This window comes from Microcaecilia unicolor, chromosome 1, assembly GCF_901765095.1.
Source record: "Microcaecilia unicolor chromosome 1, aMicUni1.1, whole genome shotgun sequence".
In the NCBI taxonomy this organism is placed as follows: domain Eukaryota; kingdom Metazoa; phylum Chordata; class Amphibia; order Gymnophiona; family Siphonopidae; genus Microcaecilia; species Microcaecilia unicolor.
Window position 1 is genome coordinate 489,348,336 of NC_044031.1, and position 72,089 is coordinate 489,420,424.

At 43.9% G+C, this 72,089-nt stretch overlaps 1 protein-coding gene across 2 annotated transcripts; it reads left to right on the forward strand.

Annotated features, from left to right (window-relative positions):
- Positions 1-18,806: 18,806 nt before the first annotated feature.
- LOC115460358 (lymphotactin-like) lies at positions 18,807-35,779 on the forward strand. Of its 2 annotated transcripts, none has more exons than XM_030190138.1 (3): positions 18,807-19,063; positions 28,819-28,939; positions 35,171-35,779. In XM_030190138.1, exons 1-3 carry the CDS (start codon positions 19,003-19,005, stop codon positions 35,283-35,285), a joined length of 297 nt encoding a protein of 98 aa, XP_030045998.1. In that variant the 5' UTR covers positions 18,807-19,002; the 3' UTR covers positions 35,286-35,779. The 2 variants fall into 2 exon arrangements, with proteins under 2 accessions (XP_030045998.1, XP_030045999.1); XM_030190139.1 differs by having other exon boundaries at positions 28,822-28,939.
- Positions 35,780-72,089: the final 36,310 nt, after the last annotated feature.

Genomic DNA, 72,089 nt, shown 5'->3' on the forward strand with positions numbered 1-72,089 from the left:
TGTTGAAGTTCAGATACGCCCCTGCCGTGGAGGAGTGCTCCGGGTGGGAAGCAAGGGTAACCCAGCCCGGGAGCAAGAATAGGGAAGAAGCCTGTGTAGTCCTAAAGGCAGTAGCCCCGAGAGGTACACCTTTGGGAGACAGAGAGGACAGGGAGGGAGGTCTGGTCCTTATGTATTGGTGGCATGGAGTGGAGGAGTGGCCTAGTGGTTAGAGCACTGGTCTTGATATCAAGAGGTGGCTGGTTCCCACTGCTGCTCCTTGTGATCTTGAGCAAGTCACTTAACCCTCCATTGCCTCAGGTACAAAATTAGATTGTGAGCCCTCCAGGGACATGGAAATACCCAGTGTACCAGAAATGTAACTACTGAAAAGGTGTGAGCAAAATCTAAATAAATAATGTACACTGTGGTTTCTGTGTCACAATTGTGAGAGTTCAACACATGAACGCCAGTACTTAGAGGGATCAGATGATTAGAACACATCTGGGAGCAGCACTTTCAAGTAGTTGTTCTACCAGATATGTTTTTCAATAGCAAAGAGAAAAATCATTCTTAACTACATCAGTGTAACTTCATTTGTAAATAGAACAATTTCCAAATGTAAATAGAACAATTTCCAAAATGTATACAGTACATTGATCTCTTGATTACAGTTCTTTTGCCGCACGGGGTTCTTTGTCTAAACACTGAATTGGGAAAAAAAAGTATATTTTTCCACATCATAGGGCTGCTTGAAAAGAGATTACAATGCTATGTACTCAAAAATGGAACTACTAATTCTGTAGGAAGAAAAAGGGAAACAGCAGGCCATTGGGGTCTGAAAGAATATATATTTTTTTCAAACTGAGCTCCAAATGTATCAGAATTTCCAAAACAACTATGATGTATTGCTTGAATAGTGACAACTGCAAGTAAGCCTTGCTTTATGTGAGCCATTGGTAACTTGGACATCCCATTTCCTAACTATACAAGTTTGTGCTTCACAAGTGTAACTCCAATCTTCCTAAATTTCTCATCTTGTACCCCTATCAGCATGTTTTGGACGCATGCTGGAAGGCATGTTTTTATTGTGCCAGAAAATGGACTTGCAGCAAAATTAAAACCAACGGGCGTCCATTTTCAGCCTGAGACCTTATCACCACTAATTGACTTAGCCTTAAGGTCTTGTGTTCTAACCACGCGATAAGCATTCAACACGTGTCAACTGCCGATTACCGCTGACCAAGCATCATATGGAAGAAAATAGAAAATAGTTTCTACTTCATTTTTTGGGGCGCATGCCAAAAATGAAATTACCAGCCAGGGCACGTGGGAACAGAAGTACATAAGTATTGCCATACTGAGACAGACCAAAGGTCCATCAAGCCCAGCATCCTGTTTCCAACAGTGGCCAATCCAGGTCACAAATACCTGGCAAGATCCTCAAAAAAGTACAAAACATTTTATGCTGCTTATCCCAGAAATATTTTCCCCAAGTCTAATTTAATAATGGTCTATGGACTTTTCCTTTAGGAAGCGACCTTTTTAAAACTCTGCTAAGCTAACCACCTTTACCACATTTTCTGGCAACGAATTCCAGAGTTGAATTACATGTTGAGTGAAGAAATATTTTCTCTGATTTGTTTTAAATTTACTACTTTGTAGCTTCATCGCATGGCCCCTAGTCCTAGTATTTTTGGAAAGCCTAAACAAACGCTTCACGTCTACCCGTTCCACTCCACTCATTATTTTATAGACCTCTATCATATCTCCCCTCAGCCGTCTTTTCTCCAAGCTGAAGAGCTCCAGCCACTTTAGCCTTTCCATATAGGGAAGTAGTCGCATCCCCTTTATCATTTTCGTCGCCCTTCTCTGCACCTTTTCTAATTCCACTATATCCACTATAGCCGGGCAGTAGTGCCAATTTGACGCACTTTGGATGCAAGTAGGTGCCTATATGCCTTAGTAAAAGGGCCCCTTAGTTATGATTGAAACAGGTCTAGACCAAAATGTGTAACTTCTAGCCACAGACATTTTTGCTCTGTTCCATTATGGCAGAAAAACATCCAAGTTTTGGAAACACCCAAACCCTACCCCCCAGCATGCCCCCTTGCAATGTGGATGCACTGCATACAAAACTGTCTTTAAAATGGGTTTGGAAAATAGTGATTTGGACGTTTTAGCAAAAAAAAAAATCCATCTGCTGCTTTGTGCCTCTTTTTGGATGTTTTTTCTGTTTTGAAAATGAGCCCCTTGTAACTTAATCACACGTCCCCTACTCTTTGTACCTTTTGAAAGAGTCAATAACCAAACTGAGTTCACCTATTCCACACCAGTCATTACTTTAGAAATTTCTCTATCTCCCTTGATCTCTCTCTTCTCTAATCTGAACAGCTTTAAGCTCTTTAGTCTTTGTCTTTCCTCACTATCATTGTGGGTGTGTTTCTCTGTACTTTTTCTAATTCTGCTGCATCTTTTTTGATAATGTGATGATTAGAATTGCAGGAAGAAAGGGAAACGAACCATCTTGCCACACTATAAGAGGGTCATTTTATAATATGAAACCAGGTTAAATGAGCAGAAAGGTGCCTAATATGACCCTATTTTATAAATACCCCTGAGGCCCTTCCACATCATAACAAAAAGGTTAAAGTGTGGTAACTACAAAGCCTTTGTGGTAAATGCAGGGTAGAAACTTATCATAAGGGCACTATGTTACAATGCACCTACATATAGCACAAATGTGCCTGAGTGACCTGCAAGTATATGTAATGTGGTTTCCTAACCTGTCAAAAAAAAAAAAGAGATGAAGACGCAGTGGCAGCAATTCCCCCATCCTGATCCTCCCCAACATGCCCCACCTCCTGATCCCCCCCTCCAAGCACATAAGCCATGCCTTCTTCCAATCCCCCCTTCCCCTTCAACACATCAAAGCCAAAAGAGGACTCATGTAATGTCATCAGTATAAAAACGTGCAAATGTAAAAATCCTGCTCAAAGTCATTTTTTTTCGTCATTCGGCAGTTTTTTGGATAACGCTTTTTTTCTGAGCAGGACTGAAGGCTTCATAACACTTAATATGTGTTCTACTTCCCAACTTTGAGCGGGATTTTTACATTTGTGTGTGTTTTTATAGTGATGGCATTACATGAGTCATCTACTCATGAACACTGAAACTTGGTGTGACCCCTGACGCAGGCACTTGGTCGCCAAAACACGGCCCTTGTCACGTCCTTTCAATAAAGATTATTTTGTCCACTTCCTGAAGGTCCACTTCTGCTTTTTTGTTTGCTTGTCTCTTGTTGTACCTGGAGCCTTCTCTTTTCCATCCTGATAGCTCCTGATTGCGCAGTGGGCTTACCGCTGCTTTGTAAAAGGGCCCCTCAGTAATTTTATTGGCAGTTGAGTATTTAGTGAATATCAGCATCTTAATGATATTCATTTATCCCAGCCAAAAGAGCATCATGCCTGTCCATTCTTGTCAATCTAATTAAACTTATCTTTGTTGTTTATCATAACTGAAGAAATCATTGGGTGTTGTTACCCCCCAGATATCATTATACAGTTTTTAATTCTAGTTTTAGATTGGTCCATTTGGTTTACCAAATGTTTATTTAGCAAGGTAGTATCAATAATTTCTGAAAATTAACAGTATACCCAACATCTTTCAGGTTTATGACACCAGGAGAAATGCTATTGGGTCCTTTCAATTGTCAGCATATAACACATCATGGGGAGGAGGCAGAGAAAGGTATTGTCACTGTAGGCATTTGGCACTTAGGCGCCATCTCTTCTAAAAATCTGTTTGGGGGAGCTCCCCCTGCGCCCCACCTAGCTACGCTACTGGGGAAGCCACTGCTTTCCCTGGGATTGGTATCATAGAATTTTGCTACCATAAGGGATTCTGCCAGGCAGTGGTGTACCTAGGGTAGTTGACACCCGGGGCCGGTCATTTTTTAACACCCCCCTCAAAAATCCAGTACTAGGCGAGAATAAAAAACACTCAGGACCTATAGAGCAATTCTACCATACCATAAGCAGTAATTTCTACGAGTCACACAAGGAAAAGGAAAGCATCTTAAACACTACAGTGAGCACTAGAACATCAATTCACCTATTGTAAAATGAAACCAGACAGAATAGTACAGATCGTTGATCCTGCACATCTGAGTCCCCCCCCCCCCCCGACCCGACCTGCCTACCAGCTCCGTCGAAAGACGAGAGCCCTCTTCTCTTGCCACCACCCTGCCTTTTAAAAAAATGTGAAGCGGCATCGCAGGCAGCACCTTGCGTCTGCCCTGCTTGTAAAAGAGTGCTACCTAGTGCCTTTGAGAAGTAACCAAAAAATTAAAGATGTAATAATCAGATCAATTTGTAGACTGGCCAGTAACTTAAGAAACCAAATGTTCAAAGGCTTTTTTGGGATCCTGATTAATTAACCTATATCCACCTGCAGATACTGCTGCCCTGATTAAAGATAATATAGAGAAAAATCCTCCATCTATCTGCAGTGGATAGTAATCTAGCACTGCTAAAAATACTACCAAATCCTCTAAAAGTTTTTATTGCATTTAGAGGCCTGAATAGCATTAAAATTGTCAGATCCAATTAAGGATGTTCCAACAAAATCAATACATACAGATCAGAGAAGACATTAAACCTTCATATTACAACATCCTATTGAAAAACAGGTACAACCCCCTTTATTACCAACACTAAGGGGCCCTTTTCCTAAAGTTAATGCATAGAGGGGCATTTTTGAAAGGAACGTCCAAGTTTTGATGAGGACGTCCTCGCAAAACGTCCCCATCCAAATGGACTTGGAAAAATTCCGCATTTTTAGGTATAACTTGTCTGGAATGTTTTTACGTTTGGGGAGCGTGCCAGGTGCCCTTGACCTGGATTGGCCACTGTCGGTGACAGGATGCTGGGCTAGATGGACCTTTGGTCTTTCCCAGTATGGCACTACTTATGTACTTATGTACATATTTTCAAAACAAGATGGACGTCCATCTTTCGTTTCGATAATACGGTAATTTGGTCATCCTTAGGGTTGGTCATCCTTAGACTTGTTTTTTTCTGATTTTTGGCGATAATGGAAACCAAGGACGTCCATCTCAGTAATGACCAAATGCAAGCCATTTGGTCATGGGAGGAGCCAGCATTTCTAGTGCACTGGTCTTCCTTACATGCCAGGACACCAACCGGGCACCCTAGGGGGCACTGCAGTGGACTTCATACATTGCTCCCAGGAATATAGCTCCCTTACTTGTGTGCGACATTCGCACCATCTTTGACGAATCTTTTTGTAAGTGAGTTCGAAAATAAATACCTCAATACATCTATCCTCTTTCCTCGAATAATTCTTGTGGGCTGTACCACATCCTTTGATGAGTGCTCTCTACAAAGACACATATACAACACTTACCCACAACCAAACCTCACTGGTGAGGGCCAGGAAGGAGCTACAAACAGCTGGGTCATCTTTTCACATTGAAGGTATCAGCAATGGTATATAGTGCTCAGGAGAAAAGGGAAACCAAGTGTAAAAGCATTAGATGGATGTTTACTTCATCACAATTGCAATATAATACATCAGGTACAGAAGGACACAGGCTAGGGGAATTATATAGGCACCGGGCTGTAGCCACCTGCAGGTAATTTAGAAGAGGAACTGTAACCAGAACCCCTCTCCCTCACCATGACTTAAAGGCTCAAGGCCGTGGTAGGCACACACCTGTGGCCATCTTGAAAATAGTTTGCAGGATAGAATATAGAAATGTTGTTCCATAACTATGGAGGATTGTAGGACTGTGGTAAATAATGTGGTAAGATTTGAATGCAGAGATCAGAGAGAGAATGGGGAACCCTTGACCATGAGGGATGCACACATCCATTCTCAGGGTCTCTTTCTCTCCCCACCCCACAGGCAGCCATAACTCAGTGTGTCCAATAGAGAACAAGACATCTGTACAATGAATTGGGTAGAAACAATCATGGCTCTCAGAGTCCAGTGTATTACAGTCCACTGTTGTCTCTTGCAATCCTCTTGACCAGCTGTCCTGCAAGATGCAAGAAGTGTTTGTTTAGCACCAACATAGCAGAAAGGGAAGAGGTGGCTGAGAGGTATGAGCTTACCTTGAACTTTTGGTGCACGAATCTGTTGGCTCCAAGGGACCAGAGGCTGCCTGCTTCAACAAAGGAGAGAGAGAATGGGGAGCAGTGAGGGAGCAAGCATATCACACACAGCAAGGAACTCCTGGAGGGTAGAGAATGGAGAGTTTACTATAACTGGAGCCAAAACGCTTTCAAATACCACCCCATAATGTAAAGTGCAAGCACAGAGTAAGGTGTTTTAAAGAGGCACCAATAAAGCAAATGCAAGCTTCCAAATGGGAAGAGCAGCTGCGGACGTTTATCATTATCACCCTCAATTGAAATGAGGACACCCAAAACACAAAGCAGCTGGGGCCGGCGAGCGATTTTGTCAATAATCAAAATTAGGCTGGCCATCTCTGCGAAGCAGCTGGGGCCAGCCAGGGGCCAGGGATTTTGTCAATAATCGAAATTAGGCCGGCCATCTCAGATCCACCCATCTCATTCTCACATGGCCAGCCCTGAAAGCGTATATAAGCGTCCTTCTCTGTATTTTCGATTCTTTGCATCGCATTGGTACAATGGCACCAAAGCAAGCATCCACCCACAAGGGTAATTTCACTGAGCCAGAAATTGAACTGCTGGTTCAAGAAATACAGAGGAGGCACATGCATCTGTTTGCTCCCAAAGGCCAGAGGCTAGCTGCTACAACAAAGCATCGAGAATGGGAAGCAGTAAGAGGTCTTCCACTATGGCAGGGATGTGGAAGACTGCAAATGAAAGTGGCGCCGGCTGAGGCAAGATGTGAGGAGGAAGGCTGGTGCCAACCCCCCAGCATATGACACCGCTAACCTCACCTCCATTGAGCGCATTATTCATGGGATCTTGTCCCAGGAGGGGATCCATGGCATTGGGTCCCTTGACACATCAGCAGAGCCTGAGGGCTCAGGTAGGTTCATCATTAGGAAGCTGGGGTATCTGTTGTGCTGGACTACACTCTATTTTACACAAGTGGGGGACAGTGTGGTGCTCCTCAGTAGGGAAAGGGGGGGAGAACATCACATGCAATGCAAATCACTATTCATTACAGACCATGACACAGGGAGTAGCAGGGGGGAGGGGGGAGAGATTGGCGGGGGGAGGGTTTCCAGCAATGTATATAATATATGTAAGTAATATATTTAAAATAAAAAATATACCATCTAAATAAAATAATTAAACTGTGTGTAGGTTAGCACTGTTTCACAGCTTTGGGGGCCTTCCCCATCACCAAACTCTGCATATCTCCTTCCCACACCTCTGTGCTGTAGCCACTGTGTCCTCTGCACTCCTTCCACAGTTCTATGTCAACCCACCTGCCTGTGTGGCTCTTTTGCACATCAGTCTCTGTAGTACACTGCACTCCTTGTCTCCAGCTCTCAGCTCTGTACCATGTACAATGACATCTGTGGCTTGCCTGCCAATCCCATTCCTCACCATCTCTTTGCTGGGTCTCTGCCTGTGGGGCTACGTATATGAATGCTGAAAAACAAAAGCGGATTATTTTGACCAACACACTTCTTCCCCTTTTGAAATGCAGGTGATGAGAGCCAGTCGGAGGAAGAAGCTGGCCCTAGTGGCTACCAGCCCCAGCACACAGAGCAGCAAACCAGTGGGCCTGCACAAGACACCACCCAGGACCATGGGGTGGAACCACAGGACCCAGCAGCAGCACACGCAGCAGAGGCTCTCCCTCTACCACCCGCAGCAGAGGCTCTCCCTCCACCACCCGCAGCCTTTGCTGATGGTGGCACTGAAGAAGAAGCTGAAGATGCAGAAGGGGAGGCACCTCCTCAGCAGAGGCCATCCAGCCAGAGGAGGCAGCTACTACGCCTTGCCACACAATTGCTGGGCCAGAATGTGCAGATGGAAGAATACCAGCGCCAGAAATTGGAGCTGCAATGAGAAGCGCTCCAGGCCCAACAGGAAGCGCTTCAGGTGCAACGGGAAGTGGTACAGGCCCAACATGATGTAATACAGCAGCTCCAATGGCTGGAGCACAGCATCGAGGGCCTACGCCGTGACCTGAGAGCACCTAATACAGCCCCGAAGCAGCAACAACAACTGGCGTCGACTTCCACCACTGCACATGAACCACCTGCTAAGAAGTGGAGCTTGAGATCCTCAGCCTCCCCAGCCACTGGTCCAGCAGCCACCACACAAGCAAAGTGGCCGTACTTCCACAGGGCAGCCCAGGCAGCAGGCTGCCTTGTGGACACAGGGGAGGAGAGTGGGAGCTCATCAGAGGAGGACTCTCAACAGAGTTCTCATGCAGCACCACCTGCAAAGGAACATGGTGGGAGGGGTAGGAGGGGACGGGGCGGGGAAAGTGATGGGACATGCTGGGGGGGTGGGGGGTGAGGGTTGGAGGGAGGGGAATATGCGCAGAGCGGGTGATGGTGGTGGGAGGGGGGTGGTGGTGGTGTTGGTGTGTAAATACTGTGTGATATAAATAAATGTCAACTTACTCTCACAGAAAACTTGTCTTGATTAGTGTTTGCCTGGCTCTGACCCCCAGCTGGTGTGCACTCTGCTCTGCTCTGTGGGTGGGAGGTGGAGGGGGATCCTCATCCTGTTCCTCTGGGGCCTGCTGCTCTGGTGGCTGTGGCTCTTCTGGGAGGGCCTGTCCTCCAGCGCATTGCCAAATTATGTAGCATGGAGCAGGCCAGGAATATCTTTGCCACCTTTTGTTGGCTGTACAGGAGCTCCCCTCCAGAATGGTCCAGACATCGGAACCTGTTCTTAAGTAGTCCAAAGGTGTGCTCGATGATGCCACGGGTGGTCCGATGTCTACTGTTGTAGTTCTCCTCTGACCCTGTTTGTGGGTGCACTATGGGGGTCATGAGCCAAGTCCGCTGTGGTTAGCCTCGGTCACCTTTGGAGAGAAGCAGGATGAGAAAAATGAGTGTGCATTGTTTGAAGCGGGTACCTTGTGGAGGTGGGGGGGGGAATAGTGGGTTGTGGAGTGAGCTGGAGGGAGACAGTGCTGAGGGCTGCCTGTTGGAGGAGGTATAGTTTGGGCAGATCCGTGCTGCACTTACCTAGGAGCCATCCACCGGTGATCTCCCCTCGGTCAAACCTGCGGAAGATTCCTGAGTGCTGCAATATATAGGCATCATGGGTGGAGCCTGGGTATCAGGCACACACATCTAGAATATCTCCCTGGGCGTCACACACAACTTGCATATTCATGGAGTGGAATACTTTCCTGTTCCTATAAGTGGCCTCTCATGCCCTGGGGGGTCTGAGTGCGACATGTGTGCAGTCAATGGTGCCTATGACCGAGGGGACAGTGAATGGAGAGGGATAGGGGAGATAGAGGTAAGAGTAGTGGTGTCTGGGTTTGGGGGCTAGAAGGGGTAGGTAGGAAAAGGTGAAAAGGTAAAACACAAATGAGGCAGGTGAGGCTGAAAATGTTCCGACCATAGCACACAGACAGGTACTCAACAAACTCTCAGCTTTCTCTTCAAACAACAATTCAGCTTTCTCTCCCAACAATGATCTCGCCACTCTCCAACTCCACAAAATCACTACTGGGTCTAAAGACAACTTCCCCCTTACCCTGGTCACTTTTATTTCAGATCTAACTAACGCCGCCCATGTTCCCGGCCATACGAAACCATTTCGCTAGCCGTTATACGTTGGAGGCTCCCATCTCGTAACACCGCCCCTAACACGCCCCCTGTGGGGCTGGCCATAGATGGCCGTCCTCACGTTGACGCCGCCCTTATGGCCCAGGTTCGATTATTGGATTTAGCCAGCCTTCTTTCACGGGGCCGGCCATGTGCCTTTTATGTTGCTTTTTGGCCAGCCTTCTCGTTCGAAAATAAGCAGGATAGTAACATAGTAAGTGACGGCAGATAGAGACCTGGACAATCCATCCAGTCTGCCCAACAGTCACACTCATTTTCTTTTTTTATTTATGATTTTACAATTTTACATCCATTTCAAAAATGTAATAGATACAGAAAATATATTTTAATATATTTTAAACATACTATAACATAGGAAATATAATCATTCTTATATTGACCACAAACTACACCACATTATGAGGCAAGAGACTAGGAATAACAAAATAAAGGAAAAATTAATTGAGTTTAATTTACTCTGCAAGAGGAAGAAAACCCTAACTACTCGCTAGCCGATTTAACAGCATATTTAAAGTGGGGCCTCAGGTCTGGTCACCAATCTTACTATGTTCTTTCGAATCTATATATATTTGCATTTTTCTGGGGTCAAGAAACATATAATTAACACCACCAATAGACACAAAGCATCTACATGGATACTTTAGGACAAATGTTCCAGATAAAGCGAGAACTCTTGGCTTTAACACCAGGAACTCTCGTCTGCGCTTTTGTGTCTCTTTGTTAAGATCGGGGAAAATTTGGATCTTAGCTCCAAAAAAAGATGCATTCATATGCCTGAAATACAATTTAAAGATGTTATTTCTATCAAGCTCAAGAGCGAAAGATACCAGGAGAGTTGTGCGTTCCGTAACCATCTCCAGTGAACTCTCAAGGAACTCTGTCAAGTTCAGATCTGGTTGAGGCTGAGAAATCAGGGGTTGAGATTGAATTCCAGATATATAACGAGCCCCGGTGATGGGCAGAAAGCCCTCCACAGGGATTCCTAGAATTTGTCCAAAATATTTTTTTAGCATATCTTTAGCAGGAATTAGAGGAGACTTCGGAAAATTAAGGAATCTTAAGTTATTTCTCCTCCCCTGATTATCTAAGTATTCAATCTTCTTAACTATAGTGTCTCTGTCCTTTACCAAAGTTCCTGTCAGATCCTGTAATTTTTTTAAGCTCTCCTCCCAGTGTTTCAGTTTTCTCTTGATTTTCTTGTATTTTCCCACAAAGCTGTTCTTGAGTTTGCTTTAAACCTACAATTTCCTCTTTTATAGAAGTTGTTACCTTGGTAAGGTTGGTGTTCATCCCCTGTATGGCATCCCACAGCAACTCAAGCGTTATTACAGCTGGTCTTAATCTTTCACCGCTATCCCACCAGGACAGGAGTGAGTGCAGGGCTCACTGCACCCAATTCTGTAGCCGCTAACTTCCACGGGGCCTCCTCCGGTTACTAGTGCAGGAAACCCTTCGGTTTGCAGTAGCTGCCCATCCGATAGGAAGCGAACACTTCCGGGTCGCGGTGGTGCTGTAGTTGGAGGCGGGCTAAGTGACGCTGCCTCTATGCTGCAGTCCGATAGTCCAGCTACGGACTCCATCGTCGCGGGAGCTGGGGTTTTGCTCATCTGAACGCCGTACTTCTCCAACGTTTGTTGCCGGAGCGCCGGGCTTCCAGGGCAGGAGGAGGACTGAATCCCTGTTTTCCCCTTCCTTTTCCCCATGAATCCTCATGGGGAAAGTGCTGCTCTCTCAGGCAAGTACGTCGGGTTTCGGGAGCTCAGACGCGACTTCCTCTCAGATCGCCATCTTGCTTCGTCACACTCATTTTCAATTCATGATTAAATCAACAATGAATGTAATGCAAAATACTTGATCATGGTCTTTCTTTGGCATTTCTGGGACCTAAACCATAGAAGTCCTTACATTCCAGCTACTGGAGTTGCTGTTGAAGCCCTCTCCAGCCTATCTGTCTTTTCATTTGTGGGACACAGACTGTACAAGTCTGCCCAGCATTGTCCTCAGCACCCAGCCACTGAAGTTGTTATCAAAGCCCTTTCTAGCCCATCCTAAACCAGATTACCATATACTGGACACAGATTGGCACTGGCCCTAGTTCATCACAGCAGGAGTTGCCATCTAAGTGTCACTCAATACATCCACACACATGCAGCCATTTAAGTTTAGGGTTTTTTTATACTATTCATTTTCTAACTTGAGATCCTCTGTGTTTATCTCACGCCACCCTCACTGTGAAAAAGAATTTTCAGACATTACTCCTAAGATTACTACCCCGCTACTCAATTTATGTCCTGCAGACAGCATAGGGTGTAATAGAGGTGGAATATACAGACAGATAAAATAGAGCAACAGGAGGTAGATAGAAAATAAGGGGACAAACTTAAAGAAAATTGTCTTTCTGTCCAATCCTATAGAGATAAAATAAGCAACCGTGACACCCTAACCCAGCCCCTCATACCACTTAACCTATGTAACAAATAACAAAATGCACACTTTGTAGATTACATGGCAACAACGTGGTCGCAGCTTTATTTTAACTACAAGGCTGTATTCAAGCCAAACAGCCAAGGAGGATACCTGAGCCACTGTAAGCTCCTCAAAACTTCAAGTAATGTGCCCAGTCCACCGCCATTAGCAAGACTGATCCATGCCCTAAGCACTGTATCCAGAGCACTCCCGCCACGGAGCAAGGTACACCAACCCAGGTGCAGCAAACCCATCTGCACCAGGTACAGCTTGATGAATTAGTGCTACTCCACTCACCCAGGCTTGGGTATTCCCGCCCTCCGAGCTGCAACATGCACAAAATAGAAAACTTTAAGCAAAGCAATGGGTGGATGAGAGGATAGACAGCTCTTCTCCGAGTCCGCGAGGGCAAAAAGTGACCTTTACCGAGCTTGCAGGTTTTTAAGCCTCTGGCTCAAGCCCCTCCTTCCCATCAGGAAGTCTGGCTTTGGCACAACAGCTGCTTTCCAGCCACCAGACTTCCTGATGCTTTGCGGCAAACCCCCACCTCCGGGGCGTGGGTTCACGGGTGTCCGGTGCCAGGTTAATGTCGTCTCCATTCACTTCGGCCCTCCACCTCTTACTAACATAGGCAACCATGAGACCCTAACCCAACCCCTCATACCATTTACCCATGTAACAAATAGCAACACATACACTTTGTAGATTAAATGGCAACAACTTGGCCGCAATTTTATAACAACAGCCAAGCAGGCTAACCGAGCCACTGTAAGCTCCTCAAAGCTTCGAGTAATCAACTCAGTCCACCGCCATTAGCAAGACTGATCCATGCGCTAAGCACTGTATCCAGGGCGCTCCCGCCACGGAGCAAGGTGCACCAACCCAGCTGCAGCGAACCCATCTGCACCAGACATAGCTTGATGAATTAGCGCTACTTCACTCACCCAGGCTCGGATATTCCCGCTACCAGCCTGGGGTAGTTAGATATAGCTTGCCCCAGGCAAAACCCCCAAACAGCTGCGGCCAGTAGTGACTGAATAAAAGGTTCTCACACACCTCCAGCATATTTTTGTCTAGCAGGTAATGTAGGTCATAGCCTATATTACTCAGATGCACTCCTTCTTCCCGATATGATTCTTCGCACAACGCCTGTGTCCACTGATGTGTCACATCAGCCAGTCTTCAAAACACTGGACCCAAGCCACCATCTGTCAGCATACATTCTGGAATCCCTTCTCCATGAAGTGAAGGTGCTGATGCCATTAGCAAGGAATGACGTTGGGACAGACAACCCTGGAGTGTGTAAGCAACTGGATTGCCCCCAATTGAGATCTGATGCATTCACTTTCTTGCAGCTGTCTGTACCTCACTAACGACCTATCAAAACAAAATACAAGGGATGAGAGAGAAGCAAGTAACACTAAGGACGAGCCATGCCTATCTTAGAACCCAAAGGTGTAGTAACCTACAGCAATGAGCAATGAGACCTGGATGTTAGCTGAATCCAGACAGCCATGCAATATACTGTGCACCACCGTATTCCAGCGACGGTGCACCATGTTCCATACAGCCAGAATTACTGCTGCTCTCTGTGCTGGATCACCCTGTGTTGGCGAAACCCAAACACAAAGACCTGTAACATTCGCAGTAGCGCAGAAAGCACAGAGCGGACCAGTAGATGTAATTATAGAAAATGTGCACATGGCATGGCGGAATTACACCCCCAACAGGTGGAATCAAGGGTAAGGCTGAAGGGAAACTGCACAATTACTTTTTTATAAGCCAAAATCAATCTCTATCGAATGCAGTACTGTTTAGACAGGAAGGGAGCACTTCACCCTGTCAGCGGCACTCCAATTGTATGCTGTTGGCTCACTGCATGTATGCCTTTTGTGCCAGTCTTCTGTTATACACATCTAGAGGACAAAGTGGATTCGGAGTCAGAATGCCTGCTCGACCAGCAGGGAGACAAGGAACCAACGTGGCTGACTGTGGTCTATCACACAACTCGTAACTCCACATCATCTGTGCGAAAGCTGCTGAATCAGTGACTGAGGTAACCATGAGCTACCCTAGGTCATTGATCATGGGTGATGTAAACCTACGCCTCGAGGCTCCATACATCACTACTGCTATCTTTCTTGATACGATGGGCGCGCTAAGATTTGTTCATGTGATTAATTTTCCAAACCATGAAAAGGGGCATATGCTAGACCTGGTGCTTTGTAAAGGGATTGACATCTTGGCATGCAAGGTTGGTGGCATAGAGGTAACATTCCTACCATGGAGATCATTTCTGCATCAAGAGAACTACATAAAACAGATGGGTCCAATCAGAATCTGGAAGGAAAATCTGAGAAATGAGAAATCTGACGGCTGAAAACTTCCTAGAGGCCTTATCCAAACCTCATGTTAAAGATAAGATGATGAAAGTAGCAGAAGGTTGATATCCGGGATGCAAGTCCAGCAATGGCATTAGAAACATGGCCCCTCTACAGGAGGTTCTAAGCTCCCCATCAGACATTCCACTGATTCATTCACAACCAACTGGCAATGATTTTCACCACTTACTTCTCCAACTAAATTAAAGGTCTCCCACAGGGCCTATAGTTAGTCTCACCAATGCTCCTAGATGCTAATGAAGAGAATACTCCCTCTTCCCCCACCATGCTCAACCATGTAGGACACATTCAAAGGGACACAGAAGAAGTTCTTGAAAATATCCTGAAAGGTCTCTGCCCTACATCCTACCCTCTTGATTCCTGCCCAGCAAGGACTGTGCTAGGAGGGAGTACAGGCTTTATTGAAAAAAGGCCACCAAAATTATTGACTCATCTTTTAATGTAATGGCAGATGTTCACAGCACTAAAGAGCTGTGGTGCGCCCCTTGCTGAAAAGAGCTCACTTAACCAGGACAAGCTTGAAAACTACTGACTTGTCTCTAACCTTCCTTTCCTAATGGGTGGTCTGCGCACAACTCAACTACTGGCTAATTGAATGTAATTAGCTAGACCCCTGCCAATCTAGCTTCAGACCTGGATACGGAACAGAGTCAATCCTTGTGGTCCTTTCTGATGATCTGCCCAGAGACAATGACAGGGGATCTGCCTTGATACTAGTGTTGCTAGATTCCTTGGCAACCTTCAACACTGGGGGGTCATAATATCATACTTACAAGACTGGCAGAAACAGGTATCGGTGGGACAGTATTTACTAGGTTCAAATCTTATTTTTCAGATAGACAACAATCAACTCTGTCATTACCTTGGGCCCTGCGCTGTAGGGCACCCCAAGGATCCACACTGCCTCCCATAACTTTTTTTTTAACAAGCTAATAAGCAGTAAATGAACCTGCACAAGGAGACTCCAATGTATTTCTAGTCCATCACCTTAACCACTCGCCAATGCTAGGGCAATACTCAAGTACATCCACCTAACACATAGACCGTGTAAAGTCAAACAAGAGGATCCATCGACTACAGCTAAGATATTGGGCCTAGAATATTGACTACAGAACAGCAGATGGAGTATGTCATAGGAACCAGGAATAAGAGCAGGACCTTGCCAAACTGGGATAGACCGCAGTCCATCGGACCCAGTGTCCTGTTTCCCATAGGGGCCAATTATGTCACAACTATCTGGCAAACTCCCGAAAGAGCAAAATGTATTTTATACAACGTATTCTAAGTATAAGCTGTGAATTTTCTCCCCGTTCATCCTAATAATGCTTATGGACTTCCTTGGAATCTGTCTTCACCCTTCCATAACCCTACCAAGCACTGCTCTTATCACAAAACCATTGGTCAAGGTGGAGGGAGGGCAAGGCCATGTTAGGGCAAGATATAATTCACTGCTCAGCAGTGAAGAATTCTGTTTTCCAGATGTTCGTAATATTCTCCCATTAATTCAGACATATCCTCGGGTACGTTGGCTTGCAATATGTTAGCGAATATTATCAGGACCATGGAACACACCCATACTTGCCAAGGATCACGTGCGGCCTCTTTGGAGGCTCGTATCGAGGTGAATCCTACCAGATGAGTGGATGCAACCAGGCAGCCCTCATGAGATGGCCTGGGATGGATCCACTACATAAGGGATAAGCTTTGTAAAGTATCCCAGGGTCAAAGGGGTGATTTCTAATACATGTGATCTAAAACCAGGACCTGATAGTTCTGTGAAGTGCTCCAATTGCAATCTGCAACCTTAACAAACCCAACTGTGGAATAATAAAGGGGGGGAGGTGCCACCCCTCTTGTCAGTTAACTACCATTCCAATTTTATTATTTATTTATTTATTAGGATTTATTTATTGCCTTTTGAAGAAATTCACTCCAGACGATGCACAGCAAGAATAAGTCAACCATAATCGATAGATAATTACAGCAGTAAAATATTTGAACAATAGAAAAAGTATGGCGTGACGAGGGGCATTTTCGATCGGGGGTGCCCATCTCTGAGGACGGCGCTGCGAAGAGGCGGGGCCGACCGTATATTCAAAACAAGATGGGTGTCCATCTTTTGTTTCGATAATATGGTTGAGGGCGCCATGAAGTCTCAACATTTTGGTCGACCTTAGAGATGGTCGACCGAAATGCTGAGATCGCCAGCTGTAGAGATGGGCGCCCTCGGTTTTCGCCGATAATGGAAACCGAGGGTGCCCATCTCAAAAATGAACAACTCCAAGGCATTTGGTTGTGGGAGGGGCCAGGATTCATAGTGCACTGGTCCCCCTCACATGCCAGGACACCAACTGGGCACCCTAGGGGGCACTGCAGTGGACTTCACAAATTGCTCCCAGGTACATAGCTCCCTTACCTTTGGTGCTGAGCCCCCCAAACCCCCCCCAAAACCCACTCCCCACAACTATACACCACTACCATAGCCCTAAGGGGTGAAGGGGGCACCCACATGTGGGTACAGTGGGTTTCTGGTGGGTTTTGAAGGGCTCCTATTTTCCAACACAAGTGTAACAGGTAGGGGGGGATGGGCCTGGGTCCGCCTGCCTGAGGTGTACTGCACCCACTAAAACTGCCCCAGGGACCTGTATACTGCTGCGATGGACCAGAGTATGACATTTGAGGGTGCCATAGAGGCTGGCAAAAAAAATTTTTAAAGTTGTTTTTTTTAGGATGGGAGGAGGTTAGTGACCACTGTAGGAGTCAGGGAAGGTCATCCCCGATTCCCCCCAGTGGTCATCTGGGCAGTTCGGGCACTTTTTTGTGACTTGGACCTAAAAAAAAAAGGGACCAAATAAAGCGGACCCTGGCTTGAGCCCCTCCTTCCCAGCAGGAAGTCTGGCTTTGGCAGGACAGCTGCTTTCCAGCCACCAGACTTCATGATGCTTTGTGGCAACCCCCCACCTCCGGGGCGTGGGCTCACGGATGCACAGCACCAGGTTAATGTTGGCTCCGTGAATTCAGCCCTCCGCCTCTTACATTCAGACTTCAGTCCCACATAGAATGATACTATAATTTATATAGTGATTTTTTAAAATATTTATTTAAAGAATTTTCAGTACAAAATAACTCCATTACACTATATAGTGATTTTTACTGGGCGACTGAAAATGGCTGGGGTGGAAGGTTGGGTCTTTATGAGGGGAGGGGGAGATGTGATGTGGTGATCGGAAAGTGTAGAAATGTCACCTTTCATACCTTGATTGACTCCCTGTTGCCACCCAAAATATTTGTCTAGAGATGTCACTGGTTGGCCTTCTGTGTACTTTTTCTAGTTTTCTGGTTCTTCTATATATTTTTTGAGATGGGGCAATCAAAACTGCACAGAGCATTCATGGGTTAAGTGAGAAGAAACATTTTTTTATTATTACTATATATCTGTATAGTTTGCCATATAGTGCAATGAGGTACCAATGTTCTTTAGGTGAACAGATTTTTCCAGCGTTCTTTAGATTAACACTTCGGTCTTATAATTGCTAGACCATGCCTCTGATTTATATCAGAATACAAAAAGGAAATGAATATTAGTTCAGAAGAAAAATAGATATGACAAGATAGGAAAATATTTTCCTCTCCTGTCAGGTCTACTTGACTAAAAAAAAGTAATTTCACAGCTTTGCAAAATATAACCAGGCTCGTTTCCATTACACCAAACTCCTGTACTTCTTCTCACAATATGCATCTGTAGAACATCACTACTGCACTGAGTGTGATATCTTTCACTCACAATCTATCTGGCTTTGTATAAGTATGTGCCACTTCTGTTAAAACAGCAGAGTAGTGTACACTGTTCAGGTCCTTCAGCAGACCTACCTGCTTGCTGACATGCACCACATCACTCTGGAGAGAGGAAACTTCCACCTCAAGGCTACAGAGGGTTTTTGTGGTTGCTGATGTCCACAGGCTGCAGAAAAATGAGATGATATGCATGATCTTTAAAGTGCAAGCTGGGACCACATGCAAGCCTTGAAAGAAAGAACAGTGGGAGGCAGGGGGCTGCTATGATATTTTTACACTTGCACTTTGAAAAAAAAAAAATCTACACGAGTTTCTCAAACTTTCCCTGACTGTGACACCCCTGCACAGAGAGAACTAAAGATAGACTGACCATTAGATATAAGCCCTCCTCAAAAAGAATACAGAAAATGTTCTACATGAGTTTCTCAAACTTTCCACTTTTCTGTATTCCCCAATTCTGATAGTCATCTACAGAGAAAACCAGAAGTAGGTTGACCATTATATATAAGCCATCCTCAAACAGAAATTGATTTAATCATCTCTTCTGTTAGTACTGAGAACCATCAATCAGCCATGAAACTGGCCATGTCAGTCCTGGTCTGTTTTATCCTCTACACTGTGAGCACCATAAAAGGTAAGTCTGCATGAAAATCAGCATAGACTGTGGGATTAGTTATAGTTACATAAGTGTGCAGGAAGGAAAAAAAAAAAAAGGCCAGAGTCCAACCTTTGTATTTACTGTATGATAGTTATGGAACAGATATGAAATCTACATCCTGCAAAGAAGACTGGATGACTGAGAAGACTGGAACAAGATAAAGAAAAAAAAAGTTCACCTCCATGGGAGTAATTTCATAAAGATTTTTCCACGAGTAGATGCCTGTTTTATGTACAAAAAAAAGGGCTTTTATAAAATGTCATGACTGCTTACACATGTAAAAACTGCCCACAGAAAACAGGCACTTTCAAGTGATGTACATACTTTGGATAGAGCAGGTACAATGCATGAGTGTATTTTATAAAATATGTTGTACACACTTAGAGTACTTGCACACATTTATACCTTCAGACGTATAAATTTGTGTATTAAATCAAATATTACTATAACATCTGTAGTTTTGTTAATTCAAACCTTAACTTTAATTTTAAGCTAATGAGGACAGTCAGAGGTGGACTTAAGATAATCTTCTCTTATAAAATTACAGATAAGTACAGTAGTCTGTTTATGAAATTTATTATATTAGCTTAAAAGAAGAAAATACTAGTATTAAAAAGCTTAAAAAACATGGACCAATGAAGAACTGGGTATTTCACCTACTTCCTAATTTTATAAAAGAAGATTCTCTTAAGGAAGTCCACCTTTGACGGTCCTCATTAGCTTAAAATTAAAGTTAAGGTTTGAATTAACAAAACTACAGATGCTATAGTTATAATAACATATATTTGAGCTTAAGCTTGACAACCGGATAAATTTGTGTATTGCCATTTGTTCACTATTGGGGAATGGGAATGGATCTGGGAACCTGTCTCTTTTTTTTACCAGTATTGCACTGTTTAGAGTCTGGCTTCCTTGGGCAGGGGGTCTCTATTTCGATTGTTGTTGTTTTTTTTGTTTTTTGTGGCTCCCTGTTCTGCATTAGATTGGTAGCATGGAATGTTGTCACAATTTGGGTTTCTGCCAGGTGCTTGTGACCTGGGTTGGCCACATTGGAAACAGGATACTGGGCTAGATGGACCATTGGTCTGATCCAGTATGGCTACTCTTCTGTTATATAGATGAAGGTGTGTCCATGTTCTGCATGTGTGACTGAGGTGAAGGATTCTGCCAGCATCTGTGCAAGAATATGTAACAGTGCAGCTTGTTCCAGTTTCCCAATAGTAGGTATATTGGTGCTCCAAAGCCCAGTGTAGTATGTATAGCACTGTCTTCTGATAGGTGGTTTAGGGCTGTTATGGTGTGTTAAGTTTTGTTTTCTATGGGCAGTCCTGGAGTACCCCCTTGCCAGTCAGGTTTTCAGGATATCCACAATAATTGGAGGAGTGGCCTAGGGATTAGGGTGGTGGACTTTGATCCTGAGGAACTGAGTTCAATTCCCACTTCAGGCACAGGCAGCTCCTTGTGACTCTGGGCAAGTCACTTAACCCTCCATTGCCCCGTGTAAGCCGCATTGAGCCTGCCATGAGTGGGAAAGCACGGGGTACAAATGAAACAAAAAAAAATATGCATGACATTGATTTGCATATACTGCCATCAAATACATGCAAATCTTTTTCATGCAGATTCATTGTGGATAGCCAGAGTGAGTGTGTACAAACGTATTTTATAAAATACACTCATGCATTGTATCTGCTCTATCCAAAGTATGCATATCACTTGAAAGTGCCTGTTCTCTGTGGGCAGTTTTTACATGTATATGCAGACATGACATTTCATAAAAGCCCTTTTTTTTTGTATATAAAATAGGCATCTACTCGTGGAAAAATCTTTATGAACTTACTCCCATGGGTGGCTGGAGGGGGGGCAGGGGAAGAGGAGGGTCGCTAGACATGGGTGGCTGCAGGGGGAGAGGAGCATCGCTGGACATGGTTGGCTGCAGGGGGGCAGGGGAGAGGAAGGGGGAGGGGTCCTGGGACCTGATAGGGGTGGAGGGGGTCCTGAGACCAGAGAGGTGGGGGTGGAGAGGGTCCTCAGACCACAGAGGTGGGGGGGAAAGGGAGTCCTGAGAGAGGGGGGTGGGGCACATACACTCTCTGTCTCTCGCATACACTCTCTCTGACACACTCTATCTCTCTGTCACATATACAGTCTCTATCTCTCTGTCTCACACACACTCACACACACAGACACTGTCTCTCACACACTCTATCACACAAACACACACACACTCCGTCGCTGTCTCTCTCTATCATTCTCTCTCTGATACACACACTCCATCTCTCACAAACACTCTCTCTCACATACACTCAGAGGAAAACCTTTCTAGTGCCCGTTTCATTTGTGTCAGAAACAGGCCTTTTTTTTTACTAGTATTAAGATAAGGTTATACTGGAATACTATCTGACTTTACCTTGCTGTTTTTCAGAGTTGGGCAAACTCTGCTCCACAGAAAAAAAAAGGCAGGCACCTTAAGAGTTACACAGTGGTCCACCATCTTATTGACCACAGATTTATACACTTGCGTGCTTTTCAAACCATTTAAAAAATGGGTCCACATTTTTAATTCACCGACAGGTTCGTATTCTGTCTGAAAAACTCTGCTTTACATCCTTTCGATTTGTATTCTCCATACCAACAGGAGTTATGGAATTAGCTGCAATTCACAGACTGTACACATATTTAAAGGTGAGGGGGTACTGAGTGCCTAGATGACCAAAAGCAAAGGTAGGCACTAGAGGTCAATAGCACCCTACTAATGCCTGTGTTTGCTCCTGCTCAAAGATCAGAGCTGGCTAGTGTGGTGTAACAATGCGCTGGCCAGCTCTGAACGCAATGAGCATGCAAATGCATGCTAAACAGGCTAACCTATTCCTCCCCAATGCTCAGTGGGCAGTGCACCAAACAAGGGTGCATGCTAGCAGGCCTCTCCATTCCACCCCGGAGAGATGACCCCCCCCCCCCCCCTGACAAAGCACCCAACACTTCCCTGGTGGTCTAGTGCTCCCCACGCCCCTGATATAGCATCCCCCGATTCCCACCAACAGAGGCAAATCAGACACCCCTGGTCAAGGCCGGTCTTAGGGCGAGGCGTCCAAGTTGACCGCATAGGGCCTCATGCTCAAGGGGGCCCCGCGCAGCGTGCCTCAACTCCACCCCGACCGCCCGAGCTCCAGTCCCCCTCCCTCTGAATTTTAAAAGTCATCTAAGTTATCTCATTGGGGTTATGGTGGCAGGCGGCAGCAGTGAAAAGCATGCGAGCTGCTCAGCGCTTCAGGAGTCTTCCCTTCCCACTCTCAGCTCTGGTCCCGCCCTTGCGGAAACAGGAAATGAGGGCGGAACCAGAGCTGAGAGAGAGAAAGGAAGGCTCCTGAATGCCGAGCTCGCATGCTTGTCACTGCTGTGCCTGCCACTGTAACCCGACGAGGTAAGATGACTTTTAAAATTCGGAGGGAGGGAGGCCTTGGAAGGAGGGGAGCCTTGGAGCTGGAAGGGAGGGAGGGAGGGGGCCTTGGAGCTGGCAGGGGACCCTTGGATCTGGGAGGGAGCCCTTGGAGCTGGAAGGGGGGCCCCGGAGGGGAGGAGGCCTTGGAGCTGGGAGGGAGGGGAGCCTTGGAGGGAGGGGCCCTGGAGCTCGGAGTGGGGCCGGGCCCTGGAGCTCAGAGGGAGGGAGGGGCCCTGGAGCTTGGAGGGAGAGGGGTCCTGAAGCTCAGTGGAGGTGGAGCTAGGGTGGGGCCCCATCAAATTGGTCTGCACAGGGCCCCACACTTGCTAAGACTGGCCCTGCCCCTGGTGATCTAGTGCCCCTCCCGAACACCTCCCCCCCCAATGTACTTCTAACCATGAGGAGTAATACTCCCTCCTTTTTTCAGTGCCGCCTCCAATATGGCAGGCCATCCCTACCATATAAGAAAGTTTCTGGTCATCTGCCTGTAGAATTGGTCTGATGAACTCTGTGATGTAATGGTTTAAGGGTTGGGAAAAATAAACTGTGCAAGCTCCTCCAAGACTGCAGGAGGCAGTGTCGGATGATTGATGTAAAGATTGACATCACTTCCTATCACATAACTCATCTAAGATGGTGTAGTGTAATGTAAAACAGGAAGTGCCCATAAAGGCATACACTACTTGCTCCCATCTTGAAAAAGGGGTGTAGCCTGGGCAGAGTTATGACATCACTTCATATGATGTCACCAATAGGGAATGGGGCTTGGGGCGGTGCTATGCAAAAAGGGGTAGGGTTTGGGGTGGGATTATATAAAAAGGGTGGAGTTTGGTGGCGGGGTTAGGCAAAAGGGGCATAGCTTGGGTGCACTATGATGTTACTTCTGGTGACATCTTAAAAATAGGTGGGGCAGGGAGTAGACATGGCTTGCATGGGGAGTGGGCATGACTTGAGCATTTTCTTGATTTTGATTGGCTGATGTGACCAGAAGTGGGTGTGGCCACCTGTCAAAATATGCAAATTTGCTTTGACAAAAAGGTATTTATTTATTGCATTTGTACCCCACATTATCCCACCTTTTTGCAGGCTCAATGTGGCTTACAGAGTGTTGTAATGATATAATCGTTACATGGTTTGAAATACAGTTGGTAGTTAGCTGAAGGTAAAGAGGGTTTAGATGGCAGGTGTTAGGTAAGGTCGTGTGAGAGGTGTTTTTTTATGTACTTGGGTGGTTTAAGGAATGGTTTGTTTTGTTAAGGATGTTTCTTGTAGGCTTTATTGAAAAGACATGTCTTCAAAGCTTTGTGAAAGCTAGTTAGATTGTCCATGGTTTTCAAGGCCATGGGTAGTGCGTTCCAAAACTGTGTGCTTTTGTACACAAAGGTAGTAGCATAGGCCTGCTTGTATTTCATTCCTTTACAGCTGGGGAAGTTCAGATTGAGGAATTTGCGGGCCGATCTTTTGGCGTTTCTGGGCGGTAAGTCCACTAGGTTTAACATATAAAGTGGGGCATCTGCGTGAATAATTTTGTGTACGGTCGTGCAGATCTTGAACTCAATTCGTTCCTTGAGCGGAAGCCAGTGCAGTTGCTCTGTATGTAACTTATACTACTCTGTATGTAACTTATACTGCTGATATAGAGATAGAGTGGAGGCAGTATTGGGGTAGTGTTCAAAGGAATTTGCTCAGGTAATATAATACTTAATGGGGTCAATTCCCTGGGCTGAAAACTTCCCTTCACTTAGTATGTGCACAGGTATATATGCACCACTGTACTTCACTATTCTAGCCTAGGTTTTCAAAGAGAAGCTCTGTTTATATGAGCCTGTGTCAAAACATATACAAGTACATGTGCTCTAGATCTCTTTTTCACATGATGGAACATTCAGGCAGATTCTGCCAAAGTCCTTTGGAATAACTATAGCAGTACAAAGTCGACATTGCAGACTTTTTCAGAAGACGTAGCAGAAAAATGCAACACAGAGAGAAATTGATGGACTTTGTGGATATCTAGCCACCCTAGAAATGACTTCATGGCAAATTTCTGGAACCCTGTTCTAGCTCAATTCAATGCATCATCCACTGTACTGTAGAAAACAGATGTTGATCTTGCCACAACTGTTGGAGCCCTCAAGTTGCTGCTGACTTTCCTGGATAACCAAAAAATTTCTTTGATAGCTATGAATGCAAATCCCTAGACGTGCCTAGTGTTAGTAGATCCTACAAATAGGACAAAAAGGACATTCAGCGGAGACAAAAACACAAGCATTTTACTGATGAAACTGATGATGAAGATTCAGACTTTACTCTCGAAGGCAGAATATTTCAGATAGAGACATTTTAGTCTCAGTTTCTGTCTTGATGCATATGCATGTATGTATGTACACTGTTTAGCATACTTTCACTACAGAGGCAGAACCTGCTCCTTCGAAGGCCAAGTGCCTCTCAAACACCTATTCATCTGACCTGGACAGCAGCCTGGGCAATGAGCTGATTCAGCTGAGAACATTTGTCACCTGGTGTCATGGACAGGAGTCGGATTGCAGAATGCTGCCACAGAAACTGATGGATCCTTTGCTAAAATATGGGTTGCAATGCACTTTTCCCTAATGTCTATATTGCTCTAAAACTGATTTTAACCTTACAGATGACAAATTGTGAGGGATAGCTGCCATTCTTACATATGGTTCTTTCTGTGGGATATTGGTATACAGACTCTCTACGTCAAAAGTGACCAAAAGCATGTCTTTACTTGGGGTGATTGTATTAAGCATATTGATGATGTCAGATGAATCCCGGGTGTAAGAAGGAATTTTATGAACCAAAGGGCGCAGGAACTTGTCTGTGAAAATTGATAAAGGTTCTAATAAGGAGCCACACGCAGATACAATTGGTCTGCCTGGAGGTTTTGTCAAAGACTTGTGTATTTTGGGAAGAATATATATAGTTGGTATGATTGGTTCTTTTACCACTAAAAAACTAGCCTCTTTTTCAGTTAGGTACTGTGCTTTCCTACCTATTTCAACTAATGAGGAAATTTCACTTTGAATTTTTGTTGTTGGATCCTTACTTAGTATTTTGTAAAAAGTTGGATCATTAAGCTGTCTATGTACCTCATCAATATAATCTGTCCTATTCAGGTATTAAATACAGTCTACAATATCTCAGATAGAAAACTAACAGATACAGAGAAGAATGTTCTTAGTAAAGGTCTGTCGTTTGTACCTACGTCAAAATATAATGCTTTTAAGACCAGAGTAGAATTTTTCAAATTTGTAAGGAAATTAAAAATTATGGAATTTTTTTCAAAAAAAACATCTGACTATAATGATCAATCAATAGTAAAAAACAATAGCAAATGGCTTCCACCTGGCAATACCCATCACATAATACAAACATATGAAACGGTTGTGCTTAAAGATATAGCAGCACTGGAGAAACAAGACCACAAGAGGATTTTTTATAATCTAACCAAAGAAGAAAATGCTGCAATTAAAACATTACAGAAAGATCACAGCATTGTAATTAAACCAGCCGATAAAGGTGGAGCCGTCGTAGTTATGAATAGGACAGATTATATTGATGAGGTACATAGACAGCTTAATGATCCAACTTTTTACAAAATACTAAGTAAGGATCCAACAACAAAAATTCAAAGTGAAATTTCCTCATTAGTTGAAATAGGTAGGAAAGCACAGTACCTAACTGAAAAAGAGGCTAGTTTTTTAGTGGTAAAAGAACCAATCATACCAACTATATATATTCTTCCCAAAATACACAAGTCTTTGACAAAACCTCCAGGCAGACCAATTGTATCTGCGTGTGGCTCCTTATTAGAACCTTTATCAATTTTCACAGACAAGTTCCTGCGCCCTTTGGTTCATAAAATTCCTTCTTACACCCGGGATTCATCTGACATCATCAATATGCTTAATACAATCACCCCAAGTAAAGACATGCTTTTGGTCACTTTTGACGTAGAGAGTCTGTATACCAATATCCCACAGATTCTTACGTATGGGACAGATACAAAAAATGAGATTCGTATAAGGATGAAACAGGAACAACTGAATTCACTTACTCATATATCAACTGAAAGTGAACTTACTAAACAGTTAGACTTTGATGTGGCAGATGAGCTTTAAAGGAGAAAAGCAAGGCAAAGCCTCTGTGAAGATACTGTACTGTAACCTACTACTACTATTTAACATTTCTAGAGCACTGCCAGGGTTACGCAGCGCTGTACAAAAACAAAGAAGGACAGTCCCTGCTCAAAGGAGCTTACAGTCTAAAGGACAAAAAGGACAAAAGGACAAGGAGTGCAGACAATCAAAAATTGGAACACTCTAGATTTCTTGGGTAGAGGTACAATGGTTAGGTGCCAAAGGCGACATTGAAGAGGTGGGCTTTGAGTAGGGATTTGAAGATGGATAGGGAGGGGGCTTATCTCAATGTGAGCAATAGGTCTCCTATTAATCTGTTAGACAGCAATTACTAGTGAGCTAGATCCTCAATGTTATATACATATTTGTTTTACTTTAAAACACAACTTGATGTAATATGCATACTTGTATATATTTAAAATACCTGCACAGTTGCATGTATATTGTGCTCCTTGTGTGATGGATACTAAAACTATGTACATGGCAGTTGTAGCTGGAAGGAGGAGGGGTGCCCTATGTGCTAATTGGCCCAGAGGCCTACAATAGAGAATGACACGGGGACGGGGAACCGCAGTAACCACGGGGATGGGGACGGGGTGGGGACAGATCCTACCGAGACAGGGTGGGAACGGGGACGGGGCAGGGATGGAGCCAGAGCCCACAGGGATGGGGACAGGGGACAAATTTTGTCCCCATGTAATTTTCTACTTTGAAGCCTATTAATGAACTGGACTGTTATTTATGTTTAAGTGATGCCTACAAAGATATTTTGATGTTTTGGAAAAGCAAGCAAACATACTGGCCACAACTAGCAAAATTTGCATGAGGGATCCTGTACATTCTGCTACCAGCACATCTTCTAAAAAGACAAATTCTATTCTAGGAAGGACTGTGGAAGACAGGAGAGCTAGATTGAATCCTGAGATTGTTGATGACTTCTTATTTATCCATAGATTTAAAAAACCGTAACAGTGCTTTATAGGGCATATGTTTCCCCTCTAGGGCATATAGAACGAATTGTATTTATACCCTTGTATATTTTAACAGTGTGAATTAGGATTCCTTGGTTTAGTAGAAATCACCTATTGTTGGAAGGGTAGAGGGTAGTGGTGGGAAGGAGGGTTATTATAGCTGCTCATTTTATTATTGTTCTACATAGCATATTGTACCTTTTTATACTTTATTAAAAAGATTTAAATAATAAAAGTTTGATGACTGGAAAAACGGCTGTAATCTGTTGTATTGTCATTGTACATGTTGTAATGCTATACAGTGGTTACTGTATGGGAAAAGAGTTGTATATTTTGTTATGTCATCAATAAAACTGTTGAAATATAAAAGATTTAAATATAAAATTATAAGTGTTCAAGGCTTCTGCAGATGAGGACAGAGCCCACGGGGATAGGGCAGGGACGGGGACAGAACCTGCGGGAACGGGGTGGCGACAGAGACAGGGCCTTCAGGGATGGGGTGGGGACGGAGACAGAACCTGCGGGGACGGGGTGGGGTCGGACGCAGAACCCACGGGGACGGGGCGGGGAGACAGAGACAAACTTTGTCACCGTGTCATTCTCTAGCCTACAAACTTGTGATCCATCTCTGGCTGTACCATGTTATTAGGAGCTCTTGGGGTGGGGGGGGGGGGGAGGGTGACAGCAAGGGATTAGAGATGATGCAAAACTCTTCATGAGAGGTTAATAGGACTACTACATCAGTATTTAATGAGCAAAGTACCAGCTACCAGTGGTATTTTTTCGCTCCTGCACCTTGGAATACTCTGCCAAATTAACTTAAGCTGGAAAAGTCTTATACTGCCTTTCACTCTTTATTAAAGACATATTTGTTTGAATTGGCATTTTGCTAAACAAAGAATTTTTTCCAAGTTTGGGAGGTGGGGGGGGGGGGCGGGGTCCGTATTTGGAGTATAGTGAGGTCAGTATGAATGGTTCTCTTCTCTATTCTTTTAGTAAGAATGATTCTTTCATATTATTTTATGAAGTTATCCTTTAATTTTTTTTTATTATAATTTTTACTGTTAACTGCTTAGGCTTGTCTGACAAAAGAAGCAATATATCAAATTCAATAAATGATAAACGATTTACAGGTTTTGTTTTGGTTTTCTATAGCAGGTCCTGGAGGGCACCAGGTGAAAATAAAAAGTTGCACGGATATCAAATCAAACAAGCCACTGAATGTGAAACGGATCAGCAGATTCATACACCAGAAGACACCAATAGCAGCTATAATGTGAGTAATTGTTCCCATTGCAGTCCTTTTATCCTTTTAAAAAAGAAAGGAAAATAGTGTCCCAGCATATCTAGTAGACAATCTGTAAAAAAAATTTGAGTATAGTGTCACAGGGCCCACAGTCCCATATAATTTCATCAGCAAAAGGTAAACAGAAGAAAGGATAGGAATATAGCACTTAAGGTCCCAGTATTAGTGCTGTGAGCTCCATGGCTGGCCCAAAGATATCTGGCACTCTAGGCAATCCTTCAGCCATGGGCCCCACCACTCTGGGTCTGCTCAAGGCCCATTCCCATCCCACTTACATCAGCATCTCTCCTACCCCCTCCCATGGTGTCTAGCATCAATATTCTCCTCTATTTCCTCCAACCCCCATGGTATCCAGCATCTCCTTTCTACTCCCTCCCCTCCTCCCTGCCCCAAGCTGTTCATGATAGTAAATGATGGCAGATACAGACCTGTACAGTCCATCCAGTCTGCCCAACAAGATAAACTCATTTTACATGGTATGCAATACTTTATATGTATACCTGAGTTTGATTTGTCCTTGCCATTCTCAGGGCACAGACCGTAGAAGTCTGCCCAGCACTCTTCTTGTACTAAACGTTCTGAAGCTAACATCGAAGCCCCTTAAAATTTACACTCCAACCCATCCATATTTATTCAGTCACAATCAGGGCACAGACCATAGAAGTCTGCCCAGCACTGGTTTTGCTTCCCAATTATCGGTGTTGCTTCCCAATCTCTGCTAAGATTCCGTGGATCCATTTCTTCTAAACAGTATTCCTTTGTGTTTATCCAATACGTTTGAATTCCATTACCATTTTCATCTCCACCACCTCCCGTGGGAGGGCATTCCATGTATTCACCACCCTTTCCGTGAAAATATCATTCCAGACATTACTCCTGAGTCTGCCCCCACTTAACTCTCAATTTATGTCCTCTAGTTCTACTGCCTTCTCATCTCTGGAAAAGGTTTGTTTGCGGATTAATGCCTTTCAAATATTTGAACATCTGTATCATGTTACCTTTGTTTCTCCTTTCCTCCAAAGTATACATGTTCAGGTTGGCAAGTCTCTCCTCATATGGTTTACAACGCAAATCCCATACCATTTTTGTAGCTTTTCTTTTGCACCGCTTCCAATCTTTTTACATCTTTAGCAAGATACGGCCTCCAAAACTGAACACAAAACTACAAGTGGGGTCTCACCAACAACTTGTAGAGGGGCATCAACACCTCCTTTCTTCTGCTGGTTATACCTCTCTCTATGCAGTCTAGCATCCTTCTGGCCAAGGCCGCCGCCTTGTGACATTGTTTCTTAACCTTCAGATCCTCAGACACCAACACCCCAAGGTCTCTCTCCTGAGTCGAGCTTTCTAATCTCTCTCCTCCTATCCAGTATCTCTCTTTTGGGTTTCTGCACCCCAAGTGCATCACTCTGCACTTCTTGGCATTAAAATTTAACTCCCTAAAACTAGCACATACAAAAATATTGATCCTTACTTTATAAACACTTTTTAGATTATATAATTATTGAATTATGTCTCAATTTCTAGTCTAAACGAAATGCTGAACATTACAATCACAACTTTGCTGTTTTGTATACACAGATTTTAATAAACTACACCAGTTGGACAAAAGTTCTAACTATGTGAAACATAGAAATGTAGATAAACCTATACAAAAGTAGTGTCTATGGACTGTCCAACCACCATTGAGTGATCATCTTATTCAATCCATTTAGATCTTGTAACCTTTTGATGACAACTTTACCGCACATAGAATTTTCATTTCTCTCCAACCATAGCACCCCAATGTTAAAAAGCTTTGTTCTTACGATTACTCTTCCAAAGTTCTTATATAGGTACCAAAGAAGAAATGTATGCAGAGTTTTGCAATCAGTGCTTCCTCAGAAGGATACATAAAAGGAACCCACACCTCTTATGAGGCACCATACTGAAACAAAGAAATAGCATTCATGATTACTCTTTGTTATATGGCTATTCTTAAACTACATTAATCCATTAAATTACCAGTCCCTGTGATAGAAACATACTCCAAAACAATTCTTCAAAAAAAAAACCTGTATTATCGGCTGTACAAACCCGGGTGGGATCGACCCCGAGACTGGCGCTCCAAAACAGAGCCAGAAGTGAATTCTCTACATCCTTCCACTGTTCTCATTTAAAAAGAACTAGTTCAAGTATCTTGGATCGTAAAGGGAGGAGGGATAGTTGGAAGGACAGGTAGGGACCGATCAAGGTTTTTTGAGGAGTGATGTGACTACGGCATGTTTGAAGGCATCAGGAACAGTCACAGTGGAAAGTGAAAGATTGAGAATATGACACATTAAAGAGATGACGGTAGGAGAGATAGTGCTAAGTAGATGGGTGGGAATAGGGTCAGAGGAACAGGTAGTTAGTTTTGAGGAGGAAAGAAAATGTGCAGTTTCCTCTTCAGTGGTTTTAGAAAATGAAGAAAAGGAGGCAGGTGTTGAAGGAGGGTTGAGAGAATGGACTAAGGGAAGGAGAGGTGGAGGTGACTTAGTTCAGAATTCAAGTTTAATCTTGTGACCCTTATCACAAGAGTCTGGGGAGTATGTGAAGGGAGAGTTGGAAGTGAAGGCATTTTGAGGAGAGAGCTCAGTGTGGTAAAGAGACATTGAGGGTTTGATCCAAGAGAATTTGTCAACTATATGTAGTAGTCCTGTTTGAAAGAGCAGACTGGAAGGAGGTCAGCAAGAATTTGAACTGTATGAAGTCAGAATGGGCACGGGATTTCAGCCAAAGGCATTCGACAGAGCGGGCAGAGGAATGTAGGTAGCAGTTTCTAGAGGTCAGCCAAGGCTGGGGCTTGGTACGCCAGAATCAAAAATGCAACAGTGTGAGGAAGGGATTATTGACCGTACTAGGTGTGTCACCCTATAAGCCCCATTTTGCATAAGATGTCTAGGTGGGGTGTCTAAACTAGGACATTCCAAATTCCCCAAGTATATTACAAAAGGTTCTCTGAACGCAGAGACTTCTGTAAAATATATTGAAAGAACCAACAAATAAACATGTTATTTGCTGGCAAGTCCAGCATCAAGAGCCAGTTCACCAAAAAAAAAAAGGTCATTACTTGGGGCTTTACACATGTAAGCACCTGAAATTGTACATTTAAGTGGCTATCTTGCAATATGCATGTTTATTTTTTGCCACCTACAAAGCTATACATACAAGAGGAGCCAATTAAGGAGCTAAGTGAAGCAACTCTTTTTTTTTTCTGTGCCTTTTGAAGTAGTGTTAGAGATCACTGAGGTAAGCACAATTTGCATCTCAGTCACTGGTAGACAATTCAGACTAGAACAGGTATAAATGCCTACAGGATAATTTTTTTAAATATGTGTGCATTTCCACTGCAAAATGGGAAATACACTCATCTCCTTTAAATTAATTCATCCTACTGTGGATCCCTTCAAAACCCACCAGAAACCCTCTGTACTCACATATAGGTGCCTCCCTTCACCCGTAAGGGCTATGGTAGTGGTGTACAGTTGGGGGTAGTGGATTTATGTGGGGGGGGGGGGGTTGGAGGGCTCAACACACAAGGTAAGGGTGCTGTGTACCTGAGAGCATTTAATGAAGTCCACTGCAGTGCCCCCTAGGGTGCCCTTTTGCTGTCCTGGCATGTCAGGGGGACCAGTGTACTACAAATGCTGGCTCCTCCAAAGTCTAAATGGCTTGACTTTGGACGTTTTAGACTTGGATGTCTTTGCGTTCGAAAATCACCAAAAATCAAAGATGTCCAAATCCAAGGACGTCCAAGGTATTTTCGAAAACAAAGATGGACGGCCATCTTTTTTTGAAAATGACCTTTTCCACGCCTCCGAATTTGGATTTTTTACAAAGACGTCCAAATTCCAACTTAGACGTTTCTTTCAAAAATGCCCCTCCTGGTCTCTCCCTATGTCCGAGGTTCTCCAAATGACAGTATGCAAAGCCAACATTTTATAGGAAAAATTGCAAAACCAATAAGCGGAACCAATATCAAAGAGTGAAAAACAGAATTACAGATATTCATCTTGCATGCAGTTGTTCAGCAGGTGAACCTCTTCTGTACCTCCATCCCCTAGCTAGTTGCTATCTCTAGGAAGTCCTCCAGTTACTTCTCCTTTCTTATCTTTCTCTCTACTTCTTTTCTCTGGAGACCAGGCTGCCTTTCTATCCTTAGTACAAGTCTTGCTTCATGCTTGTGGTTTTAGCTAAATTTAGCTAAATTTGACCCACAGCAAAAGAAAGAACAGTGTTTTTTTTCCTCTTAAAGTTTGTTTTAGATAAGATATATACTCAAACAGTTATAGAAGAAACGTTTTAGGACTCTAGCAGCCTCAGTCCATCAAACAGTTTAGTAAGAAAAGATTTAGAACACAGGCAAGAATACTATAATACCTCTGTATTGCTCCATGGTGCGATCTCATCTTGAATATTGCATTCAATTCTGGTTGCAGTATCTAAAAAAATACAGTATATAGCGGAATTAGAAAAGATTCAAAAACAGTGACTAAAATAACAAAGGGGATGGATCTCCTCTCATATGAGGAAAGGATAAAGAAGTTAGGGTTCTTCATCTAGGAAAAGAGATGGCTGAGGGGAGATATGATTGAGGTCTACAAAATCTTGAGTGGTGTAGAATGGTGAAGAATGAGTAGAAGTAAATCAATTTTTTTACTCTTTCAAAAATCACAAAGACTAGGAGACACTCAATGAAGTTACATGGAAATACTTTTAAAACAAATAGGAGGAAATATTTTTTCACTCAATGAATAGTTACACTCTGGAACTCATTGCTGGAGGATGTGGTAACAGTGGTTAGCATATCTAGATTTAAAAAAGGTTTGGACAAGTTCCTGGAGGAACAGCTCATAGTCTGCTATTGAGACAGACATGGGGAAAACATTGCTTGCCCTGGGATTCGTAAAATGGAATGTTGCTACTATGTGAGTTTATGCCAGATACTTGTAACCTGGATTGGTCACTGTTGGAAACAGGATATGGGTCTGACCCTGTATGGCTATTCTTATGTTATGCCTCATTGCATCTTTACTTGTTTGTTTGCTTGTTTTGTTTGTACTTTTCAACCCCCAAAACAAAAGCATGATCATCAATAACATCATCATCAATTTTTGTATCATTTAGTGAACATAGTCCATTGAAAATGGTATACAACAGAACAAAGCATTACGGGGTCCTTTTACTAAGGTGCGCTGAAAAATGGCCTGTGGTAGTATAGGCGTGGGTTTTGGGTGCACGCAGGTCAATTTTTCGGAGCACCTGTAAAAAAAGCCTTTTGCTGAAAATGAATGGGTGGCAAAATCAAAATTGGCGAGTGCCCATTTTGGGTCTGAGACCATACCGCCAGCCATTGACCTAATGTTAAAGTCTCACGTGGTAACCGTGCGGTAATGACCTATGTGTGTCAAATATCACTTGGTGCACTTTTGAAAATAAAAATTATTTTTCAGCGCACGCCAAAATTGAAATTACCACATGAGCCACGCGATAGTCGGGCGGTAACTCCATTATGGTGCGCGCTGGGCACGCATAGATGCTTACATGGCTTAGCAAAAGGGCCCCTATAGTAGGAAGAAAGCAGGTAAGTTATTCATATAAAGTTTACATTATAAATGTAGGAAAAATGTTTTAAAACCATTCCTAAAAGATAGGAATGTTTCCATCGTCTGCAATTCTATTGGTAATTTATTCCAAGAACTTGATCCAATAATGCTTAATACTTTATTTCTCTGTATAATCTGAGGGCAGTATTCCATAGAATGAACTTCTAATTGTTTTCTAGAAGAGGAATCCAAGTAGGTACATCATGATGAAAACTCTCTAGAAACTGATTTTTCAAAGAAATGGGCTAGGTCACTTGCATGGAGTGGCATTTACAACCCTGGCCATCTTACTGGACAGATGGAATGGGCTACACTGGTCTTTATCTTTGTCATTTATCTTTGTCCCTGTTTACTAAGCCGCACGGCAATGCTGACACAGCCCATTCAAAGTGAATGGGTCATTAGTGCACGCCAGACACTAATATGGCTTTCAAGGCCCTAGATACAGTGAGGTAACAACTTGCCACAATGGGTCCTGAAATAGATTTCTCTCTTCTATATTACAAGAAGCATCCCTTCAAGAATTCAGATGACTCCTAATGATATTTTTGTTCATGGCTTTTTCTCTATCCAGGTTCATCACTAACAGAAATATAATGATCTGTGTGGATCCCAAGTTGGAATGGGTGCAACTTGCCATAAAAACAATAAATTCCAGGAAAACCAGCAGAAGACGTCCCAAAAATTAGCCCAGCAAAAAAGTGTGATGAGCACTGCACCCCCATTACCCAATGGAAACGAACACTCTGAAACCACACAGAATACATCAAATTCTTCTTCCTTCCTATAAAGACTTGCATATTTTATTCTTTTATTCATTATTCTTGTAACGATTGAATTTTCAAAGGTGTCATGACCAGGAGTGTCCAATCAGAGTCTGATTGTAATGGCCATTATCCCATGGGACATACCGATATTCATGTTTGTGAAATTCCTGCTTTTAAATATTTTAAGGTCACTTCACCTTTTAATTTTGCAGCAGTATGGCCCTGGATATCATTCCAGAGGTACTTCATATTCTTCTCCTCTCCTGTACTTTTCATTCCATGTCACTTATGGTGGTATTCTGTATGTTTTTGTGCAGTTATCTTACATTTTACTTTATACTCTAGTCGGTGCATTTTTTCTAGCGAAAAAGATACCAGTACGCAAATGCCAGGCCACCCTTCAGGGGTGGGGTGATCGCTGAGAGACCCATCACACAATAGCCAGGGCCCCTGCAACCAGTCACAGAATCTATGACAAGGTAGAATTGGTTTGCAACTTTGCTGTGTTTAAAGATAATCTCATTCCACTCAGCATATAAAAGAGGATAGTAACAAGTAAAGTTGTAAAATTTTAAGTTGAAATTACAAGTGGTTACTGAGAAAACAACAAAAAAACACTCTAGGGGTTACTTCTTTTTTTTTTTTTTTTTTTTTGCCTCACTCTGTATATCAGTGTGACACTGGAAAGGAATTCTGATGAAAGTTCAATCTTCAGCTGTCCATGTTGTACTCATGTTTTGCCTGTATTGGTGGGATACCTGCATCAGATTCTGATGAAAACTCTCTCTTCAGCTGCTTATAGTGCAGTCAGAGGCTTTACAGACAATCAGGCGAACAGCATCCCTAAGTTATTCATCCCTACAATGGTGGGATTAGTTTACTATAAAAACTTTCTGTAAAATTGTATTAGTATTTCTTCAAAAATAAAAATTAATCTGAACAAAATGAGTGGTCTTATGATTTTATCTATTTTTAGTTACTGCCAAACAGGGTTAATATAATAGCTCATACAAAAATAACATGTGCATAATAATCCCTGTGCAGCTACTTGTGATATTTCAAACTATGCAGATGATTTTATTTTGAAAACTACACCAGAGGATTTATGTAGTAATTTTATACAGAACTTGAATGTGCAGAACAGTGTTTTAGGTGCTCAAGCAAACTTTTATAAAATTGCCCAAGAGTATACATCTATACAAAATAGGCATGCAGAGAGATGAAGAGCAACTTGTTATAGGTCACCTAGGTCGGAAAAGGGAAGTCCAAGTCAAGACATTCACAAAGTGCTAAATATGGATCCTTTTGTAAAATACATATAAGGCCATGAGAAAAATATACATATATTAGGTAATGTGCCAGCAGAAAAAAGTAGAGAAATGTTAGGTTAGCAAATAACCCAGAAGTTTTTAACATATCACTAGTCAGACACAACAGCTCAGTGGAAAGTGAGCTATACAGTCTCTAGTCCAGTCAATATTCAAATTAAAACAAATCCAGTTATCCTGTAAAATATATTGAAAGAGGTATAGTAAGAGCAAAACAAGTACAAAGAAAAGACCTTTTGCAGAATAAGGAAAAAAAATATAAAGACCAAAAAGTTATTATGATTATCTATCTTCTGATATCATTAAATTATTAAGATCTCATTGGCCGTTGATCCAGAACATTCCATCTTTTGCAAATAAAGAATTGTTGATAGCATACAAAAGAAATAAGAATTTGAAGGATTTTTTTGTCACCATCAGCATTACTAGTCCCACCTTATAAGGATAGAGTAAGGGGTCATTACCCATGCTTAAATTGTTCCGTTTGTCCAGTCAATCTGAAAATAAAATGTTTTGAATACCCTGTTACAGGAGAAAAATATCAGTTAAAACATTACTCAAATTGCAAGACTTCACAAGTAAAATATGCAGCAATTTGCCCATGCGGGCTTATCTACATTGGTAAAACTATAAGAGCATTTAATAAGCGCATTTTAGAACATAAAAGCGCAATAAAAAGAGAGGTATTAGATAAAGCTTTAGTGGCACATGTGTGAATTTAAATATGATTTTAACCAGTTAAGGTTTTTAGTTCTTTTAAGAATATATTCAAATTGGAGAGGTGGAGATGTGAACAAATTGCTATTTCAAGCTGAACAAGGTTTGATTTATAGATTTAAGACTGCTGCTCAATCCAATGTTTGTTTAAATCAGCCATCTGGTGGTCAGTATATGTCACTGCATGTATCCAGTGCTTGTTCTACATCTTTTGCCTGGAAATGTCACATGACAGAATTCTTTTTATAAAATTATCCCTGCTTTTTAAAGTTTTTTTTCACTTTTATTTTCACTCATCTGTTTTTGAGATGACCATAATATTTAATATACACTTTTGTTTGGATTAGTGGGTTCCTGTTGTGGAGTTCTGTTTGACCTTTGAACTCTCAAAGGGGATATTTAAAAGACCAATCAGAGTGTCTGTTATAATGCTGCCAGTCAACATAGCATTGTGAAGTCTGCTGAGTAAGTCATGAGTCATGCACTGAATGTCAGTGCCTTAGTCAGTACTGAGATTGGTAGTACGAAACTTTGTAGATGAGTGTGTATCATGTATAAATTGGCACCGGAAGGTGCCATTGTACAGCCCATAGCTGTACCTTTCACAAGCTGATAGAATACTTTATCAAAGCAGAAATAATTCTCTCTCAAAGATATTTCTGTAAGGGACATCATAAAACCAAATATCTTCCTATAATGCGGTTTAAGTAAAGCATCCTGGGCAACATTTAAGACTAGATTCTATGCATGGTGTCTGAAAAAGTGCCAAAAATATTTCCACCTAGGCATATTCTAGATTTAGGCACAGTTTCTAAAATATGCCTAGCCAGTTTCTAGAATACGCCTAGTGACCATACCTGTGCCTAACTCTGAGCGCGTCCATTTACTTGGTGTTAATACGGGCACCTAAGTTAGATGCAGAGCAGGTATATTCTATAACTGTGCATGTAGATTTTCAGAATGCCCACGGTCCATCCATTCCATGCCCAGGAGGCCTTTTTGTCAGTGCACATTAGAATTTACACGCACCACTTTACAGAATACACCTAGAAAGTTGTGCATGTAAATTCTAATTAATGCCAATTAGTATCAATAATTGCTTATTAAGTGGCAATTATCAGCACTGATTGGCTTGTTAGGTAATTAAATTGTGTACACAAATCCATAATATGACTGTATTTGGAAACACAATTTTGGTCACGCTATATTGAAACCAGGGATTAACACCTCAGTTTGCAGAATATTGGTGTATAGAGCTTCTACGTCTAAAGTTGCTAAAATGTTGTTTTGATCAAATTCTATCTTGTCTAGAAGGTTGATCATATCAGAGGAATCATGGAAGGTATTTCTGGTACCATGGGTTTTAAAAATGTATCAATAAATATTGAAATAGGTTCCAAAATCAAGCTATTCCCAGATACTATTAGACTACCTGGTGGTGCTTCTAAAGATTCATATATCTTAGGTAAAATTTATAATACAGGAATTCTTAGTGAGTCAACAGTCAAAAATTCAAATTATTTTTTCATTATATAGCCACCCTCTAGGCCAATTTTTAAAATGGAATCAATTTTGTTTTTAATCTTCAAAGTGGGGTAATTTGAAAGTTTCTTATAAAATCTGTGGTCTTCCAATTGTCGATTGATCTCTTTTATGTATTCCTCAGTGTCCATAACTACAACACCTTCATCCTTATCAGCTGGTTTAATAATGATGCTGAGTCACCTTTCAATGATTCTTTGTCTGCTTTTTCATGTTTATTTAAGTTGTAGAAAACTTTCTTGCTGCTATCTTCGAGGCTAGAAATTTCTTTCAACTCCAGATTTTCACATGCTGTAATAATAGAATTCTGATTACTTGAAAGCATCCATTTACTATCGTGCTTCATAATAGACATATCTGCTGCACTTGCTGTCTGTTTAGAAAAATCTATACTTTTAACTTTTGTGTAAAATGAAATAACTCTATTCTTCTGTTAAATACATTGTAATCAGGTGTTGGTGTAAAGGACAAGCATTTGTTCAAAACTGCGACTTCATCATTATTCAATATCCAGCTCAAAACATTATATACTTTATTTAGTCTACCTCTTGTATCAAAGGTTGGAATTGATTGTAATTGTTTATAGTTTATTTATTTTGCTATGCCATCACTTATTGCCAAGCAAATCAGAGCAAATCATACACTAAAAAAAGTAAATTATTGGGAATGCCATTAAAAGATAGGAAAGAACAAACAAATCATCCACTCCTGAGAACAACAGAAACAGTTGTTTTAAATTACTAGTCTTTTTACCACCTCCCCAAATTAGTACTCACCAGCCACCCGCATTTTAGAGACATAAAAGACTAGGAAGGCCACGCGTATGAGAAAAGCAATTCTTTAATTACTTACCAAGATACAGATACAAATTGGTATTTTCTCATATGGGAAAGCAGCCCTGTTACATAGAAATGTAATCTGTGACTCTCTTCCACTGTACTGCTCTGGTACAGCTATTTTTATACCTTTTATGTTAAGCAATGCTTCACATTACTTCAGCACTTATCTTCCTCAGAGATATCACCATCTATTTTCCCTTAAGTTGCTAAATCACATTCTTCTGTCCATCCATAATTGCACCTTTCCCATGCCAGCTTGCCTGTAAGGGTATCCTAATAGATCATAAATTCCTGAGTTTATACAGGCTCATGTTCTTTAATAAATTACAGGCTTCTCAATCTCTGATAGATTCCAGAGTCGCACCGGCTTGTCAGCCTCTGCCCTTTTTGACCTGTGCTGGGGTGTTGACCTGTGCTCATGATTCTACACAGTCAACCCACAAGCCAATCATACATAATATAACGCACAAACCTCTTTGCAATAAATTAGGAATTAGGAACTAGGAGCCTGTGCATCCTACCTACTAAGATACAGTAACTTTAGATGACGAAAGATAATTGATAATAATATGATTTCAGCGCTGTACGAAAAAGGGCATATGATTTTTCTAATCTAATCGGTTGTGATAAAGAATTCCACAATACAGAAAATGCAGAGATAGAAAATAAAACAAACAGACATGCAGGTTGATTCCCATCTGGCTCTGGATGGTGGGAGTAAGACCAATCTATTGTCTCTTAATGAGCAAAGAGTATGATCAGTTGTATATGGGATAGACAAAGCTGCAAGATAAGATGGGGTAGCATTGTGAACAGCCTTATGTGTCAAAGTAAGGACCTTAAATTTCACTCTAAATTTGACAGGGATCCAGTGGCGATGTTGGAGAGGAGTGGCCCTATTATACCTTGAAGCCTGGCAGATGATACGGTTCGCCGTATTATAGATAATATTGCAGAAGTCATAGCGTGTTGTGATATAGGCATATGACAGAGTCCGTAAGGACTCATGATCTATTGAGTTTCTGATTGAGTGTAGCTGTCAAAGGTAATAAAATGAATTTTTCACAACATCCAAAATCTGACAACTGAAAGAAAGAATGGAGTCTATAATCAATCCTAAATATCTGAAAGAGGTTACTGAGGTGACCTGTCTATAAATGTTGGAATTAGCAATGGTGCTAGACCATGTCCTGTTATCTAGGAGGCTATTGTCTTATCTGGTTTTATTTTTTTATATAACTTGATATAGAGGATAACATTGCTACTTGTTACAACATTCCCCAAACTTGACATGTTGGAAGTTGTATTGTTTCCTGTACTATGTTCATGTTTATTATAATATTAAAAATTCAATAAATATTTCAGAACTTAAAAACAGATGATGTTCAGAAAGCCACCTGGCAACCGCATGAAGACAGCTTTGATTGGTTTCAGATCAATGGAAAAAGGATTCACATAATGGATTAATAAGAAATTATCAGCACAAGGATATGAGCTGATCCCTAAAGACTGAATGAGTAGGGCCAATGTACTGACAAATAAGTTGAATAATAAAGGGGATAAAACTGATCCCTACAGAACAGCACGGAGCGGGGTTACGAAACAGAGGAGTGCTGCACTACTCTGAAAGAACAATCGTCGAGAAAAGAAGCAAACCACTTGTAGTCAGGGGTGATATGATACAGTTGTTCAAATATTTTAAAGGTATTAATCCGCAAACAAGCCTTTTCCGGAGACGGGAAGGCGGTAGAACTAGAGGACATGAAATGAGGTTGAAGGGGGGCAGACTCAAGAAAAATGTCAGGAAGTATTTTTTCATGGAGAGAGTGGTGGATACTTGGAATGCCTTCCCGCGAGAGGTGGTGGAGATGAAAACAGTAACGGAATTGAAAAATGTGTGGGATAAAAATTAAGGAATCCTGTTCAGAAGGAATGGATCCTCAGAAGCTTAGCAGAGATTGGGTGGCAGCACTGGTGGCTGGGAGGCGGGGCTAGTGCTGGGAAGACTTCTACGGTCTGTGCCCTGAAAATGGCAGATACAAATCAAAGTCAGGTATACATATAAAGTAGCATATAGTTTATCTTGTTGGGCAGACTGGATGGACCGTACAGGTCTTTCTCTGCCGTCATCTACTATGTGCATACTATGTATTGTATTGTATTGTCCTGTTTTGGAATATGGAGTTTCTAGGATGAGTGCCCTTTTTATATAATAGTGTGTAACATGGATTCCCATGTCTAAAATCAGGTGTCAGGATTTATGACTGCTGAAACTAAGTGTGAATCCTGGCATGCAAGTTGGGCACACATCCCACTAATTCTGTAATACTGCATGTAACTTTTGGGAATGCCCATGATGTGCCCATGACCCTCCCCCATGGCCAAGCCCCCTTTTGGATTGCACAAGAGAGAATTTAGGTGCAGTTCTTTATAGAACTCCAAATTAATGCCCTTAACTCCAATAATTTAATGTTAGCAGCCAATTATTGAGTGCTAATGGCTCATTAACTAATTTCATTGTACATGCAACAAAGGAACATGCCCAAACTTGGATGACCTTTATAGAATCTGAGGGATAACACCTGTCCTGGAAGAACTGTAAATGTTCTCATCTAGTTTTGTAAAGGTTTGTGCATTTTTACCTTTGTAATATCAGAAATATTTGCATACTTTTTGTGTTCTACCCAAAACAAACCCCTTTGAAAACTGTGCTTGCTCTAGATCTATAGGTGAAAGTAGCAGCTTTCTAAGGGGCCCTTTTACTAAAGCTTAGTGTGCACAAATGGAATTAGTGCACACTAAGGGGGGGGGGGGGTTCTATATATGGCAGGGGCATAGCCAGACCTCACCAGGAGGGGGAACAGAGCCCGAGGTGGGGGGCATTGTTTAGCCGCCCCCGCCGCCACCATCACATTGGACCACCCTGCCGGCCTGCCGACCACCCCCTTGAACCCCCCTCCTGCCACCAACTCTCCCCTGCCATCGCTGCCCATCCCACCACCGCATCAGATACCTTGTTTGCTGGCAGGGGTCCCCGAACCTCACCAGACAAAGAAAGTCTTCTTCAGCGTTGGAGTAGCGCCTTCGTTCAATGAGGTTCCTGGTGCGATCAGCTGTTTCTGATGCCTTACGTCCTGCACCGTGCATGTAGCCCCATGCAGAACGTAAGGCGTCAGAAACAGCTGATCGCACCAGGAACTTCGCTGAACAAAGGTGCTACTCCCGCGCTGAAGAAGACTTTCTTCGGCTGGCGGGGTTCGGGGACCCCCGCCAGCAAACAAGGTATCTGACGCGGCGGCGGGGCGGGCGGCGACAGTGGGGGAGGGTTGGTGGCAGAAGGGGGGTTCAAGGGGATCGTCAGCAGGGGGGCCAGGGCCAAATCTATGGGGGCCCAGGCCCCTCAGGCCCCACGTAGCTACGCCACTGATATATAGTACCTAAAAAATCCACGTGGAAAGCATTTTTGCCTAAGCATCTTCTATATAAATAAAATCCCCCCTCAGAGTTCTGAAGCTCACTCCATCTGTGGCAGTGAAGCCCTGAACTCCTGTCCTCCTGGTAGGCTAGGCTACTATTGGGACTACTCACCCTCAGTACTCAGCCACGCCCATCTGCTCCCTATAAAACGCACCCTCAACGTTCTATTGGTTTCTGACGTCACTGAAGCCAAGGTTCGTATGTTCGAAGCTCTGAAGCCTCGAAAAACACAGTCTCTGGGCCCCGCCCTCGCGTCAAACGTTATGACATTGAGGGCGGAGGCGGAGCAATTCACCGCCCTCGCGTCAAACGTTATGACGTTGAGGGCGGAGGCGGAGCAATTCACCAACATCGACGACGAGTGGGGGGGGCCACAGGAAAAACAACTCATCATACAACGCACCTCCGTTCAGAACCATCTCAGACTGCCAGGTCCCTGCAGCCGCTCAGCCTCTCTCCTTACATCACTGCCCCTGGAGAAAACCCCGGAGAAGCACAGCCAACCAGTGTTGCCAGGTGGGCGGTTTTCTGCGACCCGCCGCGGGCAAAAATTTCCCGCGGCGGGTTGCGATTTTTTGGGCTGTTTTTTGGGCTTCCGGGCGGTTTTTTGTGCGGCTTTTTCGGCCGCGGGGGGCGGGGTTAGTGACGTTTTTGGGCAGGGTTAGTGACGTAGGAGGCGGGGCCGATGACGTGGGAGGCGGGGCCGATGACGTGGGAGGCGGGGCCGGTGACGGCGGGGGCGGGGTTAATGACGGCGGGGGCGGGGTGATGACGTGGGGGTGGGGGTGTCAGGGGCGGGGTTTGAGTTTGGGCGGGTTTTGGGCGGGTTTTGTGCTGCATTGGGTGGGAAAAAAATTTTCCACCTGGCAACACTGCAGCCAACGACGTCAAAGGGGAGAGGAGGAGCAGCTGCACAGACGACCAATGTGAGATGACTAAAACAAGTTCCCTAACACTCAAAAAAACTAGCGCTTGCATGCTGATGCAGCAAAGGTGTCAAAGGTATGTCCTCAAGAACAAGACGCTGAGACCGCCTGTCAGCCTGATCTCCTTTTCATGAAACTCAGGATTTCTACGAAAAGGTGAAAATGCAGCCTGAACACTGACAACATCGCAAAACAATACACTTAATTCATCTCAAGGGCACCATAAGTCTTTCTTTTTACTGTTAGCAACTGCACGAAAATGTCCTCACACGATCATTAATCTGCCTTCTGGCACGAGCCACCAATTAAAAAAAAACACTAAACAGTAGCTACGATCGGGCTAGGAGAGAGGCAAGTCTTTTTCATTGTTGTTGCTGCTGCTTTTCAACACTCAAGCGACGCAGACAGGCTCGGTGATGGTGTCAGCAGACAGGCTGTCCCGAGACCACAGATACGATCAACAGCAGCACACATCACAGAAGGCAGGTCAGAGAAGTTTCTCACAAGGAGTTGATGCCTGGCTGCACCTCAGTAACATCACATGTGGCACACAGAACAAGGAGAGTGGCAGACTCCCTCAAATACAACCCCCCCTCCCACAGCTGCCTCTCACTGCATCTCTAACATCCAAACTAACCTCTCTCTCACTCTCTCTAGAACACACACACACAAGGGACAGGGAGGAGATGAGAGGGGAGGGAAAAAAACCATCAGTACACACTCCCTTTCACTATCTCACTATCTCCCTCTCTCTTAACTGCTTATAACTGAGAAATGGCTCAAATGGTTGTGTTCTGCTATGGAACATTTTGCTGCTGTCTTCCCATTTTGAACCCTAGCCTTGCACACTCTCTTTCACAGACACACATACATATACACACTCTCACTCTCTCACTTAAATCACTCTCACAGTCTCTCTTTCACACAGACACACACACACTTTCACTGTCTCTCTCTTCAATACACTCACTCTCACCCACACATACACTTTCTCTGACTCTCTCTCTCTCTCTCACACACACACACACACACACATATACACATTCTCACTACACTTGAGAAATAAAAACAAAATAAACCGTTGTATTCAGACACACACACACACAAGGGACACGGAGGAGATGAGAGGGGAGGAAAAAAAACACCACATGCACACTCTTTCTCACTCTCTCTCACTCTCAACTGCCTATAAGGAGCAACTGACCCTCCACTGTCACAGGGACTACTAGCATCTCTCTCTCTCTCACACACACACACACACACACACGGGACACGGAGGGGATGGAAGACAAAAAAAGAATCATTGGGTATGGAGGGGACGGCAGGGGAGATAAGGTAACAACTGGCTCAAATGGTTGTGCTCTGCTATGCAAACTTTTGCTGCTGTCTCTTCATTTTGACACTAGCCTCGCACATTCTCTTTCACACAGACACGCGCACACACACACACAGAGTACAGACCTGTGGTGAAGAGGTGCTGAAAGGAGAGCTGCTGTACCCTGTGGCTGCTGAACAATGCAGAGGGGAGGGGGCCCCCCTGCAGGAGGGCCCCAGGCTGAAAGGCCTAGCACACTTGGAGCTGAGAAACACTATGAAGGGGAGGCTTCCTCCACCCAAGCCCCAAGCATGCAACCAGGAGAACCAGGAGAGCCCAGGCCTGTGGACGGAGGAAGGACCAGAGCCCAGCAGCGCTTGCTGAGGAGCCAGCTCACCCTGACTGTAAGTCCTGGCCATAACATTCCTAAGCTGGGTGAAGAACAGGGGGCAAGAAGGCAGGGCCCGGGTTCCAGAGCAGGGTTCTCTGCATCCAGTATCAGAGGAGAGGTGGTGGAAGAGAATAGCGGAGAGTCTGAAGAGGACGTTAGTGAGGAAGAAGAGGAGGAGAAGGAATCCAGGCCTAGGGCCTGGCAGAAGAAAGAGGCCCAGCATATGACTCCTGAAGAGGTAATTAGATCAGTGAAGAAAATGAATCGAGTAGAAGGTGAAATAGAGGTACTGAGGAAGCGGCTGAAGCTAGCAAAAACTATGTGTAACCTGGCTTCCACTGGCCCACGAGACAAGTATGTTAAGGGAGTTGAAGCACTCCAGAAGCGGCTTACAGCAAAACAAAGGCAGCTGCAAACACTAAAGAACTGCAGAGATAATCCCCTTCGTGAGGTTTTCCTGAACAGGGAACGCATGCAGCAGACCCAGACGCAGTCCCAGATCCAGCAGGAAGCAGAACCCAGAGACACACAGGACTCCGTGGTTCCAGACACCCCAGAGGCTATGCTGGAAGGGACAGCAGGGGAAGAGAAACAGCAGCAGCCAGAAGGAGGGAAAGACAAGACTGACACAAATAATTCCCAGTTATCACCAGTATTTTATTTCCTACAGGATTCCCAAGAGCTAGGTGCTCCATCCACTTACCAGCCTTGTAGAACAGAGGCTCCTAATCCAGTTGTGGCAGGTACTGTGGATAAGGAGGGGCTCCAGCACTGCATGCAGCAAGAGAGCCTGGCAAGTTTGGAACACAAAAGAGCTATGAAACTGAAAAAAATTCAAAAACGTCCCTTATACTTAGAGAGCTGGCAGGGCATAGCCGAACCCACAGAGAAGAGCTCAGGTTTGCTGGGAGAGACAGAGAAGAAAGACAGCCTGGAGAATCAGAACAGTTTGAATGCTGAGGTAGGAGAAGAATCACTACACACTGAGCAAGTACAGAAGTTACCAGGAACAACGGGAGGGAAAGTAGAGCAAAACAAGGGGTTTTGCAGATGGAGACAGAGACTAAAGAGGATGGGAAAGTACAGGAATGGAGTAGTGGAGTACTACAAGAGATGGAAGAAGCTGAGAGCAAATATGGTGGACAGAGGGCGGGAACATCGTGGGAACACCACAGTCACTCATGGACAGAATTGATAGGGCAGACCTCTGAGCAGGGCTGTCCAAGAGCTGCCATCCAATCTCAATCAGAAGTGCTGATGACATCATGGGGGAAGCTCAGTGACAGGCAGGGGCTCCCAATAGATTCTGCCACTCAGAAACAAGAAGAAAGAGCAGAAGGGAGCTTCTCAGAAACTCATGCCCATCAAAGCAGGAGTCCCAGAAAGGAGAGAGAGAATTGTGGAGAGTGTCAGCTGCACCAGGAGGCGGAGCCAAGACCCAGATCGAGTGAGACAGGGCATGGAGGAGAGTGTCAGCTGCACCAGGAGGTGGAGCCAAGACCCAGACTGAGTAAGACATTGCCAGATACAGAGAGAGTACATGAAGGAGAGTGTCAGTTGCACCAGGGGGCGGAGCCAAGTCCCAGACCCAGTAAGACAGAGCATGGAGGAGAGTGTCAGCTGCACCAGGAGGCAGAGCCAAGACCCAGACTGAGTAAGACAGTGCCAGATACAGAGAGAGTACATGAAGGAGAGTGTCAGCTGCACCAGGAGGCGGAGCCAAGACTCAGACTGAGTATGACAGTGTCAGAAACAGAGAAAGTGCATGGAGGAGAGTGTCAGCTACAAGAGGAGACAGATCCCAGACCTGGTCTGAGTGGGACAGTTGCAGAGCAAGGGAACGAGTGCTGGTTGGGAACAGCAGCAACTGGCAAAGGACTGGAAGTAGAATATTGCAGAGGGGGAAGAGACAGAAACAGCACAAGTGAACGGAACATAGTGGGGTTAGTGGACATGGGAGAGGAGGGAGGGGAAGAGAGGGGGAGGGGAGGAAGGCAGGAAGGGAGTGGGGAAGGGGGGAGCATACTGGTATCAGCCCCTTTATCCTTTGCAGCAGTAGTACGGGGAGGAGGGGCAGAGACAGGGAAGGAGGAGGGGAGGCAGGAGTCAGACATGGAGACAAGGGGAAATCCATTTTCTGGTCCGTTGCGGGGTCCCGGGAGCGGTGTTACCCCAAAACGTCGAAATGTTGTCCAGCTGCGTTGGGTGGGCACAGGGGTAGCACCACCTAGAGAGGTTGTTTTAAGAATGGTATTCTCCCTTGGCTTTATCCCTGAAGATTTGTATGCATGCATACACCCTGTGGGAATCCCTGAATATGATATTAGTTTCTTAACAGGGCGAGGTTTGGACCTGTTTTGGGAAAAGTACACAGAGGTGCAGCATCAGGGTAGATGGGTGGATTTTAAGGCTGTCCCCATCAGTAGACAGGACGCAGTCCAGATTACCATTTTGGTACGTAATGAATCTCTTATGGCTGCAGACCTGTCATACTGGTTGGGACGGTATGCCGAAATTAGGACCCCATTAAGCAAAATACCAGACCAGAGTCGTGTGTGGGCGGGGGGGTGGAGTGCCCTTGTAAAATTAAAACAGGCAGGCTATGTCACCCAACATATACCTTCAGCCGCATACATTGGAAGGGATCGAATTCAATGCTTTTATGCAGGACAACCCAGACAGTGCTACAGGTGCGGATCTTTCCGTCACTTAAGCATGTCATGTACAGTGTTAAAGTGCTCGCGATGTGGTAGTACAGATCATGACACCAGCGACTGCACTACCATACGCTGTAACCTGTGTGGAGGCTTGGGGCACCCTTTTAGCAAGTGCCCACAAGCATCGCACAATCAGGTAGAGGAAGAGAGGAGGGGGGAGGAAGGGGCACAAGCAGAAACTACAAGGATACAAGGACAGAAGCGGGAAGCATTAAAGGGATTAATGGATAAATCAAATACCACTATTCATACAGAGGCAGGCACTAAGGGAAAGGGAAAGGGGGAGAAAAGGGCATCAGGTTTGGATCACATTCAAAGAAGGGGTATTTGTGAAAGGATGGAAGAAGGAGGTGGGGAGAAGGGGGGAGAAGAAGGGGAAGCATGGACCCTGGTAGGGAAACATGGAGGGAAGGGGGGTCGGAGGAAGGAGGGGAGGGGGCTAGCCCGAGCGGGGAGAACAGATATTCTGGAGAAGAGCCAGAGTAATCGATATGCAGTGTTTCAGGTTTCAGGTGAAGGAGAGGGTGATCTTGAGATGAATCCACCCCAAAGGGAGGTTTTGGAGGAGAAGAGGAGGGAGGGGAGGGGAGCAAGGAATGAATCATCTGAAAGACTTAACAGAGAGGAGCCAGCAGTGTTACCCCCAAGTCTAACATCACATCCTACTAGTTTAATGAAGGGCCTCATGCAGGAAATAGAGGAGGGTAAGGAAGGGATGAAAGGGGAAAGGGCTGGTCCAGAGGAAACCAAGAAAAAAAAGGGTAGAAAGAAAGCCGGGGAAGATGACTCAGAGTGGGAGGATTTGGAATTAGAAGAAATTATAGAGGATCCTGAAGAAATGATGGGGGCAGGAATATCTGTGAAGAGGGATTGCGGTGAAGAGATGAGGAGGGGTAAGAAATTTAAGAAATAAACCATGGCTGCCTTGTCCTTAATCTTTGCAACTCTGAATGTAGCCAGCATAAAGGCAGAGAGAACTAGATTTGTCGCCTTTAGCGATTTGACCCAGTGCAAGGTAGACTGCATCCTGTTGCAGGAGACTCATTTGGATTCTTTGCAGCTCCTGCACCGGGCCAAGAGAGATTGGAAAGGGGGGCCCTCATTCTGGTCTCTGGCCAAAGAAAGATGCGCAGGGGTGGCTATTCTTTTTGCCACCCGAGAAGTGGAGATTACGAGGGAAATAGAGGTGGAGATAGGGAGGTGTGTTGTCTTAGACGTTTTCATTAGAGGGGTAGCAGTGCGAATCATTAACTTTTATGGGCCCCAGATTAGTTGGGAACGCAAGCAGCTGTTGCTCCGGGTGAAACCGTATTTATATACAAGCAAATTGGTGGTATTTGGAGGAGACTTTAATATGGTCTTACAGCAAGCAGATAGAAAGGGGTCCAGGCGTCAGGTGGGTTATGACAGCCTCCAGCTGGCAGCAATTGTAAAACAGGCAAGACTGGAGGTGGCGGGAGGGAAGGGGTTCACTTTTAGAAGGGGAGACACGGAGAGCCGTATTGACTGGCTCTTTGTAGGCGGGTTGGCTAAGTTTCAGGGGCAGCCGAATAGATGGACGGAATATTCAGATCATGCCTTAGTTTCCACAGTCTTAACAATATGCGAAGGGGCGCAGAAAGGCCCAGGATTTTGGAAACTGAGTGCAAAGTTATTAGAAGTAGAGGAAAACAGACAAATATTTGAGGGTTTTTTAGCAGACCAAGAAACACTATGGGAGGTGATGGATGATAAGGGAGCCTGGTGGGACATGGTAAAGGGGCGAGTCAAGGCCCTTTTCCGGTCCCTAGCCAGGAAGCAGAGTCTGGGGTTACAGGCACAGTGCTGTCGTCTTCGTAAGCAATTGGACCACGCGGTCTCCAACCATCTAGAGAAGGGAGAGATAGAAGCTTTGCAGGCCCAGTTGAGGCTGTTGCAATATGATCGATACGCTGCTTTGCTTCTGGAAAGGGAATATGGGCATCGGTATTCCCCGGATCCTTTCCAGAATTGCAAGGTAGCAGTAGGACACAAGGTCATTTATGCTATGAGAGATGAAGCAGGGCAGCGATTGACGAACCAACGTTCAATCGAGGCCAGGGTCATTCGGTTTTACACCAAATTGTGGGGGAAAGAGAGCTTGGTTTCTAACTTCATGCTATCATACGTGCAGAGTGCCCCAGGCTTGGAAAAGGTTTCGGAGGGGGAGATGGAACAACTGCTTAGGCCCATTACCACAGGAGAGGTAGATGATGCTATTGATACGCTATCAGCACGTACAACTCCGGGTCCCGATGGGCTGACCCCAGAGTTCTACAAAAAATTCCGTGTGGTCCTGATTCCAGTGTTAGCTGCAATTTTTAATAATTGTTTGCAGAACGGGCGTTTGGCCCCTTCACAGCAGTGTTCTATTTTGGTTCTCCTCGCAAAGAAGGGAAATCTGGAACTTATCGAGAACTGGAGACCCATAAGTCTTCTGAATGTAGATAGGAAAATAATGGCCAGGATTATTTACAACCGCCTGGCTGGGGCAGTGGGTGGTCTCTTGTCCTCAGCACAGTTTTGCTCGGTGAAGGGGAAAGGGGCAGTGGAAGCAGTTTGTACCATCCGTGAAATAGTGGAAAGGAGTCAAGGTGGGACAAAGGGAAAGTATTTGCTGACCCTTGATCAGTCTAAGGCTTTTGACAGGGTGTCCCAGGAGTACCTATGGCTAGTGCTTCGGTGCTATGGGATACCCGACCAGTTTATAGGGTGGATCCAGACTTTGTATCGCAATGCAAGGAGTAGCACTCTAATAAATGGTTGGGTGGGCAAGAGCTTTGCAGTGAGGTCAGGGGTACGGCAGGGGTGTCCCCTCAGCCCCTTGCTGTACGTCCTTTCCTTAGATCCTTTCCTCAGAAGGTTGAGTGGAGGGTTTAGCGGTCAACTAGAGGGCATCTCTTTGGGTTCACACACATGGCGATGTGTCGCCTACGCAGATGATGTCACAGTAGTAATCAGTAGCAAGGAGGAAGCCGAGCGAGTTCAGACCTGGATGGCAGAATACACACAGGCTGCGGGGGCCCAGATAAACCAGGATAAGAGCTCCGCAATTTGGGTAGGACAGGGCAGACCAGCTTTCAAACTTCCCAGTCAGTACCCAGTAGCAAGGGATGAAGTACGGATCCTGGGTCTCTGGGTAGGCAGACAGGACTATGATACGATCAACTGGGAGAAGGGGCTGGGGAGAGTCGAGGAAAGGGTGGCCCAGTGGAAATCATATAAGTTGCGGTTTGTGGAAAAACTGCATGTCATTAAGACCTATCTGATACCCCTTCTCCTGTTCATATCCAAGGTCTGTTTACTGCCTATATCGTTACATGCCAGAGTATACAGCTTGTTTTTCCAACAGCTATGGGGGAACAGGATGAATATTATCCGGAGGGAGGTGACCTATTTGCCCAAAAGGGAGGGGGGGTTGGGAATGGTCAACCCTGTGGTACATTTTAGTTGTTTCTTTTTCCAACAAAATCTGGGAGGGGTCTTGCGGGAAGGGAGGCCGGCTTGGGCAGACTGCATGGCCTCCTGGCTTCAGCGGTACTTGAGGGATTGGGTGAGGGGAGGTCAGGCAATGCCCCTGCGAGGGAAGGCGGGATACTTGCCACAGTACATCTCACCTCTGTTGAGATTGGTGAAGAGATGGGGTATCACAGTACAGGAAATCCAGAAGGAGGACAGGAGGCAGCTACAACACCGCATTATTCAGACACACTTTTCAACACGTCTAGCCTTGAGGGACTGCCCAGGTCCACTACAGGAGGAAGGTCTGGCTTTCCTCAATTCATCACGCCTCCCCCGGAAGATTGCGGACATGGCCTGGCTGACTTTCCACAGCCGGCTTTATGTTCGAGCTAACATGAAAAATAGAAACAGCAATGATCGTAAGTGCCCGAGGGGGGAGTGCGTGACGGAGGATGAAACAATGGACCACTTCCTCCTCAAGTGCCCGTTCAATCAACAAGTCTGTCAGGCAGTAGCCCGCCAATTAGGGATTCCTTTCTTCCACCAGCTATCTTATGCAGAATGGGCCTATGGAGGGTTTCCAAAAGGAAAGGGGTGGTGTAGGGAGACACTGTATATCATCGCTGCAGCCCTTTGTTACTTCCTGTGGCAGGCACGCTGCCAAGCTTCATTATATCGGAAGTGGCTGTCTGTACAGGAGGTGGCAGGGGATGTGGTACATTTTGTCCAGCAGCTGGCAGTGAGGGAGAAGGAGCATTGTTCTGGACTACAGTGGGCAAGGCATTGGAGGGGTTTTTCGTTTCAGCCTCCCTGAGTGGGAGGGTTTGTTGAGGGGCGGGGGTATTGGCCAGTAAGGTTTTATTTATGTATTAGTTAGCGGGTTTTATTGCTTGTTTTATCGCTTGTTTGTATGCTTGGTTTGTCTTGTTGCAAGTTTCAATAAAGACAATATGACACACACACTTTCTCTGTCTCATACATACACAGACACAAATACATATACACACTCTCACTCTCTCTCTTAACTCACTCTCAGTCACACTTTCACACAGACACACACACACACTTTCACTGTCTCTGTCTTCCACATACTCACTCTCACACACACACGGCTGGAGTGGGGGCAGGGGAGCGAGGAGAATCGATGGGTGGCTACAGGGGGGAAAGGGGACAGAGGAGAATCGCTGGGTGCCTGGAAGGGGAGCAGGGGAGATAGAACAATTGCTGAGTGGCTGGAAAGGCGGGCAGGGGACACAGGAGACAGTCTCACTCTCTCTCTCTCACACACACACACACACACACACTCACACATTCATTCTATCTCTCTCTCACACACACACACAGTCACTGTCAAACACACTCTATCAAACATACACACTCCGAGGAAAACCTTACTAGCGCCCGTTTCATTTCTGTCAGAAACGGGCCTTTTTTACTAGTATTCTATAAGCGGCACCTAAAATTAGGCACAGTGTATAGAATATGTTTAGTTGATATCCCAGTGCCTAAAACTACATGCATCCATTTACACCACTGAAAACATGGCATAAATCCCGGCATGTAGATTTAGGAGCACTGGGCCATATTCAATAACTACACATGTAAGTTTTGGAACGCTCATTTCCCCGCCTATAACCACACCCCTTTTTGACTGTACATGTTGGAAGTTAGGCACACTGTGTTACAGAATATGCTTAGTGTATTGTGCATGTAAATTCTAATTATTGCCAATTAGTACTCACTATTGCTTGTTAAGTGCTGTTATCAACATTGATTTGCTTGTTAAGTCGATTAAGTTACACGCATTGTTACAGAATATGCTTGGATTTTGGCATGGATCTCTAGGCACGCTATATAGAATCCAGGATAAATGCTAAGAAGCCCAATTTATACCTATGGGCTTCTTAGCATTTAGCGAGCACTAATTCCATTAGCACGCACTAAGCTTTAGTAAAAGGGCTCCTAATATATATGTGTTGAATATTTATGCAAGTAAACACTGCTGTTTAACATTTAAAAGTCATACAAGTCTTCTAAAATGATCTTTTTTAAAATGGCATCCTTACTTTCACTGTACTCTATGAAAGTAGGAAGTCCACGATTTAAAAAAAAATCACCTATTTTATTTTCTAATTTGTCACGCCATTCTTTATTGGTAAGAAATGCATTGTTAAAATGTCATTTGTAGAATGAAACTCAGTGACAGACTAGCACGATGCTGTGAAGAGTAATTGGGTGCCATTATACTTTTTAAATTTTGTATCTACCATAGTAGATATTTGAGCGAAGCAGATGCATAAGATCGAACATTTCATTAACGGTCTCCTTTTGTCTCTAAATTTATTTCTTTCACTGGGACAGAATTTGTTTTCTTCCGAAAGAAGTGAGCCAGGTGTCCTCTCAAGAACAATGAAAGGAGGCGAGCTGTGCCACTCTCAAGATAATGAAATAGAAACCAGAGGAGACTTGGTGTGATGGATGCAAATTAACTATAAAGATTTTTTGTTGTTGTATAATTTCTTTTTAACTATGATAAATTTGCTTTCTCTTATCACTTTGCATCATTGCATTTGTAAATGGAATCCATTTGCTTAAGAGAAGACACACACTGCTACCTATAAATTACACATATGTTGAGATAAACCATTATCCATCATCACAGTGCCTTTCCTATATGGTGATCTTTCCTGAGGAATCACATTACAATGCAAATCATTTAAAGGCTGTGACAGAAAACAGTCACTTAGGTTTCTGCTGTGATATTTTGGATTTATCTAGCAGCTCTGTACAACAACTTACACAACTAGCTGCAAGAAAGCAGCTTGTCTTAAATTGGATTCTTTTGTCCATACATTTTTTTTACAGATACTATGAGCATCTTTCTATAGCAACAAAGAAGGAAAGGGAACATGCACTCAAAGAGACAATGGGTAGCTGGAATTTATGGGCATTTAAGTTTGTTTCCATCACACACACTGTGGCTTATTTACTAACCCACCAGATTTCCCATGAGTTAGGACTCTGTTTTGCATGCAAATCACCTACCCATGCAAATGAACTGGGTAAAAAGAAACCTGCATGTGAAATTTAGCTCTTATTGTCTGTGGTCTAGGCATTGGGGGGGGGGGGTGGTATGGTGGCCTGGGTCCCCCAACTTTGGGCTCAGGCTCCCTTCAGACCTGCACTGCACCTTAATGAGGTATATAGATTTTTGCAAAAATCAGCAGGTGAATTATTTTGTATACTGAGTCTCTGAATTCATTATTACTCATGAAGCAGCATGAGGAGGAAGGGAACTGCTCAGCAAGGAATTTCTTTGGCATTTCCGCCAGTCATTTAATGAGTGCGGTGCAGGTTTGGAGGGAGCCTGAGCCCAAAGTGAAGGGGGCCCAGGCCCCCATAACCCTCAATGCCTACGCCACAGACAAAAACACATGCCGTTCCCAGAGATGCTCACACAGGGAATGTCAATATTTCCTTCTCTATTTCATTTTCCATTTTGCTAATTCTACTCTGAAAACTACTTTAAAAATCATACAGTTTTCTTATTGCTACTACAACTACCATTATTACTACTACTTATCATTTTTATAGCGCTATTAGAATTATGCAACACTGTACACTAACATGTAAAAGACAGTTTCTGCTTGACAGAGCTTACAATATATTCAAGAAAGACAAACAGGACAAATAAGGGATTAGGGGCCCTGTTTACTAAGGTGCGCTAGCGTTTTTAATACATACACAAAATTAAGGTGTGCTAACTGTGTAGGCACCCATAGTAATATTGTGGGTGCCAACACAGCGCGTGCTAATGGTTAGCGCATGCTAAAAGCACTAACGCACCTCTAGCGCAGCTTAGTAAACGGGGCCCTAAGGGTCATTTATTATGCAAATGATTATTGGTTGCTATCCCCAAATTCTATATATGGTGCCTTAAGTTGTGCACGATAAATTTGGCCACATAGTCAAATTGTGCAGATGACTTAATAGATTAACAAGCCAATGTGCTGATAATTGGTACTTAGCAATCAATTAGCAGCACTAATTGGCTTTAATTAGAATTTACACAGACAACTTTCTAGGCATATTCTGTAATGCAGTGCGTGTAAATTCTCTTGTGTGCAGTTGAAAAGACGACATGGGCATTGGTGTGAAATGGGCAGCTTGTGGGCAATTCAAAAAACTTTTTTAAAAAGGGTCCAGAGGTGATCTGGGAAATTATAGACCAGTGAGCCTGATGTCGGTGCCGGGCAAAATGGTAGAGACTATTATAAAGAACAAAATTACAGAGCGTATTCAAAAGCATAGATTAATGAGACAAAGCCACCAAGGGTTTAGTGAAGGGAAATCTTGCCTCACCAATCTACTACATTTCCTTGAAAGGGTGAACAAACATGTGGATAAAGGTGAGCTGGTTGATATTGTGTATCTGGATTTTCAAAAGGAATTTGACAAAGTACCTCATGAAAGACTCCAGAGGAAACTGGAGAGTCATGGGATAGGAGATAGTGTACTGCTGTGGATTAAAAACTGGTTAAAAGATAGAAAACAGAGAGTAGGGTTAAATGGTCAGTATTCTCAATGGAGAAGGGTAGTTAGTGGGATTCCCCAGGGGTCTGTGCTGGGGCCATTGCTTTTTAACATATTTATAAATGATCTAGAGATGGGAGTAACTAGTGAGGTAATTAAGTTTGCTGAATGCACAAAGTTATTCAAAGTTGTTAAATCACAAGAGGGCTGTGAAAAATTACGGGAGGACCTTATGAGACTGGGAGACTGGTCATCCAAATGGTAGATGACGCTTAATGTGAGCAAGTGCAAAGTGATGCATGTGAGAAAGAGGAACCCAAACTATAGCTATGTAATGCAAGGTTCCACATTAGGAGTCACCGAACAGGAAAGGGATCTAGGTGTCATTGTTGATATAGTGGAATTAGAAAAGGTACAGAGAAGGGTGAAGAAAATGATAAAGGAGATGGGATGACTTCCCTATGAGGAAAAGCTAAAGCATCTAGGGCTCTTCAGCTTGGAGAAGAGATGGCTGAGGGAAGATATGATAGAAGTCTATAAAATAATGAGTGGAATGGAATGGGTAGATGTGAATCGTTTGTTTACTCTTTCCAAAAATACTAGAACTAGGGGGCATGCAATGAAGCACAAAGTAGTAAATTTAAAACATATCGGAGAAAATATTTCTTCACTCAACATGTAATTAAACTCTGGAATTTGTTGCCAAAGAATGTAATAAAAACAGTTAGCTTAGTTTGGATAGTGCATTTTCCCCAAGTCCATAAGCCATTATTAAAATAGACTTGGGGGTGCCTAAATCTCCGTCTTTTGAATTTTCCAATAATAGTTGGGGAAACTCTGATAGACACCTTTCGAAAATATTTGATAGAAATTCTACATATTCCTGCAGAGGCAATTCCCCCAATAAATAAAATTACCTTCAATCCTAAATCTAAAAATGGAGCACAAGGCCCTGAAAAAGATATGCCTGACTTACAAAATATCTCGGACATTCTGGAACAATGTACTGATATAATAGTGAACAGAGCCACTGTGATTGCATCAATGGTTTTTGAGCAAGATTATAATACTATTTTAAGATTATATTTTAAAAATCTTAAAGCTCAATTCCATGGTTCCAAGGTTTGGATATACCCAGATGTCACTAAATTGACACAACAAAAAAGGAAACAGTTTCTTGCCTTGAAACAAATGACAACAGATATAGGTGCAACCTTCTTTTTGGCGTACCCATGCAAGTGTGTAGTTAAATTGGGTCAAACAAAATATACTTTCTTTTCACAGGAACAACTTAAATCGTTTTTAGAATTGAAACAAGTGAAATAAATTAGAATGCTGGAAGTAGGCAGCCTTTTTCTTTAAAGCTAATTTTGATTAATTCTTTATATTACCTCTCTAACTCTTTTCTCCCCAGTTCTCTACTGAGGTCTAAGGAAGGTTTTAAGTTGTAATATTTGTAAAAAAAAAAAAAAAAACATTCTAAAGTAATAACTTTTCCTTTCCTTTATTTTTCCCGTTTTATTATAGTGTTGTAAACTATTATGATTGAGAATGTTGTAATTCCTTTATTTTCTCTACCTGTATTTCCAAAACAAGGTAATCCTTGTGAATTGTAATTAAAACTATAAATAAAAAAAATAAAAATGGACTTGGGGGAAATGTACTGCTTATTTCTAACATATGCAGCTTAAAAATGCTACAAATAAATAAAATGTGTTGTACTGTTTTGGGATCTTGCCAGGTACTTGTGACCTGGATTGACCGCTGTTGGATACAGGATTCTCTGCTTGATGGATCTTCGGTCTGCCGCAGTATGGCAATAGTTATGTACTTATTATGGAATACACCCAATCTGCGCCTAACTTAGGCACAGGTATTTAGGCCTGATTTTATGTGGCCTAAATGGGTGTGCCTAAAATTTAGTCGCAAGAATGGCTCATGAGCATATTCTTTAAACTACACGTAGCTTTAGCTATAGTTGATAGAATCACACTAACTGCGTGGTTTTTCAGCACCAAATTTAAGGTACCATTTATAAAATTTGGCCCTATCTGTATTGCCAATTAACATCTGTTGTACCGAGCAGAGCAAGATTAAGCCATTGGCACACTTTGCACATATTTTGAAGATCTTTTATTAAAGTGCACTGAAAAATGGTCTGTGCTGTTGTAGGCGCGTGTATTGGATGCGCACAGGTCCATTTTTCAGTCCGCCTGCAGAAAAGGCCTTTTTTTGCCAAAAATAGATGTGCGGCAAAATAAAAATCAATGTGCATCCATTTGGGGCCTGAGACCTTACCACCACTCATTGACTAAGCGGTAGGGTTTCATATATTAACTGGGTGGTAATCATCAGTTCACATACACTGCTGATTACTGCTCAGTTTGCGCCATGTGGTCGCAAATAGAAATTATTTTCTGCTGTGGGTTTTGGACACATGTCAAAATTAGACTCACCGCCTGGGGCATGTGGTAGCCAGGTGTTACTTCTAATTTGATGTGCGTTGTATGCACGTAGGCACCTACGAATCTTAGTAAAAGGGCCCCTTTGTGTGCACATGTTTAGGGGGATCCTGTGAGATGTGTTCAAGACTCAGGAGGTTAGGACTGCCAACCAGGGGCGTATCTGCGTGGGGCCTCAGGGGCCTGGGCCCCCGCAGATTTCACCCTGGACCCCCCTACCGCTGCCAACCCTCCCCCTCCGTTGCTCGCCTACCTTCGCTGGCGGGGGACCCCAACCCCCGCCAGCCGAGGTCCGCGTCCTCCTGCCGCTGCCGGCTGCCTTTGGTCCTTTAATTCTTCCATTGAAGCTGGCGCCGACGAAAGTTTCTTTTGAGTCTGACGTCGCTGCACGTTGTACGTGCAGGACGTCAGACTCAGAAATTGTTTCTGAGTCTGACGTCCTGCACGTACAACGTGCAACGTGCAGCGACGTCAGATTCAAAAGAAACTTTTTCGTCGGCGCCAGCTTCAATGGAAGAATGAAAGGACCAAAGGCAGCCGGCAGCGGCAGGAGGACGCGGACCTCGGCTGGCGGGGGTTGGGGTCCCCCGCCAGCGAAGGTAGGCGAGCAACGGAGGGGGAGGGTTAGCAATGGCAGCGGCTGGGGGGAGGGGGATCGGCAATGGCGGCGGCGGCGGCGGCGGGGGGGGGGGGCGGCTATAATGTGCCCCCCCTCTCTGGCCCTGGCCCCCCCTACCGCCGCAGTTCAGATACGCCCCTGCTGCCAACTGTATGGCTTTTTTCAAAATCCAGCAGAATTTTACATTACCGCAGTTATCTAGTTCCCCCTGCCCCTCCCCCAGTGTGAGTGAGCTTGCCCTGCATGTTTCCGTTTAACTAGCAGCACAGACTATAGGTAGGATACAGCCAATAGGGAAGGCAGTCAGGGCGGAGGACTAGAAGGCAGCTCCAGGGCCGCCGAGAGATTAGGCTGGGCCTGGGGCAAGGCCGCCCCGCCTCTGCCCCCCCCCCCACTGCCCCGCCTCAACCCCCACCACCGCTGCCATCCCCCATCGCTCCACCTGCCGCTGCCTCCCCCCGTCGCTCCCCTCGCCGCTGCAGTCCGTGGTCTCACCTGCCTGCCTCCACGGCTCCAGGCCCCCTTCATTCAAAGCGGCAGTCACAGATCGCATTTCTTCTGGCCTTCCCTCTCTGTGTCCCGCCCTCGTCTGATGTAACTTCCGGTTTCCGCGAGGGCGGGACACAGGGAGGGAAGGCCAGAAGAGAGGCGATCTGCGACTGCCGCTTTGAATGCAGGGGGCCCGAAGCGAAGGAGGCAGGCAGGTAAGACTGCGGACTGCAGCGCCGGCGGCCTGACCCTGGTGCCGGGCACCCCTTGGAGGCCCGGGCCCGGGAAATTTTGCCCCCCCTCTCGGCGGCCCTGGGCAACTCCAGTTACAGTAAGGGAAGAAGTGATCTGGAGAAAGTTTCTGTGCTGTAGAAGTGATGTGTCTGCATCTAGAATCATAGAAAAATGAAGGCAGATAAAGACAATATTGTCTATCCAGTCTTGCCATCCATACTATTTACTATCCCTTCTTTTCCCTTAAAGATCCTATGTACTTGTCAAGTACATGGGATGCAGAAGATATATGAACCTCTTCCCAAAAATGCACAGTTTGCAGAGGACACATCTGATCAACCCTGGAGGGTCAAGCAAGTTCCCCTTTCCTTCTCTCCCTCTTTTTTCTTTCCTGTCAAATATTGTAGCTCATCCCTCTCCTAATCATACCTTGTTCTTCGCTTTTCTGTTCCGCAATTAATAGATTGTAAGCCGCTCAGAGATATCTATGATGGGCGAGATAGTAAATTCCTAATAAACCTTGAAACAATGGACTGGATTCAGGAAATGGCACTCAAAATTCGGTGCCAGAAAAAAATCAGCCCTAAGTGTGATTCTTTAAGGGGCATGCACCCTTTATAGAATTGCGTTTAGCATTGATTTCTGCACCAAAATATAGGCACCAGACTTCAACCTGCTTAAAATTATGGTACCTAAGTTAGACGTGCTGAAGGCGTATTCTATAATTACACACCTAACGTTTTGGAATGCTCCTGCCACAACCATGGCCACACCCCTTGTTGAGTTACATGCTAGGAGGGTTAGGCACCATGCCTAATAGATTAGCATGCAGCCAGATGCATGTGCAAATTTTAATGATTCCAATTAACACCAATAATTGGTTAATAGCATCCAATTATTGATAGTTAAGGGTTCATTACTCAATTTATTTGCATGCGCATCTTGGACATGCAAATCTAGGCACCATATATAGAATATAGAATCCAGGGAAATGCATGTCCATGAGAGAAGCAACTCTAAAAGCTACAGCATACATACACTGTTTCACTGTAATATTGTAATTAAGGAATTGTACCTTTCAAACTGCCATCCCTTTTTATCTCCTCTCCTGATCAAAGACACACAGAAAACACACACACAAACATACACATGCAGAGACACACAAACATTTCCACACACACACACACACACACACTCACACAAATACACAAATGTGTTTAAATGCAGAGGGGTTGGAAAGAATTCTATGAGCTATGCTATGCATGCTTTCTTTACTTATAGATAGATTTATAGACATGTAGATATTGATTTATTATTATTATTATTATTATTATTTCCATTTGGAATTTATAGGTAGCAGTCTTAAATCATGCATTGTTGAACAATGTGTGTAGGCAATTTCATGGTTAAAAATTTCTGTTTTCACTAGGTAAGCCATAATTTGCAATGGACTATTGGTGAGCTGGCTATTTCTTATAACTGTCTTGCAAGTTATAGGAAACAAAATAGGATACCAGATAGCTCTTTCACCTCTATTTCATCAGGTTTAATCTAGCTTAGGCTGGAGAAGACAAACTCATTTCTGCCACATTTATGTGAAATGAGTCCCAGTCCAGATTCCAAAATGCAAATATTTGTCCACCTCACAAAAAGACCCCTAATTTCAAAGGTGACTATTGACCAAACTGTATAATTATGTAAATACACACTGGGATGACTGTATAAGAAAAGAGCAAGATTTTAATTTTATTACATAATAATTACACATATTTGGAAACAGTGTTTCATGAACAGTGGGAGAATCTTTCGGTGCATTTATATTTTTATTTAACAAACCATCAGATACAATCAGCAGCAACTCCAGACAGAAGGAAAACATTATTATCTTGGAAGACCCAGAATACAGCCTTCAACAGTAACAATAACAGCAAGCATAATGGAGTAGCCTAAACCTCACATATCCATTTCTCACCAGAATACTGAATTCAACTAGAATGTATCCATAAGTACATAAGTATTGCCATACTTGGACAGACCAAAGGTCCATCAAGCCCAGCATCCTGTCTCCAACAGTGGTAAATCCAGGTCACAAGTACCTGGCAAGATCTCCAAACAGTACAATACATTTTATGCTGTTTATTCTAGAAATAAGCAGTGGATTTTCCCCAAGTCCATTTTAATAATGATGTATGGATTTTTTCCTTTAGGAAGCCATCAAACCTTTTTTAAAACCCGCTAAGTTAACTGAACAGAACAATGCACTCAGTACAGACCCCACAATTTATTATATGCCTCTAATTTACTTTGCAATGACCCTTTCCACCATGGTTACATTATAAACCTGCAGTTTCCATAAATCAAATCCACTGGGGCTCATTTTCAAAACAGAAAAACATCCAAAAAATGGCACAAAGCAGCAGATGGACTTCTTTTCACAAAAACATCCAAATTGCTATTTTTGAAACTAATTTTTAAGATGTTTTTCTATGCAGTTCATCTAAATCTCAATGGGGCATGTTGGAGGCGTGTTTTGGGAGGGAATAAGGCAGGATTACTATTTGGACGTTCTGCGATAATGGAACATTGTAAAAATTTCCAGGGCAAAAAATAGGACATTTTTGGCTAGACCTGTTTCAATAGCTACTTAAGTGCCAAAAAGGTGCCCAAAGTGAGCAGATGACCACTGGAGAGATAAAGGCATGACCCCCCCCCCTTAATCCCCAAGTGGTCACTGACCCTGCCACCCCACTAAGCAGTGAAAGTATGTTATATACCAGGATCTAGGACAGCTGCAGATATAATGGTCGTTCCTCTTAGAACAGCAAGAAGGTTCCTGGCGTAGCCTAGTGGTCAATGCAGTAGACTGTAGAGAAGGGAATCAAGGCCCATAACCCACTCTAACTGGTACACTTATGGTGGAAAGTGTCGGCACCCCAAAACCCACAAGATATCTTCTGAACCCACATATAGGTGATACCTGCAGACATAAGGGCTATTGTAGTGGTATACAGTTGGGTACAATATATTATTTTGCTATTCCTGGAGGGTTCAACGTACAATATAAAGGGGTTATGATGTGATGTGTACCTGGGACGTTTTATGCAAAGTTCATTGCAGCGCCCCCTAGACTGCCCCATTGCTCTTCTGGGATGTCTGTCTGGCCAGTCTGGTAAGGCTGCTGGCCCCCAGACATCTCAATGGCGTGCTTTTATGCATTTTTTCTTATGAACATTTTTTGTTGGAAATGGCCTTAAAAAATGACACACTGAGGACAAAAAGGTCTACAATAGGGTGATTTTCAAATCAAAAAGATAGATGTTACAAACCAAAAAAATAGATGTTTTTCTGGGTCAAAAATGGCCATGTTTGTTTGCCTCTGGATTTTTGGATGTTTTTCAGATGTCATATCAAAAATGCCCCTCACAGTCTAAGAGCAGTAGAATATTATTTCACATTTATGTATTTCCTGAAATCCTTTTTGATTATTATTTATTGAGAGGTTAAATTTTCTTTATGATTAACATTTTGCTTAGTTATTGTTTTGATTATATACTATGGGATTATAGCCCATTCTGTAATCCGCCTTAAACCACAACAGATTAAGCAGAATATCAATTATCATATTAGATTAAGTTCGATAAAAACTTTCAATGATTTTTGTTGGATCTTCAGAAGGTGAAACTAGCATACTTTTCAAGCTGAGCTACATTCACCATACTTCCTCATTGATCCTTTTTTTATATATTTAAATTTTTTTAAATAACTTTAACAATATTAATATGTTTACCTATCTGAAGATAAAAGTCATCCACTCAGGTGCCCTCCCTGACATATCATCATGTTTTGATGGGCTGCATCAGAATAAGGTTCTTGGTAGATGTAGAGTTATATATTAACATCCAACATATTACAAAAAAAGCACGTTAAACAACTTTCTTACAGCTTCAGGCACTTCTTTCAATCATACTTATTCAAAGATGGAAGTGGCATTTTTTTTTTACATATATACTTCATCTTCCAGGTCAAATGACCATATTCCACCAATCATTCTCAAATAATCATCATCCATTCAAGTTCTTAATTCTGCCCCTGAGGAGCAACGGTGTTCAGCATAAATATCCAATGTTATCAATTATAGTTTTACAACCGATCAGAATCACCTCCCTCCCACCTTCATTGAACTGTATCAATAACACACCATTGTGTGTCAGTGGTTGTCACGGTTGTGCCCATGTTTCGTGTTCTCCTTCCTCTCGCCACGTGGTGGCCAGACCTGGTGGCTACAATGGACTGTCTGGTTACTGTCACCCATTTCCAGATTTCTGCTCAGTCCGGTCCGGATCTTCCAGACTGCCAGACTTGCTCTTTCTGTTTGAGCCTACACAACACCCGTAGTTTCCTGGTGATTGCTGCAGCTGAGCCTCAGCTGCTGCTAGGCTTATTAGCTAGTTTGAAACCTTTCTGCCTTGCCTTTGCATTGCCTTAGGCCCTGGTATGTTGGTGCTTGTTGCACTTCTATAGTTTAGATTAGGTTGTTGTTTGTTTGCTAGTCCTGTCTCTGGGTTGGTTTTGTGTTTAATCTTTGTCTGTTTGTGTCTTTGTGGCTGCTCTGCAGCTTTCAGTTCTGTGTCTTGTTATCAGTGTTTGTTCCCTGTTGTAGTGGCTGCTTGCAGCTTTCAGTCTGCCCTTTAGCTTTCCCTTCCTTGCCCTGCTGTCCCGGTATGTTCCTTTCCCCTCTGACCCTCAGTCCTGGTTCAGCCTAGTGGGTATCCAGTCCTGCCTTGCCCAGTAAGTCCTGCCAGCCACCTGCAGCCAGGGGCTCAACTCTGGTGAAAAGCGGCCAAGCGCAGGTGAAGTTTTAGCTTGCCTGCTCTGCTTATTCCTGCTTGTTTGCCTCTGCTGCAACTGCAGTCCGGGGTTCCAGTCCTGTTCCACCTAGTCTCTGGTGTGGGGTGGTTTTGCTTGCCACTGCCGCTCCTCGGCAGTGGCCCAAGGGCTCACAAACCTAATTCCAGCTTTGAAAACGTGACAGTGGTTACATGCTGTTTCAATTGCCAATGATCAATCAATGGGGCATTAACATTGCCAGTTGTTATCGTAGATTTGTGTTCATTCAGTCGTAGTTCCACAGGTCTACTTGTCCTACCCACTTAAAGTAAATCACAAGGATTTATGCTATTTTGCATGATTTGCAGGTGGAATTTAAATTATACACTGATATTCAGTGTTTTCCTCCCTGTGGATATGAGATTTTCCATTGGTAGAGTGCAGTTGGACTCTTAGGGGTCCTTTTATTAAGGTGCGCTGAAAAATGGCCTGCAGTAGTGTAGACGCATGTTTTGGGTGCACACAGAATTATTGCTACAAAAAATGCCTTTTAAATTTTTTCTGAAAATGGACGTGCAGCAAAATGAAAATTGCCGTGCGTCAATTTTGGGTCTGAGACCTTACCACCAGCCATTGACCTAGCAGTAAAGTCTCACAAGGTAACCGGGCGGTAATGATCTATGCATGTCGAATGCTACTTGGCACACGTCCAATACGCGCATCCGAAAATACAATTTTTCAGACTCGCATATTGGACGAACGCCAAAAATGAAATTACCACAAAAGCCATGTGATAACTGGGCGGTAACTCCCTTTTGGCATGCATTGGGCACGCGTAGATGCTTACACAGCTTAGTAAAAGGGCCCCTTATTTTGGGAAGATTAAACAATGGATGCAAGCAAATAACTTACCTTTAAACATTTCAAAGACTGAAGTGATGATTGTGACTAGGTCTGTTGTTGATGGGGATTACAGCCCTGTTATTTTTGAGGGGATGAAGATACCTATTAAAAACCAGATTACGAGTTTGGGTGTTATTATGGATGCACAGTTGACAATGCAAATGCAAGTTTCTAGAGTAGTACAGCTATGCTTTTCTTAGTTAAAAGTTTTGAATACATTGAAACTGTTATTGCCAAAGTATGACTTTCAGATTGTGGTTCAAAGCCTAGTGCTTGCGAGGATGGATTATTGTAATAGTTTGTTGTTGGGGATATCGGAAGCATGAATGCATGCACTGCAAGTCATACAGCATGCTGCAATATATACGATTTTTGATTTGAGTTATTTTGAGTGTGTTACCGGTGTGATGAAGGTGCTTCATTTGCTACCAATTGCTTATAGAGTTCGTTTTAAATTGTTGTTGTTGGTTTTTAAGACTTTAAAATGACTCAGTTCTTGTCTATTTTAAAAAAGGTATCACAGTGTTATGTGCCTACTCGGTCACTAGGCTCAGCGAATTCATAGCAATTGACTGTCCCTTCATTGAGACGGTTGCATTTTTCTGTTACTGCAAAAGCAGCACTATCCTATGTGACTCCCATTGGGTGGACTGAATTGCCACTGAAGCTTCGTCTATTGCAGGGTCTTCAAATTTTTAAAAAGCAGTTAAAGGCATTGTTATTTGCACAGGCATATTTTGGGATATAGACATTAGTGATAGATGACCTGATAGGATTTCATATTTTTTATGAGGATGAAGAAATAATGTTTTGAATTTTATATGATGGCTATAAATATGTACGTGAATTGTTTTAATGGATGCATATGTATTTTTGTAACCTGCCTAGTTAATAGGCAGGATATAAATGTTCAAATGTATAAATACACCATATAAGAAAAACACAAGATGTGTCCATCTGATTTTAATATTTCGTCAACATAATAGGATGTTGCCATTCATCGTCCTCCATTATATTAGAGCACTATTGGCAGGGGAACAGCTTGGGATACTCACTGGTTGCTGGTTGGAGACACAGGCATTGATGTGGTCAGGAGCGAGTCTGCTGACTCACAGACAGGTACCCCTACTGGATAAAACTCTCAGCCTATCTCGGAACACCTGGAAGCAGCTTGAGTTAGTCACTGGTTAGAGACACAGGCATTGGCGTGATCAGGAGCAAGTCTGCTGACTCACAGGCAAATACCTATGCTGGATAAAACTCTCAGCCTACCATGGAACATGGCCACAGGCACGAGGCCCTGGGTGAATGCCCAAAGGGATGTGAACAAAGGGGCAGGCCAAGCCCCTTTGATGCCCCTTTGGAGCCAACTAAGGAACTGGGAACCATGAATCTTGGACCTTTGATAAAACTATTAAAGCAGGAGGATAAAAATGCCAGTAATCTAATATAATAAAACGCACCGTGAACGTTCTAATGAGGACAACGTTCTGAAGCCATCTGACGTCACTCCCTGGCTGTAGGGTTCATGGCGTTCGTGGTGTGAAGCCACCCAGTCGTCTCTGCCCCGCCCTCGCATCAAACGTCATGACGTCGAGGGCGGAAACAAAAACAAACAAATCCAGCAGCGCAGCGTCAGGGAAGGAGGCGGCGCTCCCGACGTTTTCAGCCTTCCCTTCGCTGTGTTCCGCCTTCTTCTGACGTCATCCTTGACGTCAGAAGAAGGCGGAACACAGCGAAGGAAAGGCTGGAGACGTCGGGAGCGCCGCCTCCTTCCCTGACGCTGCGCTGCCGGAACCGCCACGGAGGTAAATTTAAAAAGAAGAAGAAGAAAAAAAATAGAAATAGGGGAGAGAGAAGAGAATGGGCAGTAAAGTTCAACAATGGGAGCGGGAGGGCAGGGGAGAAACGACAGCATGGATGCGAAGGAGGGGGAGAAGAGGGCGGGCCAGGCTGGGATATGGGAGAGAGAGGAGCATGGATGCGAGGGGGGGTCATGGAAGGGAGAGAGGGGACTTGCTGGAAAAGGATGAATGGAGGCGGCAGGGGACAGAGGAGAATGGATGGGCATGGATTGGGAGGGCAGGGCTTAGGGAGAGAGGGGAATTGCTGGAAAGGGATGAATGGAGGGGACAGATGGCCATGGATGGATATGGATTGCAGGGCAGGGCTCAGGGAGAGAGGGGAATTGCTGGATAGGGATGAATGGAGGGAGCAGGTGACAGAGGAGCATGGATGGGCATGGATTGGGAGGGCAGGGCTCAGGGAGAGAGGGGAATTGCTGGAAAGGGATGAATGGAGGGGACAGATGGGCATGGATGGATATGGATTGCAGGGCAGGGCTCAGGGAGAGAGGGGAATTGCTGGATAGGGATGAATGGAGGGGATGGATGGATATGGATTGCAGGGCAGGGCTCAGGGAGAGAGGGGAATTGCTGGATAGGGATGAATGGAGGGGACAGGTGACAGATGGGCATGGATTGGGAGGGCAGGGCTCACACTCTCTCATATACAATGTCTTTATGACTCTCACTCTCACACACTCTGTCTCACACTGTATCACATTCACACTCTATGTGCCACACAGTCACTCACACACTCGCTTGGTCTCATACACTCATTCTCACAGAGAATCTGTGTCTCACACACACTCTCTCTCTCGCCCACACACACACACTCTCTCTCACACTGTGTCTAACATACACACTTGCACACACTCACATTCTCACACACACACTCTCTCACAAACACACTCACACCCAGACTCACTCTCTCTCTCACACACACACACTCACACTTTCACTCTGACTCTCAAACAGTCACTCTCACATACACTCTCCCAAACATACACACTCCGAGGAAAACCTTGCTAGCGCCCATTTCATTTGTGTCAGAAACGGGCCTTTTTTACTAGTTCATCTATAAAAGGCCCTATGGGTCAACATGTTATAGTGGTAAGTACTACCGCTCAGAAGAGACTGAGTTTGGCACCACCTATAGAAGTTTCTTTATCATTGAGTGAGTGAACCACACTTTCTCAGCCCACCTTTTTATTTGAGAAGCTTGCAAATTTAACATCTGATAGCAGGCTGGCTTCTAGCAAAAATGCTGTTGCTGGTTGTTCTTCTCAATTTCCTTTAGTTCCTGTTCCAGTCCCGACTGTTACTTTGAAGGACTTATGGACAACTAGTAAAAAAGGCCCGTTTCTGACACAAATGAAATGGGCGCTAGCAAGGTTTTCCTCGGAGTGTGTATGTTTGGGAGAGTGTATGTGAGAGTGACTGTTTGAGAGTCAGAGTGAAAGTGTGAGTGTGTGTGTGTGTGTGAGAGAGAGAGTGAGTCTGGGTGTGAGTGTGTTTGTGAGAGAGTGTGTGTGTGAGAATGTGAGTGTGTGCAAGTGTGTATGTTAGACACAGTGTGAGAGAGAGTGTGTGTGTGTGGGCGAGAGAGAGAGTGTGTGTGAGACACAGATTCTCTGTGAGAATGAGTGTATGAGACCAAGCGAGTGTGTGAGTGACTGTGTGGCACATAGAGTGTGAATGTGATACAGTGTGAGACAGAGTGTGTGAGAGTGAGAGTCATAAAGACATTGTATATGAGAGAGTGTGAGCCCTGCCCTCCCAATCCATGCCCATCTGTCACCTGTCCCCTCCATTCATCCCTATCCAGCAATTCCCCTCTCTCCCTGAGCCCTGCCCTGCAATCCATATCCATCCATCCCCTCCATTCATCCCTATCCAGCAATTCCCCTCTCTCCCTGAGCCCTGCCCTGCAATCCATATCCATCCATGCCCATCTGTCCCCTCCATTCATCCCTGTCCAGCAATTCCTCTCTCTCCCTGAGCCCTGCCCTCCCAATCCATGCCCATCCATGCTCCTCTGTCCCCTGCCCCCTCCATTCATCCCTTTCCAGCAATTCCCCTCTCTCCCTGAGCCCTGCCCTCCCAATCCATGCCCATCCATTCTCCTCTGTCCCCTGCCGCCTCCATTCATCCTTTTCCAGCAAGTCCCCTCTCTCCCTTCCATGACCCCCCCTCGCATCCATGCTCCTCTCTCTCCCATATCCCAGCCTGGCCCGCCCTCTTCTCCTCCCCCTTCGCATCCATGCTGTCGTTTCTCCCCTGCCCTCCCGCTCCCATTGTTGAACTTTACTGCCCATTCTCTTCTCTCTCCCCTATTTCTATTTTTTTCTTCTTCTTCTTTTTAAATTTACCTCCGTGGCGGTTCCGGCAGCGCAGCATCAGGGAAGGAGGCGGCGCTCCCGACGTCTCCAGCCTTTCCTTCGCTGTGTTCCACCTTCTTCTGACGTCACGTCAGAAGAAGGCGGAACACAGCGAAGGGAAGGCTGGAAATGTCGGGAGCGCCGCCTCCTTCCCTGACACTGTGCTGCCGGATTTGTTTGTTTTTGTTTCCGCCCTCGACGTCATGACGTTTGACGCGAGGGCGGGGCAGAGACAGCTGGGTGGCTTCACAACACGAACGCCACGAACCCTACAGCCAGGGAGTGACGTCAGATGGCTTCAGAACGTTGTCCTCATTAGAACGTTCACGGTGTGTTTTATTATATTAGATAGTGACTCGAATGGAGAGTACTTTACAGGCAAATTTGTCTCAATTTTCTAAATATTCTGAGGTTGCATCTTCAAAGATCTTAGAACATAATAGGAAATTTTCAGATGTTGAAACATGATAGGAAGTTTTCAGATCCAGAGCCTAAAGATACTACTGCCCTGTTGCCTGAAACTGATTCAAGAAGATTGTCTGAAAGAGAGGTGGGGTATCCAGAAGAAGCTTATACAAAACGAGTCCCCGTTGGGACCTCTGCCTAAGACTTAAAGAATTTTTGCAGATCAAAGACAATTAGACGATCATCTGAAGTGATTACGAGCCGAGCAATTTAAGCTAAGTAACAATTTTATCTTATTTTGTTGTTGGGAGAAATTTATTGTGAATTAAAAGTTTTTGAAATTTTTGACTACTCAGCAACGGTGAATAGGAGGTTTTTCAGACCGATGATGACTTGTTTGACCAATCACACATAGAGGACACTATAAGCTCCAAGTTTGTGGATTGAAGTCATAATGAGGTCTTTTCCTCCTAATTTTTGAAAAATCAACAATTCAGAGAATAAAAAGAGACTGTATACTGTATTTCCTACTAATATACCATACTGTATGTCTTCACAAATATTTTTTTAAAACCCAGATACACAAACCACTGTTACCATATCCTCTGGCAATAAGTTCCAGAGCTTAACTATTTGTTCAGTGGAAAGTATTTCCTCCTACTTAAAGTATTTCCATGTAACTTCATTGAGTGTCTCTTGCCCTTTGTACTTTTTACTCTTTTTGAAAGAGTAAAATATCGATTCACTTCTTGTTCTACACCACTCATGCCTAACCTCTTTAGCCTTTCCTCAATTGAGAGGAGTTCCATCCCCTTTATAATTTTGGTTGCTCTTCTTTGAGCCTTTTCTAATTCCGCTATATCTTTTTTGAGATACGGCAACCAGAATTAAATGCAATACTCAAGATGAGTTCACACCATTGAGCAATGCAGAGGCATTATAGTATTCTTAATCTTATTTACCATCCCTTTCCTAATAATTCCTAGTATCCTGTTTGCTTTTTTGGCCGCCGTCAATCGCTGTTTCTAGTGAATGAAATTTACCTTCAGATGAGTAAACATATTAATATTGTTAACGCTATTTGGAAATGCTTACATATTTTTTTAAAAGGATCAATGTGTTAGTATGGTGAATGTAGCTGAGCTTGAAAAGAAAGCCAGCTTCTCCTTCTGAAGATCCAACAAAAAAAAAATCAGTGAAAGTTTTTGCAGTGGGTTTGATTTATAGTTATTTGGATATTCTCACTTCACTGAGTTTTAGATTATTGCCATGTCATTTTGGCAGCCTGCTGATCCATGTC

Bases quoted from the DNA above. Each gene is read 5' to 3' on its own strand.
- LOC115460358 (XM_030190138.1), top strand. From the start codon at position 19,003: ATGAAACTGGCCATGTCAGTCCTGGTCTGTTTTATCCTCTACACTGTG. The intron at 19,064-28,818 runs GTAAGTCTGCAT...GGTTTTCTATAG, and splicing joins CACTGTGAGCACCATAAAAG to CAGGTCCTGGAGGGCACCAG. The intron at 28,940-35,170 runs GTGAGTAATTGT...TTCTCTATCCAG, and splicing joins ACACCAATAGCAGCTATAAT to GTTCATCACTAACAGAAATA.